Here is a 51588-nt window from a genome sequence, read left to right as displayed (position 1 = left end):
CCTGGTTTTTCCCTTCCCTCCCATCAGCTGTGCATGCAGCAGAGGCATGACAGAGGCTTTTGTTTTCCAGAAAGCTGGTGCTAGGTGTGTGAAAGTCACAAAAATGCAGACTCTGTTTTGAGGACTTCTGCTGCTCAGCTCTGGTGTTGGCCCCTCGTGTGTGCCCTGGATACTCGAGGACCAAGTGTGGGACCAGAAGGATGGAAGCAGGGTTGCCTTGGCTTTGCTGTCTGCTAAGAGGAATCCTTGCAGCGCTTTGCCTTGCTCTGCTACAGCCTCTGGTCTCTTGGTTCAGAGGTGTGAGTCGGTGCTCCTTCCCAGGACAAGGATGGGCTCCTGACAGTCATCACTGCAGCTGGAGAAGGCAAAATCTCTGACCTGATGCAAGAAGAGCTGGTGCCACTGCTTCATGTGGCTCACCCTGAGCCCTTTTCTCTACCCTGCAAAGCCCACAGGAGCAGCAGCCTGGTGGGGTAGCTGTGCACCTGGCTCATCCCATTTTTGAACCTTCAGCCAACTGAGGAAGGATGCAGTGGCCAGGCTGAACCACCCACTTACCTCTGCTTCACCTGCATTTGCCTGTAATGCATTTGTGGTGGGATGGCATGGAGTGATTCATGCTGAGGACAGAGCGAGTTTGAAGATGGATGCTTTTATCCTTTCCATTAACAGCAAGAGAAAGAACTGAACCTTTTCAGCCAGAAATGTGGGTTTGGTGAGCTCAGGATGTTCACAGGAGATAAAAAAGGTACACTGTTCTGGTTTGTTATTTGTCAGTCTCTGCTTTACTTGCCTGCCACTCTGTGTGTTGGGCACCCCTCCTGTTGCTGCTCAGCCACCTCTGCAATGCAGCAGACAAGGGATGAAATTAGAAATCTAAGAGAAGGGTGCAGCTTGCCTCATAATCAGCTGTGAAGAGGGAGAGGAAAAGCATGATCCTGTGTGGGTTTGTGACTTTTATTTTCTAATGGGGCACAGGCTGCACCTAAGGCTCGATCTGCTCCATTGGTTGCGCTGGGATGAGCGGCAGAACAGCTTGCTGGCAGTTGTTGCCTTGTTTAAACCCATCAGTATTAAAGGCTTTCAGCTTAATTTCAGTTAAGGAAGAGGGGAAAGAAACTGCTTTCCTGCCTCCCACCCAGTGCTGGAAAACTTGAGATAACCTGTGCCAGGCTGACAGCAGTGAGGCTGAAATAGAAGGAACAGAGGAAAATATTTTGCGTTTAGATAAAGGGCCAGTGAGGTGATTTTTTTGGTTGGGGTGTGGTTTTTCTGTGTTTTTTTTTTTATGGTTGGTTGTTGGTTTTTTTGTTTGTTTTTTTTTGCAAGAGAGTGTAAGATTTTGGTCACCTTTGTTGAACAGAGAGCAGAACTTGGACTAAAATAATAATGGCATTAGGCTATTTTGTTCCTTGGAGCATCAAAATATGGAAGACGACTCGTGTTCTTCCCCTACTCCATCCTTGCCCTCCCCCCTAGGCAGGCTGAGGCACATGGTTTATTTTACACATTACTATGGGGCTTGCTGGAACTATCCTTATTGCACAGCAGTGCTGGTAAAAATTGCTTTACAGAACAAGCTTTTGCATCCAGCAGTGGGCTGGTTCTGAATGTAGCTGTGCTGAGCTGCCTGCAAGCTTTCCCCCCCCCTTAAAGTGCAGATTTGTTTTGTTAACACCAGCTTAGGGAGAACAGACAGGTCTGTTCAGCTTTTTTCTAAGAAGCAATTGGAGTAAAAAACCCAAAATCAACCAATTTTGGATTTACAGAATTGTGTTCAGAAGCACTGAGGACTTGCTGGTGCTGTGTGCTTGATGTCCCTGCCTGGGAGCGGTTGAAATGTCTGGACTGAATTTCCAGACATGCCTGTGAAGAAATCCAGTAACATTCCCATTGTTTCTAAGCTTCCAGTTTTCACCAAGCTCTGGGGGTCTCCTGGCATGGATGCTACTGAAAAAGCCACTGTGGCTGAGGCTTGTGGTTGGGCTCTTGCTCCATCCCACCCATTTCTACAGCAGCATTTCCCCTGTGCTGTGTTGCTGCTCCCTGCAAGGAGGCTCTGCAATACTTCATCTCACTGTTCTGCTCTGTTGTATTGGCCCCAGGTCAGACCTATAATTTCACTTGGATGCATCCAACCTCTGTCTCAAGTCCCGCTTCTTGCAATGTGGGAATGGTGCTGGAGCCTCGCCTTGGACTGTGTGTCTTCCCCAGCCTGCTATTCGGCTGGTCCAGGCAACCCAACTATGACTGGGATGTGGGCATTATGGGGCTGTGCTCCTGCCACAGCCCTGCCCTAGCAGAGGATGAAACCTCCTTCTGATGGCACCGCTTAAGCAGAAATGACCTCCGCAAGCTGTAGGCAGGAGCTGAGCTTGGAGCCAGGCTTGGCTTTGTGCACAGGCTGCTTTCCTGCATTGCCACAACTGTGACCAAGGCAATGAACCACTGCAGATGTGCACGCAGCAGCCCCAAGCAAACAGCAATCATGAGATATCAGTCCTTCCACCCAGGTAGCTGCCACAAAGAATTCAAATGGGGTGGGCTGTTAACCACTGTGGCCTGCCAGGCCACCAGGTCCAGCAGGCAGACCCTTGTTCTTGCTGACTAATGCAGCCCTTTCCCATCCTTGTTGCTCAGACACACACTTGTTCAGGTAGTTACCTCCTTAGAAAGACAACATGCTTCCATCCTTCTGAAATGGCCTTGTGAAGAGGAGCATCTTCCCTTGCATTCAGGCTCACTACCTGCAGAAACAGTCACCCAGCAGAGGAGCAGTTCAAAGCCAGGCTTACACGAGTGGCATTTCAGTTTACATGTGTATGTATAGGGAAAGTCGTGTGTGTGTGTGTGTTTTGCAGGACTCCAGTACCTGCTCTAATGGATATGCAGTTATTTTATGTACAAGTATTTTTCTAGAATGGGTATTGCTTACTCTACCGCTGTATGATTGCACTGTAACAGGTCTGGTCCCTGTGATGCTTCAAAGGCTGGAACTGCTTGTGTACTTCCCCAGCACAGTTGAAAACAAACCACACAGAACTAACAATTATAAATATACAACTTAAAAAAAATACTGTTAAAGATTTATTGCAATAATACAATAAAATTTAGAAAAAAACCCAAACTGTTTGTGTTTAGTTACATCGAGTTCTGAAGTTGCAGAGGCCCAAAGTTTCTGCCGGTGACAAGCAACTCCTGGGTGTCCCACCTGAGCCCATATGAAGGCACCTGATTCTCAGCAGAGGGCTGAGCTCTCAGCATCAGGTTCTTCCTTGGCAGCTCAAATTGGCCACGCCAGATCGCTGCTCACAGACAAAAGTCATGGCCTGAACTGCACTTCCCGCATTCATGCTACGCAGAAGTGCTGTGTAAACTTGGTAGTCCGTCTTCAGGTATCTATAATTACAGGTATTCCTGCCTTCCCTCCCCAGAACCACCTGGAAAACTAATACTGGCGACTGCACTCAAGGTGCACACGATTCTTCCCTAGCTACATATGTGCAAAACACTTTTTAAAAGAACAACCCCCAGTCTGTTACAAAAGATGAACAAAAGACCCATCCCGCTGCATCTGAATGCCCTTGCAGTGCTGGTGTGCACTCTAAGTGCGTGACAAATAAAATAGTTGGAAAACATGGTCATGTAGTATATGGCTTAAAGAAGTTTGTGTGTTGGGTTTTTCTTTCCCTAGTAAAGTAAATGACAGTGTACAAAGCTGAATCACGGCCTGATGTTTAAAGGCTTCAAAGTAGCATGAGAGGCAGCAATGAAAATGTGACTGAAATGCCTGTTAAAAACAAATGAAAAAACCCAAACATATTTATATGGCAGGGTCCAACAGAAAAAAAAATGGGGAATCAGAAAGGGTAGGACTGAGGGGGACATTACCTAACAAAATACATGCAGTGAGTGCAGAGTTAAGGGTCTTTGGTTTAAAAAAATTAAACCATTGACAACAGATTCACATCCCCAAAGAGCTGCCGTACAACAGGGAGCAGGGGTCTAGAGACAGGATGCTGAGCCAGCACCCCTGGCATGGAGCTCACTGGGATACACAGGCATTGGGTACCAAAACTGCTTTTCCACCCCATTCTTGGTGGGGACAGGAGGCAGCCATAGCTGGCCTGGAGAGCAACAGAGCAGAACCACCCCAGAATACTCCATGAGATGGCCGGGTAAGCCAGCCCCACAGCAGGGTTTCAAAGATTCAGGACACTGCCTGGTGGCAGGGATGTGGCTTGTGCATCACCTGCCGTGGCCTTGCGTGCCCCTGTTACGAGCTGCAGCACTGCAGGGATGCAACAGGGAAGCGTCGGAAGTCTTCCCTCTGGGAGGGATGGGAGGATGCTTTTACTTTAATTTACCCCGTGGAGAAGTACAACGTCCCAGCCATAGAAAATGTAAACCATACGTTGGCAGCCCCGCTGAGCAAACCCATCTTTATGTCATCCATACCGCAAGGCAGAGGAAGTGGAGGAGCACTTGCTAACAAATGCTTCTGTCAGTATCGCACCCCTGCAGTTTTACAAGCGAGCCACCAGCTGTGCTGTGGGCATTTCTGCAGTGAAATGAAATCAGCTTCTTGGCATTCAGTAAACAAGAAGAGAAACAACCCACCATCGACATAAAATAGAATAGGGTTTAAAACGCATGTAGTGTGTGACTTCATCAAATTAGCTCGAAATGAGGTTTTGCTAACAGTAAAAAGTGGCAACATGATGCTGTAACTGATGAATATTATTGCAACAACACAATCCTGTGTCTGCATCAAACGGGGGTCTAAGCTAAGAGAACATCCAGTGTTTCTTTGGTGTATGACATTGAGAGTAAAGAGCCTGTGTGCTTTGGACAGCACAACACAAAACTTCTAGACTACCTACCAATGGAAACAGCATGAAACAAGCCAGTTTTCTACAGCAAAACTGGATAAAAGTTCACAACTGAAGCTAAAACAAGAACAATTGGCTGTGTGAATTCCTCTCCGCACTGCTTCTTTGTATTAAAAATATGGCAACAGAGATTAGAAAACATGTTAAAAATGCAAAATTTTCATGTCCTGAATGACAAAAAATTAGAAATACGCATTTCTGCATTATGCAAGACAGATTTAAAACACACACAAACGGAAACCCTGTAAGCAGTTAAGAAAATGTGAACTGCATTTGCACCACTGTCCAGGCTGCACAGAGAGCAGCCTTCTCTCTGTATTCATCCTGATGCAAACACTTCAAAACCTGTTTCTTCTTTAGAAAGTAGAGCTGGAGGCTGACGAGTCCTTTTTCTTCAGGAGAATCATACAGAATCATAGAATAGTTAGGGTTGGAAAGGACCTTAAGATCATCTAGTTCCAATCCCACTGCCATGGGCAGGGACACCTCACACTAAACCATGCCACCCAAGGCTCTCTCCAACCTGGCTTTGAACACTGCCAGGGATGGAGCATTCACAACTTCCTTGGGCAACCCATTCCAGTGCCTCACCACCCTTACAGGAAAGAACTTCTTCCTTATATCCAATCTAAACTTCCACTGTTTAAGTTTTAACCCGTTACCCCTTGTCCTGTCACTACAGTCCCTAATGAAGAGTCCCTCCCCAGCATCCCCATAGGCCCCCTTCAGATACTGGAAGGCTGCTATGAGGTCTCCACGCAGCCTTCTCTTCTCCAGGCTGAACAGACTCAACTTCCTCAGCCTATCTTCATACGGGAGGTGCTCCAGCCGCTGATCGTCCTCGTGGCCCTTCTCTGGACTTGTTCCAACAGTTCCATGTCCTTTTTATGTTGAGGACACCAGAACTGCACACAATACTCCAGGTGAGGTCTCACGAGAGAAGAGTAGAGGGGCAGGATCACCTCCTTCGACCTGCTGGTCACGCTCCTCTTGATGCGGCCCAGGATACGGTTGGCGTTCTGGGCTGCAAGCGCACACTGAAGCCGGCTCATGTTCATTTTCTCATCGACGAACACCCCCAAGTCCTTCTCCACAGGGCTGCTCTGAATCTCTTCTCTGCCCAACCTGTAGCTGTGCCTGGGATTGCTCTGACCCAGGTGTAGGACCTTGCACTTGGCATGGTTAAACTTCATGAGGTTGGCACCAGCCCACCTCACAAGCGTGTCGAGGTCCCTCTGGATGGCATTCCTTCCCTCCAGCGTATCAACCGAACCACACAGCTTGGTGTCATTGGCAAACTTGCTGAGGGCGCACTCAATCCCACTGTCCATGTCAGCGATGAAGATGTTGAACAAGACCGGTCCCAACACCGATCCCTGAGGGACACCACTCATTGCTGGTCTCCAGCTGGACATTGAGCCATTGACCACAACTCTGTGTGCGGCCATCCAGCCAGTTCTTTATCCACCGAGTGGTCCATCCATCAAATTGATGTCTCTCCAATTTAGAGACAAGGATGTTGTGTGGGACAGTGTCGAACGCTTTGCAGAAGTCCAGGTAGATGACATCAACTGCTCTATCCCTGTCCATCAGTTCTGTAGCCCCATCATAGAAGGCCACCAAATTGGTCAGGCAGGATTTCCCCTTAGTGAAGCCATGCTGGCTGTCACCAAGCACCTTGTTGATTTTCATGTACCTTAGCATGCCTTCCAGGAGAATCTGCTCCAAGATTTTGCCAGGCACAGAGGTGAGACTGACTGGTCTGTAACTCCCCAGGTACTCAACAATGCAGACAGAACCAAGACACAAAAGTGCCGTCACAGAATCCGTCAGAGTCCGTAGCTAGCTAATTTACAAAATGGTACCATCACAGTCATCTTGGGTAAATAAAAAGGTTTTTCTGGTTTACAAAATGAAAGTCTGACCTTTTCTTTGTTCCAGGCACTACTTAACTGAATACGTAAGGTTTACTACAGCATTGCTGGGGAGGGATTCCTTCCACAAATCCTATGATCCTTTTGCCATGCTTGTTAGCGATGTCCAGTGTATGCCTTCAGCCACGAGGTCACTGAGGCGGCAGCAGAAGAGATCATTCCACCAGCACTGCTGCTGGCAATGGGCTGAGATACCTGCGTGCTCTGGCTCTGCAGCATCTCCACCTGCTGAGAGGGGATGTCACAGAACCTGGGGCTTGGCAGATTCTCCCAGTCTGTCCCTAGGTCTGTCTCTTCATCGCTGATGTGCTCATCTCCGCTCTCATCTGTCTCACCAGTGGCACTGGGATCCACAAACTCCATGGAGTCTTCAAGATCAGCACTGATTTCGAAAGGCCCAGACCTGTGAACATGAACACAGTTTGGTACCATGCAAGAGAGGCACTGTCCATTTGCCTGTATGAGTCCTGGGCATGCCAAAGCACCCTGCTCTACCATGCGTACAGCAGAGGAATTACAACACCTCTGTGTCTATCATTTGGCAAAGAGAAACCCACTGGCTACAGAGCTAACTGTAGACAATGGTGAAATGAGAACAGTTGGCTGAGGAAGTGATAGCTGGGTTCCAAACCACAGAGCAAGAACAGCAGAAGAGATGTTCTGCTTTGGCAGGGGATAGTGAAACATGTACACACAAAAGAAAAAGCTATTGATAATAACTCACAGCTCCACTGGTGGAAATCTCAGCTTGATGGGGAACAGCTTTTATTTTTAATGCTAGGCCTGGCCAGGCCAAGACAGCTGCAGCTTTGTCAGCAAGAAGAGTGTAGTTTACAGCTTACAGAACTGTGCTGGCACAGCTCACTAGTGGAGACTTCCCATTGCAGCACTTCACCCTGAGCAGCATCTCAAGACCTTTTTTACTATGCAGCTGGTCAAATGCTGGCAGAGGTTGCCCAGAGAGGCTGGGGAATCTCCTCTGGAGATACTTAAACCTCTCCTGGCCACTCGTCCTGAGCAACTTGCTCTAGTTGGCTCTGCTCTGAGTGGAGCCATGGGCTGGATCTCCAGAGGTCCTGACCAAACCCACCTGTGCTGTGACTCCATATTCCCTGCTGCCACTGCCTGGTGGGAGAAGCAATTGCATCCCACCCCATCCCACTGCTTGGCCAAAAGCTGGAACACCTTTACTGAGCCAAAGCAGGCAGTTCCAGAGGTCAGAGAGGTGATCATGGAGGCGGTGAAAGGTGGATCCCCCACAGCAAGCAGTATCCCTGGCAAAGTTCATTCCAAAGCACAAAGCTGCTCAGCAAAACAGGAGTAAGAATTTAACATGGGTAGTAAGAGTACTTCTCCAGCCTTAGTGGGACAGGGAACCTGAATCAGTGATTTACCATGGAAAGTTTTAATCCAGACAATTAAAGCTTGGTAAAATTATATGTATCTGAAAACAGCAGCTTATAAAGGAGACTATCAGGTAACTATAGGCTTAGATATCTAAAGGAAAATAAGGAGAGCTGGTTGCTGCAAACTTTGCAGACAGCTGAGAAATCATAACCCAGAAAGGAATGGGAGCGCTGCCTTCTGTTGAGCATTTTGTTTAACAAGGCAACATAAGAAGAGAGTCATCAGGTTTAAGACCAGAGGGACCATTAGATCCTCTCCAGTGACCTCCTCTCTAACAAAGGCCATTACTTTCTACCCGTTCCCCCTGTCCTTTGCCGAGTAACTGCCCATTAGCCTGATGAAAGCATCCATTCCAGAAACATATCCAGCCTTGACAGGATGACATAAGGAAACAGAGAATCCCCACCTTCATTCCTGTGGGTGATTAATCTCTGTGTTAAGCACATTTGCCCCGTTGAAACCTAGTTCAGACTATTTGCTTCCACTGGTGACTATAAAGCCATTTGCTAGCCTGTATTTTATCGCCATGAAGGCATGTAAAACAAGTCAATCTCATCCCTAGCAAGCTAAGTCAGTTTCATACAGACTAAACTATACCCGTGCTGATTGATGTTTTCTCCAACTCTTCTCTGTAACCTCTGGGTTCACTACATGGACCTGACTGATGCGTGGGGAGCTCTGTAACATCTGCACAAAGAAATGAGACCCACAATGGCACTTGGACCTTTTACAACAGTTCTTCATTCTCTGGGTATTTCCTGCACTCTCCTTGTTTTCAGGGGCACAGCAAGCACCTATTTTCTTCCAAACTGAGCTATGCTACAAAGATTTGGCTCCCCATACCTTTGGGCTGAATCAGTAGGGCTATACCCAGAGAACATAAGGGAAGTGATGTTCTCCTTAGTGGTACTGAAGGTTTTTAAATAAAACTAGATCTGTACATGAGAACAAAAGTAGATTTTGGAACATTACTAAGTTTAAGGGGAATAAAGCACTAGTCAGATTAAACAAATATTTGCAGACTGTCTCAGGCACAAATGACTTGTGATGGGATTATCCCAACAGGAAATCAATGTTGTAAAAAAAAGATTATTAAACATGGTGCGCTCAGCCCACAGGAACCGATTTTCTTTTCATCGTGTACTAACAGCAGCAAAGTTGACTTTAATCTTAATTTACATATAAATTAATATTATTTGAAGTGCCGACTTTGGTCTAGGGTGTTCACTCAGTGGAAGTATTTTGGGGAAGGCTTACCTAGTGTTTGTTTTAGGGTTTAAACTGCTGGATGCTCTCAGTATTTACCTGAGATGTGGGTAGGGTGGTACTTGGAGCACAGTGGGACTGCCTGGCACACATACTGCTGTCCCCTGGAGGGAAGGAGTTTCTGCTTCTGAGCATACAGGAAACAAGCCTATAATCAGCTACATGGCCTCCAGAAGAGCCTGCCACATGCAGCAGCACAGCACACACATCTCTGAAATCTGATTTCCTACTCGGGACCCCCTTTTTCTGTCCTCTCTTGTCTCCTCCTTGTAACCACCCTGATTTCTGATGTGCTGAGGACTGATCTATAGCAGATGAGAAGAATTTCCCTCCTAAACAACAAGGCAAATGCATTACTCCAAACAGGATTCAGTCACAGGTGAGTTGAGATACTGTTTTTCTTACCTGCCCAAGTTCTTGGTGTCTGGGCTGACCAGGTACATAAGGTTCCTGAGCGTATGCAGTGGGTGCAACAGATCTAAATTTACATGCTACCATGTGGAAGGTAAGAAAGAGACATGGTCAGTTACAATGGGAAACCTGCAGGCACAGCTGATCTTTCAAAAGCTCTTTAGAGAATCCCAATGGGCATTTCCCCTACCTGAGAGAAGCAAAGGTGCAGGATATTAGCATTCAACTTCTTCACTGCCCGTGTGAACCTGTGTCTGCTGAGATTCTCTCCACAGAACTCACTATTGAAAGACCATACACACGTATACATGAATAGACAGAAAGCACAATGCTGTGAAAATACACTCTCTGGAGACATCAGCATTCTGTGTCCTGACTTCCTAATAAACCCCAGAGTAAACACGCTCAAAGTGAGCACTTGTTTAAACTGTACAGCCAGTTTGAGAGTGTTTAGGAGGTTATTTTTTCAGCTAGCAAGACTGTTAGCATTTCATCAACCAGCACTGCTTGTGCTAGTCTCACCCACTTCAACAGGACAGGTGTATGAAACTCAAAGATCCACTGTAGCCAAGCTATTCTGGCTCTCCTTTTAAATCCTGCATCATTTCCTGTTCCCAAGCTTTTCCTTCTGTGAAGGCTCAGCTCCCAAGTAACAGTATAAACTCCCCACACAGAGACCCTACACAACTTTTGTGCCCTCAATTCGGCAATCACTATATTAAACACTTAAAAGAATCTCAGCAGCATCTTTGAGATCCCAGAAAGACTGAACAGGTCTACAGCTCCCTCAGTACTTCTGTACAGACTCCATCTATTCCACATTGACATTAAAAATCTAACAGTGCTTTTCATCATGGGATTTACACAACACTCTCCCAGCTGCCTGGCAGCCAGCTATGGTCCCCATTGGCATTTTATCCCCAAAAGAATCACACTGCTACCATGCCATTATAAAGCCTTGTTCTGCAGCACTTAATGTAGTGGAGCTATTCAATATGACTAAGGGTTGCTGAATTGGTCTGGGATTTTGTAAAGCACAGTAGGGTCTCATAAAATGAAAGTGCTATTCATGGATGTCATATTTCATTTCCAGTTTGAGGATGCTGAATATGTCAATTAGAAAGCTATTATTTTCAACTATGGCGGCTGGTCTACACTCTCAGGAGGTAAAAAAGGAAGGAGGCACTGTGGACTGTGGTCTAAAACCCTACTAGTCCTCCACTCCAAATTAAACAGCACAAAAATCCACGAGATATCAACTGGTACCACAAAGCTGTTCCAAGCAATGACTTTGTTCCCAAACCCAAACAGAATTAAGATCAGTCAAAACTAGTCACTGATTCACCTCAGAGGCTTGCATTTACTTGCCTGTTGCAGAGCTTCTTGGGAAGATTTACATCAAGTATGAGAGACAAAGTGTTAACAAGCTGAGTTGCATAGCACAATGCAGCACTGATAGTGTAAGCAGGGTTATTATGTTCCGTATCTGAAAGAAATAAAAGCATCATGAAAGTCTCATTTTAAATGAAGCCTCAGTGGATGTGTCAATCTGTTACTGAAGTCTACTCTGGAAAATGTCATTTGTGAGTATTGTGAATAGCCTGAATTCAACAATTATTTACAGTGACATCTGTCAGAAGTTGGTAGAAAATAGTAATTCTTGGGATTCCTGTTAAAATGACGGCATGTGAACCATGTCAAAACTGTGAATAATTAACTTTATCTATTACATTGTGCTGTGTCCCAGTGAGCATTTCCTGCAAAAGAGGATTTCAGTGGACTAATCCTTATACTGGTGTTTATTTCTGATTCAGGTTTGTCTGGGTGAGAACAAAAGGGCTGGGCTACTGCTCCTCAGTTGCCTTCTGCTGGCATCCAAGGCTGCAAGTTCTATAGCTTCTGGAGTATCCCAGATGTCTAATCAGACCTTGCTCCTTACCCGGTCCTTGTGTAGTCTTCTTCTCTTCCACCCAGTTGTAATATGCTGAATAGTCTCCATTATTAGGAAGGGTTATCCAAGGCCCTGTGATGCTGATGCTGGTGTCCCCATTGTGATCATCACACACCCACCTCCCAGAGAGATATGTGGTTCTCCTGGCTTCTGCAAGCTTGCTCACAGTGCTAGAGGTCATAGCATTGTCGCTCTCAGAAGACACATCTGCAGGATCTCTGTAACACCCAAAGAGGAACGAAGTGTTTTTAAAGAAGTGTTAAAAATACAGTCAGAGATACACTTGGCAGGCACTTCACCAGATTTCACAGAGAGCAAAATCTTCTAGAAACACTCCTGCAAAATTCCTCATTCCCAAAACTACTTCCCTTTGTTCCAGGATTTTTTATTTTACTTACCTATTTTATCTATTTAAGTTTACAAATTTATCTATTTTAAGAAAGTTTAACATTGGACACATTCCTCAGCTCTCTTCTGGGGGAGATGCTAGCACCTCCAGATTCTTCTCCTCTGGACCTCTGTTTTTTGGGTCAGATGCTTTGCCTTTGGGAAACACCTCCTCCTCCCCACAGATGCTAAGGGAGCCAGAGTGTCTAGCTTAGACTTACATGACTCACTTCTGGGTGTCTAAAGCTAAGTCAAATTAATCCAAAAGGATAAGCCTACTATACCTCATGCTTGTCTTTACTTCTTCAATGGGAAATATGACTGATGTTAGTTCTAGGATATGCATCCGACGAAGATTTGCCAGATGCTCATACTGGGTTTTCAAGTCATAGACTTTTTTCTCTACCAAGTCTCCCAGCTTGTGGTTATGCCTCTGGATCTTCTCTTTCTTCTCCTGATGCCGCTGAGCCCTGCGATAATGTTTCTGGTTCTCCTCTTTAATTCTGAGAAGCCCCTCTGCATCTGTGAAAACGGCAGCAGATGTTAGCCTTGAGAAAGGAACTATGAGGTACTTGTAGTAAGCCTGAGAAAAGCATTAATATTCATAGCAAACAAGATCTAGAACAGCTTAAAGCAGAAAACCCTGCTAAACTATTCACGTTTTCCAGCTGCTCCGTGGTACAACTTTTTAATCTTTTCTGAAGATCTCCAGAGAGACTGAAATTGACTATTCTTTCCCTATCTTTTACCCAGCTATTTTTTGATTTAGAGCAGAAAAGCCAAGATCTCACAGTTTAATTAAACTTCTGAGGTAATCATCACGACAGAAATAGCTTGACTGTACATGTTTGCATGGTGTTGGCCAAAAAGACAGGCATTGCTTGCAGCCAAAATCAAGAGCTGATATCATCTTCATTCACCATTTCTGGCATCACTGCTGCTATTAATGAATGGTGCTTGGGCTTTGCATTCATGTGTGTGCTCTTAAAGCACTTGGATCCCAATGATGCAGACTTTGTGTTACCACAAGGGAACACTGACTGTCTCCCTTTCCAGTCACAAAATGAGAAATCACAGAATCACAGAATGGTTTGGGTTGGAAGGGACCTCAAAGCTCATCCAGTTCCAACCCCCCTGTCATGGGCAGGGGCACCTCCCACTAGAGCAGGCTGCTCCAAGCCCTGTCCAACCTGGCCTTGAGCACTGCCAGGCACGGGGCAACCACAGCTTCTCTGGGCAACCTGTGCCAGCGCCTCAGCACCCTCACAGTGAAGAACTTCTTCCTGATGTCTAATCTAAATCTCCCCTCTGTCAGTTTAAAGCCATTGCCTCTTGTCCTATTCCTACAGGTCCTTACAAAAAGTCCCTCTCCAGCTTTCTTGTCAGTCCCTTTAGGTACTGGAACTTGCTCCAAGATCTCCCTGGAGCCTTCTCCAGGAATGAGTTTATGTACTGTACAGTTCTGCAACTGCATGAATTTACTCCATGCGCCAGACACACTATAGCTTAGAAAAATATCCTTCAAGAGCACCTGCTTATTCTCCTATACAATAACTGACCGCAGTAATGCTTCCACAAACATGAGGTGCTAGAGTCAGCCACCTCTGTCCTTCAAAGGCGCACAAAAATATTCCCCAAATACATGCCTAAAACTCTTAGTGTCAAAACCCTAGTTTGAACAAAAGCCCCCATCTGCTAGGTGCTCACTTCCTGGTGTTATGGCTGAAAAGACAGAGTGTTAGTCAGATTCTATCAGAGCAAGGCATTACTTTCTTTTAATCAAGAAGTGGGATAACTGTTCCTTGCACAGGATAGAAGCACTAAGCCCTGACATCGTTTTACTGATCTAGGTTGATTGCAAGGCACAGATGAGATCAGAGTTACAGTAAGAATTCTCTGTGGCACCTGCTACTCAAAAAAGCTGCATTCTATTATTACTAAAATCTACAAAAGTTATAAGCAGCTATAGTTATCTCAAACAACACAGTCTGTCAGTCTTTCCACTAGGCGAGGAATAAAAGGCTACATCCAAAGACTGGGACCCAAGACTGATTCCCATCCACAGGTCTGTGCCCAGCCATGCTCAGGTGGCACACGATAGCCTTCTGTTAGTCCTGGCTTGCACCTGCAGAGCTGGAACTGGTTGGTCCCTTGCCTAATAGGGTGGGAGACCAGGATTGCTGGAAGCCTCCTGAGTATGCTTGCCCTTGCAGACACAGAGGGTGCTTTCTCTGAACGTCAGGAATTATTTCTAGTCATCTAACTGATCTGTTGCCATCCGTGATGTGTGCTTGGTAAGAAGAAAGATCTGACATGTGGGAGATGCAGAGTCCCAAATTAAAGAAGGTGAGAACAGCTTCTCTGTGCAGATAAGAACTAATAATCCTTAGGTTTATAAAATAAATGACCTCCTGTTAGAGGAATGTCATGGTTTAAACCCAGTCAGGCAGCTCGTTAACTCACTTTCCCCCCTTCTTTCCCTCCCCCTACTCCCAGAGGGACGGAGAGGGGAATCGAAAAGAATGCAACTCCCACAGGTTGAGATAAGAACAGTTTAGTAACTAAGGTATAACACAAATCACTACTGGTACCACCAATAATAACAATGATAAAGGAAATAACAAGGGAAGAGAATACAACACCTCAGCACCAGCCGACTGATAACTCTCCCCTCCCCCCAGCCCAACCAAGCACCAACCCATACCTCCTGAACCCTGCAGTCTCCCAGCCCTTCCGGCTAACTCCCAGTTACATCCTGGGCATGACATGCTGTGGTATGGAATACCTCTTTGGTCAGTTTGGGTCAGGTGTCCTGTCTCTGCTTCCTCCCGGCCTCCCCTCCTCCCTGGCAGAGCATGAGGCTCACAAAGTCCTTGGCCAGACTAAAACGATCAGTGTTATCAGCTCTGTTCCCAGGCTGAAAGTCAAAATCACAGCAGTGCACCAGCTACTAAGAAGGAGAAAAATGACTGCTACCGCTGAACCCAGGACAAGGAACCATAGAAAAATCAACTTTTCTTTGAGCGACACCAAGAATCCCTGTATGCCAGCTAGTTATTCAGCCTTCATTAAGTATTCCCGTAACATTAATAGAAAATCAGTTAATGCTTGCATTCATATTCCCAAACTCCCCCTTTGCATAAAGAATAAGAGACAGAAGAAGAGTAAAATGTCCATCTGCTCAATTTTCACATTCCTGTTCATAGAGTGAACTCCCTTTTCTGCAGGTCCAACAGCAATTATTTGAGAAGCAGGCAAGAACACTGCACACACACTTCCTCTTTAGTAGTCCCAGTGCAGAAACAGCTGTCCTTTTTTTGGCATAGCACTTTTGCTTTTTGATCCAGTTAATGAGGTGATTAAAATTTGTCCCCAGAAGTATTTCAGGACACCTCTATGTCTCACACATCTACACTGGCTGATGAATGCAAGCTTGGCCACACCGCCATCTGCCCAACAGAGCGCTCTGCCAGGTATGTGCAAGATCGTCACCTTGAACTCTTCTCCACAGACAGAAGGCAAACACATGTATTTTAAAACCTTACTTGAAGAAGTACCACTTATAGAAGTGTCCAGAAGAGACAACTCAAAAGCAGGAATCCAGTGTACTAGAGATGGTTCTTATTTCAGGTAACTAAACTATGCCGTACCCAATAGAAGAGAAGCAACCTATTTACATTTTCTAATGTGCTCAAGAGTGAACCAAGTTGGGTTTCTGAACTCCACTTCCCAGTTAGTCCCAAAGTTTTACCAGCTGCAGAGCTGCATTTTGATAACAGGTGACTAAGGTCCTTGAAGTCATATTGACTTCCTCCTTTCTTCACAGGGTAATGAGAAAAAGTAGTTTATTGACTTCATAATATTATTCAATGTACTGAAAAGCTTGCTTCTGTTCACCTTCCTATTCTCTAAACCAAATTTTCCTAGATGTTCCTTGTGTTTTATTCCTAATATGCTCCTCCAGACTTTCTCCAGTTGATTTTCAACTTCCTTAAATAGCTCAAATTGGACACCAGACCCCCACTGAGGAAACACCAATGCTGGGAACAGCAGGAAAACTACTTCTACCTAAAATACAACACTTAGGCTAGGATAACCCAGAATGAGGTCTGAACCTTTCTGAAGCAGTATTAGATTGATAATTTTTATTTAAATTGTAATTCATAGAATCATAGAATAGTTAGGGTTGGAAAGGACCTTAAGATCACCCAGTTCCAACCCCCCTGACATGGGCAGGTGTCGTGGTTTAAACCCAGTCAGGTAATTCGTTCGCTTACTTCCCCCTCTTTCTTTCCCTCCCCCTGCTCCCGGAGGGACAGAGAGGAGAATCGAAAAGAATGCAACTCCCACGGGTTGAGATAAGAACAGTTTAGTAACTAAGGTATAACACAAATCACTGCTGCTACCACCAATAATAATAATGACAAAGGAAATAACAAGGGAAGAGAATACAACACCTCAGCACCAGCCAACCGATAACTTGCCCCCCTCAGCCCCACCAAGCACCGACCGATACCTCCTCCAACCCTGCCGTCTCACAGCCCTTCCGGCTAACTCCCAGTTACATCCTGGGCATGACGTGCTGTGGTATGGAATACCTCTTTGGTCAGTTTGGGTCAGGTGTCCCGTCTCTGCTTCCTCCCGGCTTCCCCTCCTCCCTGGCAGACCATGAGGCTCACAAAGTCCTTTGCCAAACCAAAACATCACTATCAGCTCTGTTCCCGAGCTGAAAGTCAAAACACTGCACTGCACCAGCTACCAAGAAGGAGAAACATGACTGGTACTGCTGAACCCAGGACAGCAGGGACACCTCACACTAAACCATGTCACCCAAGGCTCTTCCGACCTGGCTCTGAACACTGCCAGGGATGGAACATTCACAGCTTCCCTGGGCAACCCATTCCAGTGCCTCACCACCCTAACAGGAAAGAACTTTCTCCTTATATCCAATCTAAACTTCCCCTGTTTAAATTTTAACCTGTTACCCTTTGTTCTACCACTACAGTCCCTAATGAAGAGTTCCTCCCCAGCATCCCTATAGGCCCCCTTCCTATAATTCCCCTGATCCTCTCCTGTCAAATCTCACCACTGTCCCCTGCTTTGTGTTTGTATGTTTGTCTTTCCTAAACAATGTGCAATTGACTTTGTCCTTCTCAGATGACGCTGTCAAGTTATCTGCACGACTTTGAATTTGATCCTGTTTTCCACAGAAGCCGTATCATCATCCACCTTGGCTTCCTGCATTCTACCTTCTATTCTACCATACAAGATATTATGGAAAATATTGAACAAAAATGGGCCAAGAACCAGCTCCTGCTGAGCTCCACCTGTCTCACCTCCTCAGTTTGACAAGCATCATCACCCTCTGAATGCAGCCTTTCTGCCCTTTTGTGTCAATCTTACAGTGATTACACCCAGAGCAAATGTTTTTGCTTGCTCATGAGATGGTTTGGTGTAGTGCCCAAAGGCAAGGCATGTTGCATCTTCTGCTTTATCCTTCACGTGATCCTCAGACAAGGGGTTGATTTGACATGGACCATTCTTAACAAAGCAATGCCTATTTTTAATTACATTACCTTCTAGCTACTTGCAAAGTGACCAAAGGTTTATAATAACATGACTGTATCACCAGTTTAAGGTTCTCCCTTCCTCCACCCTTTGAAAACTGATACTGTTTTCACTCGGTTTCCTGGGACATGCTCTGTCCCATGTGTTCTCAAGTCCTCCACAGACAACTACAGCTTGTTCCTTAAGTTCCCTAAGGAAAATCTCATAAGGCCTTGCTGCCATAAAATAATATTTAGCTGGCTGTTTTCTTTCCTCAGTGTGCAGTCCTCCTATGATGTAAAATTTAACCTGGCTGAGCAGCTGATCACATTTCTTTGTGAGAAGATGAAGCAAAAAAGACAATGAATGCTTCAGACTTCTCTGCACTGTTATTTACTGTCTTTCCAGTTAACTAACAGACTTATCTACTTCATCTTTTTCTTATTTTACATTTCTTATTGTTACTATCCATCCTCATTAATTGAAACCATTTTGCATCTCAGCCTTTCTGATGTTATCATCACATGTTTGTGCTATTCCTTTATAACTATTGTCAAGTACATGCCTCTGCTTTCACTCTCTCTATGGCTCATTTTGAATTTCAAGTCATAAAAACATTCCTGATTCAATCAATATGCTTTTGAATATGTTTCCTATATTTCCTTTGCACGTAGGCTGTAAAGAGTGCTGCACATTCTCTTCTGAAAAATGGTCCTACAAACCTCTCATGAGCAAAAAATCTAATGAGTTTCAAAACAGAAGCTGCTGACAGAGAGCAACTCCCCAGCCTATGCCATATTTCAGTGGCTCTTGCTCTAGTAGGATTTTAGCATTTCTAGACAGGTGTGGGTTAAAATTCATCAGTACATGAAATTCCTAACAGCTGCAGAGTCATTTGCCTCCTCTTTATCAAGAGGAAGTGATCAGGAACACCACACTAAATAAAGCCATCTCTAGGGACAAAGCCAAAGTCACAGGCTGCTAAGCATTTACTTTTAAAACTGTTGCAAAATGATTGCCATCCAGCTGAATAATGTCTACTGTTTGCTAATTAAAACCCAAGCATGAAAAGGCTAAAATCCACTCACCGATTTGCCTTCAAGTTGATTTAAGAAGTGACTGTTTGAAAATTCATCATTTTTAAAACCTTAAGATTCAAATTCACATCAATTGATTTTTCACTCTAAGGCACACAGTTTCCCACATTGCAAAAGCACAGGCATTACTCACATCTTGTCATTTCATCATTTTCTTTGCAAATGGTCTGTTTCAGCTGCTCAATCCTCATCTTGCAAGACATTATTTTCCATCTCTGAAAAAGAACATTCAGCAACTCTAGGGTAGAAAAGACTTCAAACACACTGACTAATGATTAACAACAAAACCAGCAGCTCTAGTGCAAAAGTAGCAAGATGTTCTTAATTGATCATATGAACAAATAAATATTTCATATGCTGTTTTGTGCACAGAAGAATGCCACAAACAAACTGAATGCTGAGTATAAAGTCAATCAGAATAAGTTATTGAACAAATATCTGATAAGAAACGAAAAGAGCTCGGAGCACTCTGCTTGCAGAGCCAATTTCAGTTGTGCTTACAACAAGATTTTTGGGAAAGCAACACAATACCCTCAAGGTAAATTGTAACTTTAAACTATGAGATCTAGGAATTCAGAGAGTTTAAAAACTATGGGTCACTTTGAATAACTCACCAGCTGATCAGTTATCTCTTTCCCTTCCATGGCCTTCAAAACACTAGAGGAAAAAACATGATTGAAAGTTTTATGACTATCTGGACTGGGTCTGTCTCCAGCAAAAGCACATTAGAGAAACTGTTTTGTTTTTCTGACAGTTCTTATAGCTTATTTTCATTTAATAACTACAACTTACTGCTTTTGGAATTCTTTCTGTTTGGTTTTAAGACGCATCAGCCTTTCTTTCTTGTCTGAAAACCTAGAAGAGATTAAAGGGTTTAATTGGTATTTTCACAATATGGCATTACAAGTTGTCTGAAAAGCGAAAAAGACCAAAGCTTGTGACAGACAGCCTCTAAACTGCAGCTTTCTGGCTTAGTCTTAGGAAATAATGGCTAAATGTATAAAACTCGCAGAATTCTACAGCACATGTCTCATTGGAATTGCAACAGAACCTCCAAGCTAAGGAAACATCAGCTTGTTGTATTAGCAAACTTGTAAGCAAATTGCTTACTATTTCTAGAAGTTTTACAGCTTAGTAACATCAATTGTCTGTGGAATAAGAAAAATATATAGTATCCTAAAAACTTTTAGTCACTGGAGAAATTAACAATACTATTTCAGATACCATAGTGAGTCTGAACTGCGCTACTTCACAAGCTGTGATGGCATCAGCTGAGTCCACTCCAGTAGTGGGAAATGCAGGTTTTCATACACTATGCACTGCATTTTCTCCCTTCTAACATGGAAGGGTCTTGCACTTTATTCATTAATGATTCCAAATAGGACAGCACTCAAGACTTTTACACGACATCCAAATCTTTGCTGTTTTAGTAACAGCAATGAGTTCAATTGTCTTCTACTAAACACCTGTAGCTATCACGAGACCATAACCCAAATGTCTGTGTGAGTTCTTTCACCAGATAGACGTCTGAGGTATGAAAACTGCAAAGAACAGATCAGAAGGGAATTTTTTTCAGGATTCATCATCCTGTGTTTTCACCCTTTGAATATGCAGCAGCTGCCATGCTCTGCTCTCCTCCATGTTCCACAATGTATTGAGAAATACACTTAAAGAAAATATGAACAATGTACATTGAGAAATTACAATAAAGCATGAAGCGACAAAGCTAACAGTAAGAGCAAGCCAGACAGCCAAGAGATTTGGGCAACATAAGAAATAGCAAATGTGCTTTGTCTTCTGCCAGCGTATGGCTTCCCAGCTTTCCTTTGTCCTTGCAATGTTACAGCGCTGTCCTAATCCATGCCTCAGAAGTGTGTATTGGGTTATATCACTGTGGAAAAACAACTGATTTCCCTCTGCAACATGTAGAGTTGACAATTTCACCCTAACAGTGGTCAAACATTTTACCTACCAATCCACCAAGTCCTTTATTTCACAGGTATCTAATCTTTGTTCAGAAAGAATTATACAGTAAGCCTTGACAGGATGGCATATTGGGCCTCCATCTCTGCTCAACTCTGGGGGTGTCATTTCAGGTAAAACTTGAAAATGCTTCATTTTTTTCTTTGAAGTGCTTAAGTCTGAAAGCCTGGTGACTAACTTTGGGTTCAGAAAGAAGGTAATCACCCTTCCATGTGCATTAAAACAACAACAGAACTACTGGCTGCTGTCTCATAGACAAGCAAAAATATGTTTTCCTTCCAAAACAAGCCAAATACAAATGAAGGTGGCTTGGCATAAAAGCCAGAGGCCACGCGTGAGCCGGAGGAATGTGGTACAACTGGAGTCTGGCTGCTCAACCCAGCGCGTGTTCCTTCTTCCTGTGTGTCCTCACCCACCAGTCATCATGGAAATTAGAGAAGTGCACTGTACGAGACTCCTGTTTACCACAGAGCAATGCACACCTACTGTACCCCGACCTTTGGCTGCAACCAAAAATAACTTGGCGCAGAAACACATCACTCGGCAGTCACACAGGGAGAGCGCACTGGGGTAATTTGGCAATTCTTCTCAAAGCTGGATTAATGGGCACAGAGTCTAACTAAACGCAATTACCCAAATCACGTCCATCACATCAGCAAAAAGTTGAATGATCTGTCAAGAATCTGGGACTAAATTAAGTTCTTACTGCTGAGGGAAGACAGAAATATTTGTGAGAGCCTGCAAAAATTGCAGCTCACCACGCACTTCAGCAATTGCGTCAAACAGCTCCTACAAACTTCTGCAGCAGGTTTCTCCTGAGCAAACATTTCCATTTCTTTATATAGCTCCAACATTAATTGCACTGCATCCTGTAACTGATTTTTCTCTATATATCTACAGCCTTTTGATTTGGCAGAGAAACAAAACTTTAGATGAATTATTATAGGAACTCCCATAAAATGTAAACTGAGAGGAGAAAACTCAACATCTCAAATTATTCATTAAATGTCTCTTTTTCCTCACGTTTTACCATATTAAGCTGAGATTTTTCTGCGGTCACCTGCCTTATTCCCACATGCTCATAGTTAGAGAGAAACAATCAGAGGAAGGACTTCCTAATCTACAGGAACTGATTAATGCTGAAGGAGCTGAGGACAGCAACAGGTACCCCCATTACTGTACCTATTCACTATAATAAAACTCCATCACTGCAAAAAGTCACTATTCCTGATTATAAGCCACAGCTTAAAGAAGTCAGACAGGCTTAGGCATCACAATTACATTGTCTTTGGCTTTTGCCATCTGCAGATGCAGGAGACAAAGCAATTCGGTACGCCTGTAAAACACACTCTGATAATTTCTGCATATGACAGGCTGGAGTAAACTCCCGGGAGGAAGAAGAGTCTCCAAGCTGAAACCAACATCAAGATACCGGCTTAGCTTTTGAATATACCATGCATTACTAATGAAAAGAAGAATGTCAGTGATGTTTTTACTGGGCGACTTCCGGACGACTCATCCTTAATTACAGCTGTACTTCAATAATTAACCTTAACAGCTCCTCAATCTCTCTCCCTCACAGATACAGGGTGTGATTTTTCCAAACATATGAACTTCAATCTTACTGTTGCTTTTATAAAAGTCCACACACAAAACAGCCCAATGCAAAGAAATCTGAAATAATTCTTACAGTTAGAACATGAAATCATTCATTATCTTCTACAGAAAAATCACAAGAAAATTGTAAATAAAAAACACCATTGGACACAAGAAGTAACACTTGCTTTCTTTCTGCAGGAGGGAACAATCCTTCCCCCTGTCTGTTACACATCAAAAAGACAAATGGGAGGCCCAAGTGACCCCATACACTTCCACATTCTGAATTTCTCACACGGCGCTAATAACTGAGCCACACCAAAAGCCCTTGTCATGACCCTGTCGGCCTCCTCCAGTGCCGGCCATAATGTTGATCTTAAAATTAGCCCAGGTACTACTAGAAGGCATAAAAAAAACAAATAAACAAGGATGACAGTAAACACATTCCGAAATCCAGCCAGTTAAGTGCACCTGTCCCTGCATGACTTTGGCATGGTGTGTGGCCACCGTTTCAAAAGTCACTGCCTCCCTCTGTGCTCCCATTGCAAGAGATTCATAGACATCCACTCACTGCATAGAAACACAGAAAACTGACCTCTGAAGTGACAAGTTCCTTCTCACTTTTGTATCTGCCATTTGAAGTATTAAGCATAGAACACAGAAAAAACATTGTTTTAAACAAAATTCCATTATCTTCAAAAGAACAAGAAGAAGCCCAAACTTTACAGAGCTTTGTTCCTACACTTTCCTGCTGCAATCAAGTGGTCTTATGTTACGTACTTTGTGTTACTCGTATATCTGACGTTGTTTCTTTACTTCATTAATACGAGGTTGCCATTTTCAGTAAATTGTGCTACTGCTTGGGTAAGTTCTGAGCAGCTGGAGAGGCAAAGCCTGGGGAAATTGAGCATATAGGGAGTCCCCAGGAGAACAGAACAGCAGTGATCCCCACAGATGGAACCACAATGTCCAGGCAGAGGGGGGAAAAAAGACACACAGAAAAAAAAAAAAAAAAGACAGAGACTTACTTGCTGCAGTTAAGAATCACAGTGTAAATATACAGATTTTCTAGCCACAGATGAATACGACAGTCAAATCACCTTAGGAGGATGCAGTGAAAACTGTCAGACAGAAAAACTGATCTTGTTTCATGTGAGAAGATACAAGGAAGTCAGAGAGAGGGTTTGTTTTTTTCCCTAACAAGCTGTTGCTTCTGGTACTTTGGCTAAGACTGTTGCTTTATGTTTTTTCTGATGTGCACAGAAACTTCCTAAGCCTTGGTTAATACATAGCTACAGTGCTTCTCCTGTAATGAAGGCTACAGCTGAATTTCTATATTTAAGCCTGATATTTAGCCAAAATCTTAAGTCTACAAAATGGGCAGGAATATAAGAGTTGGTTTATACTCCAACTTCCAAATCCCAATTTTTTGTGGAAGCTACAGATTACCCTGAGCAGTCTCACACAAACACAGGTTTTCCATCTATTTTAGAATGACTAAATACAGTTTGTGGTTCCATGACACAGTTTTTTCACATTAAAAAAAAAAGAAAGAAGCAAGCCCATCCAGTGGCAGACTAAGGTCTCAATTTTGCAAGCTGATTCATGCTGGCTGACACCCTATGCCCACTCCCACTGATATTCACGGCAGAAAAAACACCACCGTCCCAGTGGCTGTTTGTGTGCTTGGTAGGACACCAAGAGCCTTTGGTGCAAGGACCATACTGCACCACATGCTGCTTACTGCCTTCCCAAAATAGTTCAAGAAATCACTCTCAACAGCTGCTAATGAAGCTACAAATGAAGGACCAAGAACATGGAGTCAGCCAAAAAAACAGAGCTATTCTGGAGCCGCTGTGGGGCAGACTTTTTAAGAATCTGGGACGGCCACGCTGTGAACAACAGCTACAAAGGGGCAATCTGCATCTCAGTCATGAAATAACGATAGTTACTTAAAGATATGTGGCTCCTTCAGCGACCCTTCCATAGGGCCAATGCTCTACAAAAAGGTGCAGGAAGATGCGTGATTAATTGGTGGGATTTTTGTAATTTTAAAGAGGTGCCTATGATTAGGTCTGCTTATATAGACAATAAATAAAAGTGGCGTTTTCTCGCGTACCTTCCTGATTTCATTCAGTGTTTACAGAGACCACTGTTTTAACACATGCTGCTTAAAATAGATATGCATTTCAGATATCCTACCGCACGGCTCTCTTTTTGCCCTGAACTGTCTGGAGCTTCTGTTGGCTACATCAACACGGGCACGCCTGCTGGCAGCACCACCTGACTGAATGAAAGCAGGGGCGCTGTATTACTAATTATTATTACTATTTTAAGCAAAACGCTGTGGGTGCTGCTCTGCCCGCTTGCCCCATCCCCCCTACACCACCACCCCCCCCCCAAGCAGGCAGCCCGGCGGTGGGCCCGGCAGCGGCGGGCCCGTCCCCCGCCCCGGTGTAGCGGCTAAACAGCGGGGAAGAGGGATGAACCACCTTCTCCCCACCCCCCCACCCCTCCAGCCCTGAGGGGAGCGGGGGAAGGGCAGCCCAAGTCAAGACAGGGTGCTCCTTGCCCCAGCTCCGGCGACGGGGCAGGGGGGCAGAGAGAGGGTGTCCCGTTCCGCTGCCGTCCCCGTCCCCTGAGGGCCGCCAGTACCTCTCGGAGTCGCGACCGTCGAAGAAGACGAAGTCTCCGCTCTGGACGCACTTGGCGCAGGTGAGGCGGCGGCGCGTGGTGTTGCAGAGCGGGCACCGCTCCACCGCCACATACAGCCCCTCCGCGTCCTCCTCGGCACCCCGCAGAGTCGCCGGCCCGGCCCCGACGCCGCCGCCCTGCCCGCCGGGCTGCGGCCGGCAGCCGCTGGGAGCCGCCATGATGGGCTCCCCGCGCCTGGGTCACGTGGGACTTTGTGTGCGAACAGGGCATTGTGGGAAGCGGGCGCTTGGCTTCAGTGCTCGGGCATCCCCCTTCGACCCCAGCCCAGCGCCGGGCGGCGGTGAAAGGAAAGGGGGAGCAGTCCCAGCTTCAGCAGCACGCACTGGCACTGCAGGACCCCTGGCTGGCGGCAGCACCCGCTGGAAGAGGCAAGGCTGCCCCCTCCCTGCTCCCAGAGAGGGGGGACATGGTGGGTGAGCTGCGGTATACAGCGGGCGGGTCAGCCCGGCTCCACTGGGACTGGGAGGGAATTGTGCAAATCTGAGGTAAAACAAAAAAGAAAAAAGCTTGGAGAGCTTAAAGGTTACTGTTTAAAGCCTGCAGTAAGCAGCGTGGTTATATTCTGCTTCCTGCGGTGCTGGGTGCTCGCATGAACCTCAACAGGCACTGCAGGTCTATAACCATTGCATGCCCCAGGGGGGGACATCTTCACTAGTTACCCTCACTGCGGTCTCGAGGGGGCCTCCTGCGCAACAGCCAGTCAGGAACACTGCTGCATGGGCTACATAGAGCAGCCAGCCCCTATATGTTTATAATACCACCAACACTAATCTTTGTAAGAGGACAATTTGAGCAATAGAAGTGTCAAATCTTGATACACATCCTTAAGAGTGACAGACTAAGACTCTTCACCACAGCCGAAAGGTTGGAGCCAGAATCAGGAGTTAAATAGGTACAATCAACTACTATGTAGAAATAGAGAGCAAGTTCTTTCCATCAGAATATAGTGGGAAACACCAGGCAATTAGCAGAGACAAGACAGAGTCCACAGAAGCCAGAATAACTTGAAGCAAAAAAAAGAAACAAAACATGCCCCAGGTAAAATAAAATCCCAGCCTACACTGTTCCCATTCCTAGTGCACTGAAGTGCCAGAAAACACCAGAACAAAGACAGTTGTTTCTAAGAGTTACCAAAAGCAAACATTAACTTAATCAGTAACTCAGTGAAAAGGCACAGAGCTCATTTCTTATCTTTAAGACTGTATCTGTACTTTTAAAGAGCATTAACTTTACTAGTGAAATTATGTGGCAAGCTCTTAATTAAAATGTAATTTCTTGAAGAGGGGTCATCTTAGATAAACTTTTCCCAGCATGCCAATAAAAGCAGGGTTGTTTTTTCACTTGCAAAAGATTATTGTAACTTAACCTCATAAGCTATTACAGCTACAGGACAAATGAAACTCACACCCATAGTTAAGGAAAGTCTGCAGTGTTAGAAAACAGAGAAGTAAGCCTCTGTTTAGAATAGATTTGAGTATGGAAAGCCACAGTTTGACTGTGACAAAGAAACTGGTAACAGTTAAGATCAGTTTATCATAAGGAAGTGCATGAAGTTTCCCAAACTTCTTTTCCAGAGGAGCAGAGACACACTTAGAAAAGCACTTGAAATATATTACAAAAACAGAAGTTGAAATCGTGTCTTCACTGAATCAGAAATAAACTTGTGACAGCAAAACTAAGCCCAACAAGACTGCAACACCCTGTCGTGTATTAAGCCGTTGCCCATATTGTGTATTTCCATAAAGGACAGACCAAGCTTTTGGCCTGGGTTACACTTAAATCATCTAACAGCAACCTCTAGTGGCGTTTCCTGGCAGCTATCTCATCTTCAACAGGAAGCAAGGGAAGGACCCAAGACAAACTTAGAAGCACCAAAGCCCTGTCCCAGAAAACACAACCCTGCTTCCTGGGAAGCATGGAAGATACCAGAACAGTCAAGAGGTAGTCTTTGCAGTGCTCCTACTTTGCAGCGTTCCTGCTTGCGTCACCAGTCTGAGCATGACACCTTTTGCAAAGGAAGCTTTGCGTTTCTTGGAGAAAAAGCAAAGTACAAAAACCCCATTGTTTTACCTGAAAAATTACAAAATTTGATATAGTGCCACTGGTTAAAGTCTGTTAAATATCCCATATAACTGAGCATCCAAGCCTTTTTGTATTTTCCTCAAGACCATTTTAGAGGCAGTTCCCTAACCAACATGTTCTTGTCTGTCTCAAGCAAGAAACTCCCATCACCTGAGGGAACTTCAGCCATAACAAGTGGGTACCAGTTTTGTTAAAAATCTAATTGTCGTGACAAATCAGATAATTTGTTTAGTTACATCACCCCCCACAGGCTTTTTAGGTATGTTCCAGCAGTCAGGGGCCTTGAACATTTTCTCTGTAGAAGGAGTACCAGCACCATTACACACGAGAGTGTATCCAACCAGCAGGATCAGAAGGATTTGGTATATGTCCTCTACAAGCAGTCTTCAAAACTCTGAAACCAGCTCATGCTGGATTTTGTAAGCTATATTGTAGATAAAATACATTTTTAGTTTAAGTATGAAAATACAACATTGCAGGATCTAGGTTGCAGTACACTTAATGTTGAGGATTTTGATAAAGCTAGTTTGAAGTGCAGCGTTGTCTTAGCCGTTCAACAGCAGGAAAAGACACATGGTTCCTATTACAAAATACTTTTAAGTGCCACCTTAATATACATTCTATTCAAAGTACATTTATTTGTCAAATTTTTCAGCTTGTCAGAAGCTGTCAGAACACAAGTGGGTTACAGACAGCTAATCTGAAAGCAAAAAACTTGGCAATTTCAGAAACCATAGAAAGGCATCAGCATTTATAGCATTCAGAACAGTATTGTTTGCTTAATAATCCACAGCAGCACAGGTGGGTCCAGGAATACCCTTGCTTCTGTTCCATGCATAGTGAGACAAGCCCATGTATTATTCTTAGTTGCTTTGTGGACCATGTTATGGTTTCTTGAAACCTTTTAGAATGGGGTAGATGTTCTCAAATGCCTCATAGATTTCAGAACGCTCTTTTGCTCCTAAAAAGACATTTAGAGAAAAAAAAAACACAACCCAAGAATTAACAGAGTTAAGAATAACTGAATACAACTCAAACCTAACAAGATTACAAACCATGAAGAAACAGGAATTGAAAGTAACTTACTATTAGTTTGAGGCAGCATTTCCATCACACTTCCTCCACCTCAGAAAGAATTTCTAGCTTGCTTTCTTTAAGACTAACCTTTTGTTTAATCTGTGAAACCAAACCGGTAGTTAGCTACTCTTGACAGGTGCAAAACATTGGCTTTGGGGGGGGGGGGGGGGGGAGGCATCTGAGAGCCACCATGGTGTTATCTGCTTAACAGGGGCAGCTATGCCTGTCAATACAGTAGTGGGAAAACGGACAAGAAATCAAGGATTTTTATTTTAATACTGGCAGTTGAGCCACACTTTGAGAACTCCCCATCTCCAGTTCTGAGAAGCTATTTTTAAGCTTTGTCAGGGCACCTGTGATTTCAAAGCTAGCCTTTTACCATGTTACTGCATGTAAATCTTTAATACCAAGTCTTGTACACTAACTGTATGACAGTAGGCAGGAATATTGCATACCACTGACACTATCGTGTTAGTACAACGTACATCAGCTACAAGAAAACTGCATTTAAATGAATTAGCAGTTAGATTAAATGCTGCTCAGGATGACTGTGCAAACCCTTCCCTCAGAACACACTTGGACATGACTAATTCACCTGCATTACTACAACCTTCTCTTCCAAAGTAAGGTTACTTTCAAGTTGCTTTCTCAATTAGGAAAAAGCACCTCTCCGCTCAAATTCAGTTCTCTCCTTAACAGTTGGGTCCAGTGTTCACAGACAGGGGCTTACCTTAATGCTTCTGGGCCTCCTGTACACTCAAGGGTACTACAATTACTGTAAAAGTAACTTGCAAAAATGCAAGTTATCTGTGGAATGGAACTGTCCAGTGTTATTTTACTGGACACAAGAAGGTGGGGGAACATTGGAGAAGCATTTAAGCTTAGTACAGAGCGCTCCATTTTCAGCTAACTTGTGATTTATGTTAGCAAGAATCTCTGGCTAAGGCAGGCACTTCCCTTTTGTCTTTCACATAACTCAAAGCATTCAGGTCCTCTGGGGACAAGTACCATTTATATTTCAGTACATCAGAATAAAAGTATTTCACAAGCTTTGAATAAGGATGTGATAGGAACATGCACTTGGGAATTCAACAGTTTTTGACATGGGGTCTGAGGTACAGATATCTACTGAGCACGCTTACTCAGCAAGGCTTTTGCCTCATGAGTGTTTTGGCCAGACAGTCTGGAACAAGTTCTTAGATCTCCACCCTTTCCTCTAATAATCCTTCTAAATGTTTAAGTGAAGTGCTTTAAGAAGTTTGCTTCCTGTCCAAGTAATTTTAAATTGCTTATTGTGATATTCATATGTAAGCAACTGAGTAATTACTAGCATGTCATCATCTTGTTGGGATTCTGTACATTGACACATGGCATTATGCTATGAATAAAGATACTCAGATTTAATGACGGGGAAATCTGAGACAGTACGTGAAGCAGTATGAGCTTCTAGTGCAACAATACAGATATTGTTATCTGTGGAAAACACAGATAAGCAGCTGTAGGCATTAAAATGATTGTCGAGTGGCTCTACTGTTACAAGATAGGCATTTAGCTAATGTTCAATTTAAATGCTCTCAGAAAATGTGGTGGCTCTTGATTACAGATATATAGAGGGAGACCACTTACCAGTCAGTACAACTTTTCCAGACACAAAGATAAGCAGCACTATCCTTGGTTTGACCATCCTATAAATAAGGCCAGGAAACAGTTCAGGTTCATAGCTGTTTCAAAACAAGGAGGTAAGATGAGTAAAATGCAAATACTGTTTCACTGTTGTACACATGAAGTGCTCTTTAATTATATTAGCAATAGAATAGTTAAACCTAGGTTTTGGCTAGCTACCCAGAGAAAGGCAGGTCAGGTTTTAGATATCTTTAAAAGAAACCCAGTCATCCCAGTTGGAGCTGATAGGAGTTCTTCATGCTTACTTTTAAAGACTTCTGAGCCACTTCTGAAAGTGATTTTTCCATAGCATTGAAAAGTTATTGTAGTCTTCAAATAGTACTCAAATCCTTCTTAGTCTGCAAAAAGTCCTTATCAGGAAGCATCTTGCACAGTAAAGAAGAGATGACAGCCAAGTCAATCTTTTATATTTAGTCCCCAAATTAAATGCAATGTACTAAATGCAGTGCTAATAAAAGGCAACTTTTATTTTGTCAGTGCTAAAATCATCTTTTCCTCAGTGATGGCAATAAGTAGTTCTTAACAAGCCCATCTTGAAGGCACAGCTTGTCTATCACTCATCTATGGGTTTACTTTAAATTGATGGCTAAGACACCCAGAGAAAGAGAACCTAAGTGATATTCCAGAAACACATGATATTTTCAGTGTATTCTGCAGCTGCAGTCTGGCTTCATACCTGAAGGTCAGAAACCTTATCTTTGCAGATAACTCCCTTCAAATCAGATGCCTAAGAGGCCATCTTTGTATTAAAGGCTCACAGTGGAGCAAAGACACAGACCAGATTCAAGTAGCTTAAGAGCTGCTGCAATTAGACCTGAAGTGCTTAATCAAGACTGGTTATTTTCCTATTGACATTGTCTGCAGTGCAGACAAATACCCACTAAGGTTTGATATTGCACTTGGCAATAACAGGAGACTAGTAAAACTGTGATCACTGCTCAGGTTAATGAAAGTCTGGCAGATATAGCTGATATACAGCAACAGAGATAGTGTCAACAATATTCATGGTCAAAGAAAGCTTTTACAAAAAAGAGTATCTTCATTAACCAACTAAGCCAAAAACCCAGGAGCTTCTTGCAGTTCTTCAGCCCTTCATCTGAACCAGATCTAACACACATCCAATTTACCTCAGAAGTGACTCAACACTAGTGTAGTATGCTCTCAGTTGCAAGGTTTCTAAAGCTGGTGTTTATGGTGTCCCTGCAGGGAGAAAGCAGTGAAAGGAGGACAGCCACACAGGAGGACAGCCACACAGGAGGACAGCCACACAGGAGGACAGCCACACAGGAGGACAGCCACACAGGAGGACAGCCACACAGGAGGACAGCCACACAGGAGGACAGCCACACAGGAGGACAGCCACACAGGAGGACAGCCACACAGGAGGACAGCCACACAGGAGGACAGCCACACAGGAGGACAGCCACACAGGAGGACAGCCACACAGGAGGACAGCCACACAGGAGGACAGCCACACAGGAGGACAGCCACACAGGAGGACAGCCACACAGGAGGACAGCCACACAGGAGGACAGCCACACAGGAGGACAGCCACACAGGAGGACAGCCACACAGGAGGACAGCCACACAGGAGGACAGCCACACAGGAGGACAGCCACACAGGAGGACAGCCACACAGGAGGACAGCCACACAGGAGGACAGCCACACAGGAGGACAGCCACACAGGAGGACAGCCACACAGGAGGACAGCCACACAGGAGGACAGCCACACAGGAGGACAGCCACACAGGAGGACAGCCACACAGGAGGACAGCCACACAGGAGGACAGCCACACAGGAGGACAGCCACACAGGAGGACAGCCACACAGGAGGACAGCCACACAGGAGGACAGCCACACAGGAGGACAGCCACACAGGAGGACAGCCACACAGGAGGACAGCCACACAGGAGGACAGCCACACAGGAGGACAGCCACACAGGAGGACAGCCACACAGGAGGACAGCCACACAGGAGGACAGCCACACAGGAGGACAGCCACACAGGAGGACAGCCACACAGGAGGACAGCCACACAGGAGGACAGCCACACAGGAGGACAGCCACACAGGAGGACAGCCACACAGGAGGACAGCCACACAGGAGGACAGCCACACAGGAGGACAGCCACACAGGAGGACAGCCACACAGGAGGACAGCCACACAGGAGGACAGCCACACAGGAGGACAGCCACACAGGAGGACAGCCACACAGGAGGACAGCCACACAGGAGGACAGCCACACAGGAGGACAGCCACACAGGAGGACAGCCACACAGGAGGACAGCCACACAGGAGGACAGCCACACAGGAGGACAGCCACACAGGAGGACAGCCACACAGGAGGACAGCCACACAGGAGGACAGCCACACAGGAGGACAGCCACACAGGAGGACAGCCACACAGGAGGACAGCCACACAGGAGGACAGCCACACAGGAGGACAGCCACACAGGAGGACAGCCACACAGGAGGACAGCCACACAGGAGGACAGCCACACAGGAGGACAGCCACACAGGAGGACAGCCACACAGGAGGACAGCCACACAGGAGGACAGCCACACAGGAGGACAGCCACACAGGAGGACAGCCACACAGGAGGACAGCCACACAGGAGGACAGCCACACAGGAGGACAGCCACACAGGAGGACAGCCACACAGGAGGACAGCCACACAGGAGGACAGCCACACAGGAGGACAGCCACACAGGAGGACAGCCACACAGGAGGACAGCCACACAGGAGGACAGCCACCACACAGGAGGACAGCCACACAGGAGGACAGCCACACAGGAGGACAGCCACACAGGAGGACAGCCACACAGGAGGACAGCCACACAGGAGGACAGCCACACAGGAGGACAGCCACACAGGAGGACAGCCACACAGGAGGACAGCCACACAGGAGGACAGCCACACAGGAGGACAGCCACACAGGAGGACAGCCACACAGGAGGACAGCCACACAGGAGGACAGCCACACAGGAGGACAGCCACACAGGAGGACAGCCACACAGGAGGACAGCCACACAGGAGGACAGCCACACAGGAGGACAGCCACACAGGAGGACAGCCACACAGGAGGACAGCCACACAGGAGGACAGCCACACAGGAGGACAGCCACACAGGAGGACAGCCACACAGGAGGACAGCCACTCAGGAGGACAGCCACACAGGAGGACAGCCACACAGGAGGACAGCCACACAGGAGGACAGCCACACAGGAGGACAGCCACACAGGAGGACAGCCACACAGGAGGACAGCCACACAGGAGGACAGCCACACAGGAGGACAGCCACACAGGAGGACAGCCACACAGGAGGACAGCCACACAGGAGGACAGCCACACAGGAGGACAGCCACACAGGAGGACAGCCACACAGGAGGACAGCCACACAGGAGGACAGCCACACAGGAGGACAGCCACACAGGAGGACAGCCACACAGGAGGACAGCCACACAGGAGGACAGCCACACAGGAGGACAGCCACACAGGAGGACAGCCACACAGGAGGACAGCCACACAGGAGGACAGCCACACAGGAGGACAGCCACACAGGAGGACAGCCACACAGGAGGACAGCCACACAGGAGGACAGCCACACAGGAGGACAGCCACACAGGAGGACAGCCACACAGGAGGACAGCCACACAGGAGGACAGCCACACAGGAGGACACCACACAGGAGGACAGCCACACAGGAGGACAGCCACACAGGAGGACAGCCACACAGGAGGACAGCCACACAGGAGGACAGCCACACAGGAGGACAGCCACACAGGAGGACAGCCACACAGGAGGACAGCCACACAGGAGGACAGCCACACAGGAGGACAGCCACACAGGAGGACAGCCACACAGGAGGACAGCCACACAGGAGGACAGCCACACAGGAGGACAGCCACACAGGAGGACAGCCACACAGGAGGACAGCCACACAGGAGGACAGCCACACAGGAGGACAGCCACACAGGAGGACAGCCACACAGGAGGACAGCCACACAGGAGGACAGCCACACAGGAGGACAGCCACACAGGAGGACAGCCACACAGGAGGACAGCCACACAGGAGGACAGCCACACAGGAGGACAGCCACACAGGAGGACAGCCACACAGGAGGACAGCCACACAGGAGGACAGCCACACAGGAGGACAGCCACACAGGAGGACAGCCACACAGGAGGACAGCCACACAGGAGGACAGCCACACAGGAGGACAGCCACACAGGAGGACAGCCACACAGGAGGACAGCCACACAGGAGGACAGCCACACAGGAGGACAGCCACACAGGAGGACAGCCACACAGGAGGACAGCCACACAGGAGGACAGCCACACAGGAGGACAGCCACACAGGAGGACAGCCACACAGGAGGACAGCCACACAGGAGGACAGCCACACAGGAGGACAGCCACACAGGAGGACAGCCACACAGGAGGACAGCCACACAGGAGGACAGCCACACAGGAGGACAGCCACACAGGAGGACAGCCACACAGGAGGACAGCCACACAGGAGGACAGCCACACAGGAGGACAGCCACACAGGAGGACAGCCACACAGGAGGACAGCCACACAGGAGGACAGCCACACAGGAGGACAGCCACACAGGAGGACAGCCACACAGGAGGACAGCCACACAGGAGGACAGCCACACAGGAGGACAGCCACACAGGAGGACAGCCACACAGGAGGACAGCTTAGAAGAACACTTCCCTGTTCAATTGTATCAGTCATAGTTTTAAGCACTGAAAGCTTTACTGCTAGCTGCTGTATGCCATCCTGGCAATTAAACAGAGGGTCATTGTGGCTTGTGCCCCACTTGGAACAGGAATTACCGAAGAAAACTTTACTATCTTTATCATCACACATGGCATCTACAGCCATTTCATGCTTGCTGAACTGCTGAGCATTGTCTTTTAATGAGTAAAAGGCATGCTTGATATTCAGTATCTGGTTAATTATTACTCTTTTTTTTTTTTGCCAGGCTTGTAAGTCTCAGAATTTGCATCTGTTTGGCAGCTTACAAAAACACTGCTCCAAGTTGTAACTCTGACTTCCACATACCTGCTGAACTGCTGGTGAGTGAGAACCAAGCCTTCCAGCCGGATGGGAAACCTCACATCACAGCTCCCAACCATATTCTGTATCTTGAAGTCCAGGAACTTGGCAGGGAACCCAAGCTTCTGTACCACACGTGCATACTTCCTGGCTGCAAGACGTGATTGCTCTTCACTAAGGAAAGGGCAGAGGGGGAAAGCAGCTTTTATTAGTGTTTTCTTCTGCTCTCAAGATGGAAGTCAGTTTAGAGCCACCATCATGCTAATCTAAACTCCAGAAAAAAAATATGCTCCTGCTCAAAATAGCATGCCTCTATCCACTGAAACACTTTGGTAAGCTAGAAGGAGTAAGGCACTTTGTCATTCACTTTCCTGTGGCCTATGTGAATACACTGCAGCATGCTGCATCATCCCAGAATTTCCTTCTTCAGAGGCTTCTTTCTCACTTCTTTATGCCAGCTTCGCAGAAGCGATCCAAGAGGTAGACTGCAGGTACCAGCAGAATCATCTAGCTACTAGGGGTGGTGGCAGGGTTTGGAGAAGAGTCCTCCTAAGCTGTAAGTTAATGCATTGTCTCACTGGCAGTTTCGGGATATAAAAAAATAAGGCAGATGCTGAACTTGAGAACAGCCTCAGAGTACAGAAATAAGATGTGCTTTTCTCCAATCCCATTTTTTTCTCTAGAGGCAGATGTGTTGACCAGCAAACACAGACACCAAGGAGAGACTTGACAGACAAAAGTTACGTACTAACTCACTTTAAAGTTGGTGAGAAATGCAAATAGCCCCTTATCAGTTGCTGGGCTTTTAACAAATCTTTTACCAGCTTTTCTGCTGATGTCTGCTCAGCTCAATCTACATGCAAGGGCAGAAGTACACAGTTCAGTAATTACTAAGCTGCATCATGAAGAAAGCAAGACATTTTTCAATACCAGTGCTTCATTGTTTTCTGTGATTATGACAGCCCTTTGGTAGATAATTTAAACAAGGCTTTCTGACATTGTTCATCAGAAACAGGCAGAGCTGCAAGACCCAGGCCTTTAGAGGGAAGGAAAAGCACAACACAAAAAAAATACCTTTTTGCTCCTGTGCAGACCATTTTTCCTGAACTGAAGATGAGGGCTGTTGTGCGTGGCTCCCTGATTCTCATGATCACAGCAGCAAACCTCTACAAATTCAAAGGAAGACCTCACTGTCCAGCTAAGGTATTTGATTGGTACTGTATTTTGTACTTATTCTTCCAAGAATGGTCACTTTCAAAGCTCAGCACAGCATGCATTTAATTTGTGAGTCTTTGTTTACCACTGCAAAGTTATTTCCACACACCACCACCACCACCCCCCCACCCCCCACCCCCCGGGACCTTAAAACTACAATCACAGTACTACTGCTTTGTCCCTTAGTTATTGTTCAGCAGTGTGGAGTGACTTTTAGAAAGCCCATTATTCCTAGTGAAATTCTACAGTCTAGGCCACTTTCTGTAAGTATCATGTAATATCTGTTTCACTCCAGTAATTCTCTTTTCTTCAGCCAGGAGTTTCAGGGCAGATCTTTTGTCCCTCCCATTGAGGGCTGCTTGAGCCATTTCAGCTGGAGGTAGCTGGCCACATGTGGGAGAGTTCACCTCCCTTCTTAAAATACCTTAGTAACATCTCATTGCTGGGGATTTATTCAAATTAAAAACACGTATCATTGTGGTCCCCTGTATTTCTTTTAATTTAAGAGGCCCAAGTTGTAGATTCTTATGATTTTCCCCTGTGGGTCAAGACAGTGCTGTTAGAGTACACAGCTCATAATGAATTTGCATATTAGAATCCATCAGCACTGAGAAAGGTAAGTGAGTCCTTAATGTTTACCTTTGGGTTATATTCTGCATTTCTGGCATGTAGAGCTATATTCTTCAGATCTAGTTTACAAGCCAAATTTACCGTCGACACTATATTCCTGAGAAATGAGAAGGGAATTTTCTTGTAAAAGCAAATCGCTGCAGAGCCAACTCCCAACACACTCCAATTAATAATTACCATGAACTAATTTTCTGCCTACCTATTCTCTACTCTAGCATTAAGCTACTTTTGGCAAAACTTAAGTAATTCAATACCAGAATTACAGTTTCTGAGATATAACAGGGTATGAAATTATTAGTCCCTGAATACTAAGTTCGTGTGTCTTCCAATAACTACAGCACTGAAGCCTTCTACAGCTTTAAATTGAACCATTACTGAGTATTTACAGAATTACTACAGCACTTAAATTAGTTAAAAGTATATTATTCTCTACAGGTATAAACTACTTCATAGTTGCTCTAGCCTAGACAGGACCTTTAAATGAGCCCAGAATTTCTCACACTTCTTTTCATGCCCCTTTCCTTTGCTCACTTCAGACTGTTTCGTGTTCTCAGAAAAACAGGCTGACATCTTTAAATCCCTAGAGTCTGCTGTCATCCTTAACATTCTCCTTGCTGGAATAAATCCTCCTTTTCAAGTATTTTTGTCTTTTCATCCTGCAGACTGAAATAACTAACAAAACATGCTATATCTATGATTTCTACCAAACAGTTCTCCCTCTGAGACTTCAGCTTCTGTCTCCCAGAAGAGGCTTTTTCCCCTTAACGAGCCAGAGGCATTTCAGATGCTCACTCAGCATATTTATCAAGTCCACTCTCCCATTTTGCTAAGCTGTGTACTGTTCCGTGCCACTTCCATTTTTGTGTTGCACTGATCAGCACAGTATTCAGTTACCTTCTAATATTGTCAGTTTATTTGCTCCATGTCTCCTCAAAGAGTAACTGCCCCTCTATAGTTTTTATTTGGTGGGCTTATTTAAGCCCAAGCTCTGCTTGCTGTGTTCTCAGAAATCATAGCAGTACCTCGCAGTTTTAGCAAAGCAATGACTTACATATGCTATATGTATAATACATAAACTTACTGTAACTGAGGAACTATGCCAGAGCTTTCTGATGCAGGTGTCACTGGGGTCATAGGAGTCATTGGTATCAGAGGAGGACATGTGCCAGATGCTTCAGGAAATGATTGAGTTGCACCTGGGTATGACAAGCTGGTTTCATCCACAAAGATGCCACTGTCCTCATTACTTGATATTGACCCATCAAGTTCTTTTCGCTTTTCATAACCATCTTCAGATAGATTTTGTTCTTTGTCATCTTGGGAAATGTCTGGAAGAAAGCTGAGATCCACAGAGAAGTCTGTAGAAAGATCTTTGGGCTGATTCAATTGAGAACCAAACATATCTTCAGTGGTTTGAATTGGAAGGTCTACATCATAAGGACTCATGGGAGTAAACAGCTGAGGACTAGCTGAGAGGTCATCCTTGAATTAAGAAAAAGTGTCATTAAGGCTCTTGTATTAAAACATTTACTTTATCTGGAAGCCTAAATTAAGATTGATCTTCTATTCAATGAGGAAGTTTCATTCATTTTTTCCCAAGACATAATTAAAGAATCTTTAAGATTTGAAATTGTGTCTTTTGCTTGTCTATCAGCATATAAAAATCCAGGTAACTTCTATAGCAGAGATACACTTTTCCCCACCACATTTCAAAGGCAGTCTAGAACACTCCTGTAATACCACAAATTAAGAAATACCAAATACCTTCAGCTGTGACTGGAGGTACAGTGTTGGCACTTTACCCTTCACAGCCATTGTCATGCCTCAGTTATTCACGTAACCCCCACAATTGCTAATGACTTTTTTTCAGGGAAGACAGCTGGCACTTTCTGGGTGGCATTAACTCCCATTCAGTAATTTACTGTTTCTTCTCCTTGCTACCAAAGGACAGTGTCAATGTTGTTTTGGATTTGTGCAATAGAGGGCAGCAGCTCACAGAATCACGAGCTGCTGGAGGTCACCAGGCTAATTCAGTGCGACAGTCAGCAAAGCTAGTGTCCTTTCACAGATAGCATGCAACATACCCGCAAAGTTCTTGCATACTGATTTATTATTAAAAGCTATTTAAAAGGCATCATAATATTGATAAGGCAAGAGTTTAGAAAAGGATTTATTCCCTTCTCCACCAGCATATAAGCCTCTAGTTAGTAAATACATCTTCCAAGAAGGTGGTTTCTGCCAATACCCCCAGCAGGTGAGAACTTGGACTAGGTGATCCATCCATACAAGAGGTTTTATGTTTGTTCAGGCATTTTTGCCTTGAGATCCAAAAGGACTCAAAAAGTCCAAGCACAGATCAGGGAACCATGCACAAGACTGAGGCTCTGAGTTGGCAGCAACCACCTAAACTCCAGTGGGAACAAAGTTTCCAGATCAGTGCTCAATGCTTTCCAGCCCTGAGCTAATGCTGCTCTATGTCCTGTGCTAATTACCTCACTTAATGCAGCCATGCACAAGGGGAGATCTCTACTTCTACTTCACACTGTATTTGCCTATAGATACTCAGAAAACCCTAAGTGACATATCCTCCCAGAGAAACCTTACTAGCTTGAATACAGATGTGATCAGGTCAAGCTCTGAAAGGACCACCAAAACCTACATTCAAAACTGTTTCTAAAACTGATTTTTAGATGCAGAGCCCCATATGAGATCAGTTGGGGCAGAGTGCTATTAAGTAAGACAAAGTACTCCAGAACCCATTGACTCTTTGGAAAACGTGATCCAAGGGCACTACCCGAGAATTAAAAGGCCAGATACAAATGTATTAACAGTTACTAATAACAATATACTGAGCCTGTAGGAATATGCACACATCATACTAAGGGGCATCAAAGACTGCGATAATAGTAAAAAACCCAAAAACCAAAACCCAGTTTGTATCACAGCTTAAAGGAGCTGATAGAAAAATGAGGCTGGAATTATTAAACAGCCGTAAAACAAGTAAAGAAAAAAGTAACAAACTACATAAACTAGGTCAAAACAGAAAGCAAGTCTTCCTTTCTCATCAGGTTTCCATATAACTGGTATAGGGAAAAGCACTTACAGGGTTAAGTGCTGGGGAGGATTGCCTGCTTGTTAGACAGAGGCTCAAAGGATGTGAAAGGGGGCACAAGACCGTGTTTGTATTGGGCTGGCTGCCAAGGGGTTTTGCTATAGACTCTAGGTTAATTAACTTTATTGAAGGCCTGATCAACTGCATAGCTTCGGACATCTCCCAGCAGTGCCAGGAAGGAGATTTCACACACAGATCCTGTCAGAGGTCACTAACTCTGGGGGAGATTGAGGGGAAACAGCCATCTCCACTTCCACTGCAGGAATCCTTGCAATCCACATACACAAATCAGATCCTTTAAGCAACAGACTTGGCTTTTTTTCCTTTCTGTAGTGGTATCTCACACATCTGCTATTATTAAACATCCCAGCAGGTCTGAAATACAGAAAGCTCAGAAGTATTTCCAAAACCCTGGTTATACCTCATCTCATTATGTACTTTGTAGGGCCATATTCAGGGAGCTGTACTAGCTGCCATTCTGGATTTAGACAACCTGCCCTAAACCCATTTTCTGAGCTGGTAAGTGGCTTGTAACAAGAGACAAGCATAGAAATGGGGTTCCCTGTGTGAAGAGGCTGCTCAGCTGCGAGTCCAGGCCTCTCCTAGACCCTCACCCTGTGGTCTCTGCAACCTCCCGAGACCAAATCATCCAAATACCAAAAACCAGAAATTTTCGCAAACGTTTACCAAGCAACTTGAAAAGATGCGAGCGTCCTGCCCCCTCAGTGCCAACACGCCCCAGCGCACCCGCTGATCCTGCAAACAGCGCTCCGTTCTAACGCAGCGGAGCTCCTCCTTGAGCACGTTAAGAACGACCTCCCCATCAGTGAGGCCCTGCAGCGCTCCTCATGCTCTCAGCAGCTCAGGAAAGCTGTGGGTCGCTGCTCCCGGCATGAGGCTATACGGGATAGCTCCCAGATCACAGCGAGAGAAGTCACATAGTACGGCCGGAGCTGGTCGGAGGCAGCACACTTCAGGGGCGGGATCGAAGGAAGCCCCAGCGCAGCGTTGGTGGTATAGTGGTGAGCATAGCTGCCTTCCAAGCAGTTGACCCGGGTTCGATTCCCGGCCAACGCAGTGATTTTTCTTTTTTATTATTTATCCTCCCCCCCTTCCCTCCCCTACCTGCCCTTCACAGCGTTCCAGGTATCTCTCCAAAGGCGACACTCCATCCATGACCGCAGCCACCCACCAGGTCCCCCAACACCGCTCCGGTTCTGGCTTTAATCCCGAGCGGCACCGGGGGCAGGTGGGGCTCCTCAGGGAGCGAAGCCAAGCACAGCTGTGTCTTTTAGGCTTTGAGCCCTTCCCCTGCCTTTGCAAGGGTTTGCTCCATCCTGCGGAAGGGCTGGAGGAACCGGGGTGCTCTGATGTGTTTCAGAGGAGCCTGCAAACATAACTGGCTCCTCAGCTCCCCTGAGCTTGCCTCTCTGTCAGATGCTGAACATAAATGTGGAGTTGGAGCCCTGGCTTAGACCTTGCAAAGATAATGCTTCACGTCTGGCTGGTGCTTTTTAGTGAGCAAGTGCAATGGGCCCTTAATTTCTCCCACCTGCCTCATTGACTGCAGTAAGGCACATCTGGTCCTTTGAGGAAAGCCCCAGTCCAAAATTAAAAACCTCAGACTCACGCCATTGCAATGGAATGGTCTGTTCTCAGATGGGCCAGTATTGCAAATGATGCTGGGGGAGGAAGCTCTTAGTCCTGTTTGCTGCTGTTCTCCCCTTGCAGGTATTTTCCCCACTGGTGTCTCTGTTTCTACCCCTGTGAGCGATGTTTTAAGGCCATTCCCTCTTCAAAAGGCTTGTGTGGAGAGTCTGGGTGTGTGAGAGCGTGTTCCCAGGAGGGAGTTTGTGTTGCGTGCCACTGATTGATGCTGCAGGAATGTCACCTGCCAATGCTGCTTGGCTTGGGCATTGCTTGACTTGATGCCAGTGGTTACTGTCAGCCTTGTTGCTGCTCTCCTGTCCTGTTGCTGCTCTCCTGTCCTGTTGCTGCATGTGATGGACGGATGGGACACATCGCTTTCTGGGCTGGTGGATGTGCTGACTGCTATGATCAATGTACCCTCTTGCTCTGCGAGACAGGACTTTGCTTTCTGCTGTGAGATCTGCTTGCAAACAGCTAGCTGAGCTGAAAAAGCCCTTTGGAAGATGTCAAAGCCAGGCACATGGCAGGTCTTTAGGAGGTGCTGCCAGGCTCTTCCAGCTACACTAGAGGTGCAAAGGTTTAGGTTAGTAGCCTTTATCTGTGTTGCAGAGTGTATGTGGCTGATGAGCATCCTTCCCTCCTCAACACAGCCTGCTGGGCTGGTTTCGTGGTATTTCTAGGATTCACCTTGACCTGTGCTTTACAGGTGCCAAATACCCAGCCCCAGAAAAATCCAGTCTCAAGGAGGTAGATTTACACCACACAGCCCTTCCCCGAAGACCCCAGAGACAAGTCAAGAAGTAAAGCAAGGAGAGGACTCTCAGAGAGGTTGCACCTTGAATTGTGGAGGCTGATGGAGCTAGCTGGGACCAGTTGAGGATGGTTCAAGTTAAAATGTCCCATTTCAGCTGGCAGGTGATTGGGATGGTTTCAGACCACTCCATGGCCTCAGCTGGTTTTGCCAGCACAACGGGACAGCGTACGAAGGGCTGAGAGGGCTTGGCTCTCACCAGCAGTGGCAAGCCCAGCCCTCACAGGCCTCTTCATGACAGTGTGGACCTGCATTGCCCACAGGGGTCGTTGTATTCAACACAGGGATTGTGCCGAATTTGTCTTGTCCTTACTATGATAGCTCATGGGGACAGGAAATTGGTGCTCCCTCAGTGTTGTGAACACTTGCTGTGCTGAAGTTGGGAAGCTGGAGTGTCGTGTAGCAGTCATGGTGTTTCCCTGGTGTGGTCCTGCAGCTGTAGTGCTGAGTTTCCTCAACTATCCTTTGTTTCACTGCAGAAGCCTCTGGAGATAGGCTATGTTAATCTCACAGCTCCTGGGGATTTGCCTGCATTTTGTGAACCTGAGATGGAGAGTCAAACTGTGGTGATTAAGTGGGAGAGGCTACATCAGAGATGAACTTAAAATACAAACCTCTTAATATGGGTGTTGCTTCCTGCCATGGATAGGGGCATCCTGCAAATAGCATGGGCATCAATGCAAAGCAATGTAATCAAGTTATGCAGTTTGGTGACTCTTCTGTTAAAAGGGCATCAGATTGTTTACCCTTCTTGAGGTGAAGAAGGGAAAATGTTTAGAAAGCTGAGAGATTATCAGAGAGTAGAGTCACATTCTGTGGGTGATTCAAGCTCTCAGGGTTACTTCCATGTAAGGGATGTAAGGATCTTCTGGATGATGCCCAAGGGAGGGGAGGCATGGCTGTGCCTTGGGAGGGCTCCGTGCTCACAGCTTCCTTCTCAAGGCTGAATATCCACTCGTGGTGCCCAGTGTGTTGGAGGCTCAGTGAGTGAGGTGCACAGTGATGGGTGAGTCCCAGTGAGTGGAGGCCCAGGTCAAGGGACCACCTTTTCCTTTGGAAAGCAGCAGCCACCCAGAGCCAGGCCAAGGTTACTGATGAGCAGGACCACTCAGAGCAGGAAAGAAACCATGCTTCCTCTGTGCAGTGGAGGCAGCTGTTATACACAGCCCTGCATAGTGGGAGCCGGTTATGGGGCAATGAATCATCCAAAGTGCACAGTTACTGTAATGATGAATTCTCATGAGTCTTAATTAGCAAATTGCTTAATTTTACTTAGAAAGTTGATGATTACTACAGCAACAAGTGCTTTGTGTATTCTTTGTAAGCATTGTTCAATATCTTTCTTCCTTGGATAACTAATTGGAGAAAACTATTCCAAAGAGCTTCCACTACTGTGCCTGTGTCGGTCTCTTAAACATTTCTGCAGCAGACGTTCCTGCTTTTCCTGGATTCTTTAATCTCGTTGTGGGATGGGACTCACAGGAGACTTTCAAAATCCTGGAAGGGACAAGGAGCAAGTCAGTAAGGAAGCTCTACCTGTTTTATTCATTAGTGCTCTCAGCAGCTGCCTTCTATTTTAGCATGCTGTAAATGTCTACCTGCTTGCTTTGAAGTTGGTTAATCTGGTTTGGCTTTATCTTACCTTTTTTTCAGGAGGATGTTTGAGAACTAAAAGCTCGTCACTGACAATGCTCTGCTTTCTGCTCTCCTGAGCTTTATGCTAAACTTTCATAGATGTAATTGTCTCAGAAGTGTATAGCTTGTCTCAGGTGTAGCTTGCGTCTCCTGGTGCCCTTGCTGCCTGCAGCATTAAAGCCTGGCCTTTGGAGGAGGTAGAAGAGCAATTGAGAGCAGGATTGTGTTCCAAGAAGAGAGGAATATATTATGCACAAGATGTCTCCAAATGCAGCACATTCCAATTGCGCCAGGATTCTATGCTTCTTGTTGCAAAGATGATTCCTTCTGTTTGGTTTAGCCCTGTTTTGGTCCCTGTGCCTTGATTCCCTTCTTGCCAAGGATGTAAACAGAGTGAGGTTTTGAGGAGGACCCCAAAGTGGGGGTCAGAACAAAGTGCAGACAAGCTGCAGTGTCATCAGTGGGCTCTGCAGGAATGAAGGACCTGCATGGAGCTGGCAAGGCTCTCAAGAAGCTGCAGCACAAAAGGCATCTCAGAGTTAAATGCTGGATGCTGAAGTGCCTTCAGTCTGACAAGTGTGACGATCACACTCTCATACTTATTTATCCAATAGGTCTGCATTCTAAACCTGATCAATGCTTTTCAGTGTCAGTATATAGTAGATTTATTGCTAGGGAAGCAAAGAAGCCACCACAACTACTCACTGCGTAATAGTGAGTATTTTTATAGAATCATAGAATAATAGAATAGTTAGGGTTAGAAAGGACCTTAAGATCATCAAGTTCCAACCCCCCTGCCATGGGCAGGGATGCCTCACACTAAACCATGTCACCCAAGGCTCTGTCCAACCTGGCTTTGAACACCGCCAGGGATGGAGCATTCACAACTTAATTTGACTTTTAGTTGTGAATGTTAAAGTGTATCATCATTAGGTTATGCTGGTGTAAATACAAACATAATCAGGTTCATTAGGTTTGATATTTGGTTCTAACTTGCCCCTGTGTAAATCAAGTATCACCCTCTTAGAGAAGTGATGTTACAATGACTTGAAATTGTGTCAGAATCTAGTTTAATTTTCAGGTTTACTGAGTGATGAAGAAGAGCTGTAACTTCCCATTTCCCTGAATCAGATGTTGCAGCCCAGGTCGCATAGTAGTAAGGCTGCCACTTCTTTATCCTGTCAGACTGGGGCTCTCTTATCCCCTGAACAGGGCAGTAATGTGGGATTTGGTATTCTTTGCAAACATTAGCAGGCTCTCAGCATTTGTCTGCTAATGTGTGTTCCTTCCATACATGCTAGCAGAGACAAGCGTGAAGTCAATGCTCAGCGTGCATTGACTTCTGGAAAAGGAAAGTCACTTCTGTCAGATGGAAAAGGGGTAAACTGGCTAGAAAAGAGCCATTTTTCCTGACTTTTACAGCACTATTATGTGCAATGAAGACACTAACTGCCCCCATGTCAGAGAATTGCTGAGAACCAGACCCAGAGAGGATTGCCAAATCCTCCCCTGAATGCCAGAGGAAGCACTGTAAGTAAAACTCATCTCTTACAACTGAAAGGCTGAATGGTGACTTTAAAACGATACAGTTAACTTAGTTTAATTTTCTTATCTATGCAAAGCAACAAATGAAGACATTTGGTATGTTGTTTGCATAGAAATCCACTCGTCCTGGCCCAGCTGTGCTCTTAAGCCTTGTACTGCAGTGTGGGGGAGAGCACATTGGTCTATCCTTATTTTTCGTTCTGTGTTACATTTAAAATATGGCCAGAAAAGGGGAAAATGGGGGAGGAAGGGAAAAAAGGGTGAAGAGAGGGCTTTAAACATTGGCTGCCACCTTAATTGCGACCTAGCAATTAATGGCTACAGGCTTTCTTGGACAGCTCCTCCATGAATGTCACACACAAATATATCTGACACCTGGGTTCAGATGTATTCTTCCATGCTTTTTGTTAAGTCATCTTTCTAATTTTTGTGCCACATGGGCTGCCTAAATTGAATTGCATTTAAACGAGGTGTGTGCGCGATGGATCATCTGAATGCTGCTCTTTCCCTCCAAGTTCTGTGACAAATTGCTCTAATGCAAACACCTTGTTTCATACCTGGAGCTTACTGCTGCAATTAAATTCTGATCCTTTAAGCCTTATCTTGAAATAAGCAATAGCACTCATGCGTGTTTGCCCAGAGAAGCAGAGAGGTGTGCATATAACAGATGCTAACAGACCTCTATTAATTTAGTTTGCAGGGGTCACAGGAACATTGAAGACATGAGCAATGACATTAGCGTGTCTGGGACCTTCAGTGCAAGCTCTCCAAGAATCAGAGCAGACACCAAGATGCTTTCACTGCTGTGTCAGCTGAGGTATGTCACCACTAGAGTTTTTATTAGTTTACTGTAGAGGGAAGGACAACTAAATACAATGCAAATACAATGAGCCAAGGAAGGGTGCCGACCAGTCACTGAAATCCCTGTAAAACTTAGTTTTGTCTGAGTGATTAGCAAGATATAATGTCTGACACCGCAATGAGTCTGCAGGGTGAATGGCTCGGCGATTAGTCAGTTCTCATTACCTCTTCCTCCAATTAACAGCAAGCAAATCGGAGTCAACAAGACCTCAGGAGAAACTGGACTTCCCTAAAACGCTGCCAGATGTCAGCAGAAGCTCCCCCCCCCCCCCCGCCTTGACCTTTTGGTACTTTTAACACACATAATTAGCTGTTAACGCAATCATGTTTCTGTCACCCTAGCCCTTCGCCTGTGGTCTGCCAATAAACACAGTTAGCTTAGCTGTGACGAAGGAGTCCATGGCCAGCTCTGCCCTCATGTGCTCCTGCTCTTCATTTCGTTTCCACACTCATCCCAGCCAAGCAGGAACCCAGCTGGAGATCCCTTTTGGTACAGCCTTATCCCTCCATTTGGGTCTTCCTCGCTCCTCCTTGCTGTCTTTGCAGTTTCTGTTGCTTGTATGTTTTCCCTTGAACAGGTTATGGCATTAAGACTATGGGCATCATATATATATTATACATACGGCTTTCTTATACATTAGCTTTTATGGTCAGTATATAGAAATAGAATTCTATTAATTCTCCCCATACAATCCAAGAGAGTATTATGGAATATTTTTATCTATTCTTGGTGTTTGCAGGCTCTGGAAAAGCTGTCTTGTTGCAGTGCCACTTTTTTCTTCTTTTCTTCAGTTCACTTGCCTGCAACTTGTCAGAATTAATTAAATGCCATGATTGCTTTGGCCTCCGTTCAGTGGGCATTTACCTAACTTGTAAATACAAGAGTAGCTCCCCTGAGCTCTGTTTCCACTCAGGTAGAGTTGCTAAGGTATGCCCAGCAATGCTCTGAGGAAAATGAGAAACCCATATGGACATGTGTTTGGGAGGGTCATAATTTGGCTGTTTTATAAAATCCAAATCATGATGCTCAAATCAATTAGGTTTTGCCTATTAATATTAAAACCACTCGCATTTATCCCCAGGTATTTTTTACAGTCCCCTTTACTCCTAGTTTGGCATAGGCAGTGCTGCTATCCAAAATAAATGAAGTGTGTGAAGACAGTTTAAAGGTGTTGAGGAATGTAGCTGTTTCAGACCTCTTACCTCTCACTTGACTCTCGCCTCATTTGTTAATGGGCCCATTTTTCCCTGTAGGACAGTAACGCTTTTCTCTGTGACATTTTATAAAAGACCTACTAAACCTCCTTTTGTCCCTTAGGGTAAAATCAGTTGAACTGGCTTCTTTTCTGGTGCCTTTCTGTTTTCCCTAGAGAATCTGGGTTGGCTCTGTCCTTTGTCCTCCAGGCTTTACAAACAGTATGATAAGAAACCCTTAGACATCTTATGAATTTAGATACCACATGGGCAGATGGTAGGTTCACTAGGGAGAGGCCTGTCATGATCTAAAAAGGTTGGATGTATAGGCAAAGAGAAGCATATTTGTTCATTTTAAGTATGAGGAGCTAAAACAGCAACTAGCAGAGAGATGTATGGTTTGTGACACCATGGGGAACTTTGGATCTCCGGGGACACTAGTGCTCCTTCTGCTGTTTGCAGAATGTCTCCCTGGACACAAAGATTTGCAAACATTTCCATACCTCCATCCACCCTTGGGATGTGGGTGTGTATTACCACTGATGGTAGCAAACTGGGGACCAGAGAACAAAGATCCCCCTGGCTTGACACTCATTACACAAGGCAGGCGGCTGCATCCCTTGTGTGGCTGCAGACAAAATACCTTAGTATTAAACTTACTCTGCAGTGGCATAAACAGCTGGGATGGTTCCTGTGCTCTTTGATTTATCCCGACAGGCTACGAGTGCCTTTACTGCACATTTCCTTAGAAGTTTGTCACAGCCTGACACGCGCCGCTCCCATGATGCCTCACAGAGCTCAATCAATGTCCTTCCCTGGCTGCAAAAGGAAAAACATGCTGAGCCAGCCTTGCAGGCTGCATCAGCAGTGGGATATCTTATCCTCCTACTGAAAGAGCCCTTGGAGCAGAAGGTCTGTCTGACTTTCCATTTCTTTCCAACACCCCCCCCCACCCCCATCCCTCACTGCATATTGTTTCTCTTTGCTGCAGGTCTGTGCTTAGAAGGGGTATTGTGTTGGTGTTGTAAACATTTTTTGTTTGAAAGGGAAAATATCTTCATTCCATAGGTATTGATGAAGAAGAGTATTAACTTAAAACCTGCTATAGATGAAGGTATAACAGCATAAATAACAACTTGGTAGTCTGAATGGTGAATAGGAGAAACGATTTGAACTATTACTGTGATACCACATGAGGAGTGTTTTATGGGAGACAAGGTATTTTCTGTGTCATTTCTTCATTTGCTTTGCTCAACAGTACCCATCCAATCTTAAAAAATCACCTTCTACTATGATGATAGCAAGAAAAGGGAAGAATATTTGAAACTCACTTTGAAACAGTACTCAATGTGAATTCAAAGTCTGGTTATTATTGTGCAGCTAGGAAAGCTGCTTTTCTGTTTAGCTTTCCTGTGATCCCTTTAGCTTTATCTGATACTGAAGCCTTGAAATCTCTAGACTAGAAATTAAATTCTACCTCTGTAGCCCAGGCCTAATGACGCACTGGCGTCACAGCAAATAACTTTTCCTTTAACATGAGTTCTTCCAGCTCAAACTTCTGCTTTTCAGTCAAAACTGTAGTCTTTTGGAAGAAACAATAATGAAAACCCTGTGACACAAGCATAAGCATAATTGGTGACTTGAAAATTAACAGGGATTATACAAACTGATGGCAGGCCCTGATTTTGCAGGGATTTAAGGGCTTGTTTTATTCTGCTTGCACATGTTAGCATGTAGAACAGTCAGAAGGGCTCTGTCTTGGACTGATAGGGAATTTAGGGTGGCCATGGCAAGGCAATGAGCTGAGCAGTCAGGGTGCCTGGGTGAGATGCTGCACTTACAGCATCAGACAGCAATTGCTGCTGCTACTTTGGGTATAAACTGCAGCGTTTTGGGAGAGGACATGTGCAGGGCTTGGGTGTCTGGTACAGGAACAGCAGCTTGAGGGGGGGAAAGAAAGGGGTTTTCCATTGGGATTTCCCATGGGGTTTCCATTTTATTTTACATGTGTGAAAGCTTGAGAGCAGCTAGTCCCAGGCCTGTGGTAGGAGGTGAAGACTGAAGAACATGAAATGAAACTGAGAGAAGTTGTGATTTAAGTCTGATCAGTCTGAAAGTGTTGGGCACTGACATGTCTGGGTGGTTTAATGGTGCTGCTCAAAACTGGTCATTTTTTGAATGTGACAGAATTGAACAGAACTGTTTTAAACCCTGTTTTGGGCTCTTCAGTGCTTTGTTATAATGGTAAAATCCAGAATTGGAAGGTGAAAGGAGTTAGAAATAGTTTTTCAGTGAGCACTCAAACAGCTTCTAACAATTCCCTTTATTAGCTGGATTTTCAGCAGTACAAAATGTGACCATGATCATCCCAGCTTAATAAGAAATGTAGATACATTGTGATAGCATGTGGATTATGTGGAGACTTGCATCAGCCTGACGGATTTTCGTATTGATCACACACAACATCATGGTTTTGACCATTGTTTCTTATTATGAGCTTTTAGTCTTCTCACAAGAGTTTCCAGCATCATTTCTGCTGACAGATGCTGCTTAGGACAGATGTATTTTTATTCCCTTACAGTTGTCTTGGATCAAACACCTTTTTCCACGTAGCTCAAGTTCTGCAGTGGAGTACTCCTGGTTTACTACTCCGAGAAAACTGTAGTCATTTTTGTGACCTTCTTTAGAATCAGCAGAAATCTTTTTTTGGCACGTGTGATCTAGTAATTTCCACTTCCTACCAGTTGTAGGAACTCATGCTTGTAAATAGTATAGAAAAATCACGCAAATAAAGAGAAACAGAAAAAATCCAGCATTTGATCATACTTTTTTCTTTTCTAGCTGGAACCAGTGAGGTGAAGGAACTTGCAGGATATTTGTTTCTGGCAGAGATGGGGATCTGTAATGTTTTTTATATAAAATACTAAATTGACAATAATCAGCTTCCATGGCTTACAGCTAAGCACATAGCTCGCCCTTCTCTCAGGCCTCCTCTGAATCCACAGAGCTGAAGGCTTTTTTCCTTGTGATCTGAGAAAGCAAAATTCCTGACAAAACTAATGACTTGGGGCTCCTGCTGCATTTTAAAACTTTTTCTTTTTCCTCATGAGTGGCTGCCTAATGTGAGTGGGATTTCAGTGATAGTTTGCATTATTTCCTCCCTGCAGTTGGGGATATTCAGCATCATTAGCCTGGCTGACTGATCTGCACAGTGGTAGCTCTCCAGTGAATTTTTCTACCAGGTTTCTCAGTCCACATAATATAGTTTATTGCCTAACATATTGAGCAATGGTCATACAACTGTGGGTCCATGGCAGAACCCCAGTCCCCAGCCGTGGGGCAGCAAATTTGTTCCTGCTCCTGGGAAGCAGCGATTTGGTTCTGATGCCAGCTGGAAAACTCTGCTGTGGACAAAAGCAATTAAACATCAGCAAAATCTGTTGTTGCTGAACACTGCCATAACCACTGTAGCTACCTAAATGATTAATACTACTCTGCTCTTGTGAACCTCCACCTGCAGTACTGCATCCAGCTCTGGGACCCCCGACATAAGAAGGACATGGACCTGCTGGAGTGAGTCCAGAAGAAACCACTAAGATACTCAGAGGGCTGGAGCACCTCTCCTACGATGACAGGCTGGGAGAGCTGGGGTTGTTTAGCCTGGAGAAGAGAAGGCTCTGGGGAGACCTTAGAGCAGCTTCCAGTGCCTAAAGGGGCTGACAAGAAATCTGGAGAGGGGCTTTTGACAGAGGCCTGCAGGGATGGGACAAGGAGGAATGGCTTTAAACTGACAGATGGCAGATTTAGATGAGATACTAGGAACACATTCTTCCCTGGGAG

The 51588-nt window shown here is 45.3% G+C and overlaps 2 protein-coding genes, 1 long non-coding RNA gene and 1 other non-coding gene across 6 annotated transcripts; 2 read left to right on the top strand and 2 right to left on the bottom strand.

Annotated features, from left to right (window-relative positions):
• Positions 1-6770: 6770 nt before the first annotated feature.
• ATG14 (autophagy related 14) lies at positions 6771-25355 on the bottom strand. Of its 3 annotated transcripts, none has more exons than XM_057433091.1 (11): positions 25127-25231; positions 24591-24758; positions 19685-19747; positions 19507-19549; positions 19026-19107; positions 12533-12770; positions 11850-12079; positions 11275-11396; positions 10101-10187; positions 9905-9990; positions 6771-7229 (listed from the first exon to the last, which is right to left on the bottom strand). In XM_057433091.1, the coding sequence occupies exons 2-11, from the start codon at positions 24602-24604 to the stop codon at positions 6923-6925; spliced, it is 1272 nt and encodes a 423-aa protein (XP_057289074.1). In that variant the 5' UTR covers positions 24605-24758; positions 25127-25231; the 3' UTR covers positions 6771-6922. The 3 variants fall into 3 exon arrangements, with proteins under 3 accessions (XP_057289074.1, XP_057289075.1, XP_057289073.1); XM_057433092.1 differs by having other exon boundaries at positions 24674-24758; XM_057433090.1 differs by lacking the exon at positions 24591-24758 and having other exon boundaries at positions 25127-25355.
• Positions 25356-27490: 2135 nt separating this feature from the next.
• TBPL2 (TATA-box binding protein like 2) lies at positions 27491-41228 on the bottom strand. The gene is made up of 8 exons (XM_057433093.1): positions 41178-41228; positions 40800-40847; positions 38022-38422; positions 36950-37037; positions 36170-36261; positions 35102-35269; positions 29972-30066; positions 27491-28229 (listed from the first exon to the last, which is right to left on the bottom strand). The coding sequence occupies exons 1-8, from the start codon at positions 41226-41228 to the stop codon at positions 28153-28155; spliced, it is 1020 nt and encodes a 339-aa protein (XP_057289076.1). The 3' UTR covers positions 27491-28152.
• TRNAG-UCC (transfer RNA glycine (anticodon UCC)) lies at positions 41058-41129 on the top strand. Its single transcript has one exon. It is a non-coding gene; the product is annotated as a tRNA-Gly (tRNA).
• A 3853-nt stretch (positions 41229-45081) lies between the features above and the next one.
• Positions 45082-50810, top strand: LOC130611879 (uncharacterized). Its single transcript, XR_008975340.1, has 4 exons — positions 45082-45678; positions 46387-46510; positions 48466-48660; positions 50330-50810. It is a non-coding gene; the product is annotated as an uncharacterized LOC130611879 (long non-coding RNA).
• Positions 50811-51588: the final 778 nt, after the last annotated feature.

The sequence above is a fragment of the Pezoporus wallicus genome, unplaced genomic scaffold, assembly GCF_028554395.1.
Source record: "Pezoporus wallicus isolate ANWC-B61680 ecotype Strahan unplaced genomic scaffold, APGP_CSIRO_Pwel_v1 contig_7379, whole genome shotgun sequence".
Lineage (NCBI taxonomy): Eukaryota > Metazoa > Chordata > Aves > Psittaciformes > Psittacidae > Pezoporus > Pezoporus wallicus.
Note: the sequence above shows the minus strand (reverse complement) of the source record. Positions and strands in the feature narration are given on the sequence as shown.

Excerpts from the sequence above, each read along its gene's own strand:
- TBPL2 (XM_057433093.1), bottom strand. The coding sequence starts at position 41,228 with ATGGATGGAGTGTCGCCTTTGGAGAGATACCTGGAACGCTGTGAAGGG. Across the intron at positions 38,423-40,799 it reads GCTGTTTGCAGGATCAGCGG|GATGACCTCTCAGCTAGTCC; the intron begins GTGCGCTGGGGC and ends TCTTAATTCAAG. Across the intron at positions 30,067-35,101 it reads ACTCACCAGCAGTTCAGCAG|CTATGAACCTGAACTGTTTC; the intron begins GTATGTGGAAGT and ends GTTTTGAAACAG.
- ATG14 (XM_057433090.1), bottom strand. The coding sequence starts at position 25,344 with ATGGCGGCTCCCAGCGGCTGCCGGCCGCAGCCCGGCGGGCAGGGCGGC. Across the intron at positions 12,771-19,025 it reads AAATGATGAAATGACAAGAT|ATGCAGAGGGGCTTCTCAGA; the intron begins GTGAGTAATGCC and ends CCGTTTTCACAG. Across the intron at positions 7,230-9,904 it reads GACACCAAGAACTTGGGCAG|GTCTGGGCCTTTCGAAATCA; the intron begins GTAAGAAAAACA and ends TCATGTTCACAG.